At 36.8% G+C, this 72,089-nt stretch overlaps 1 long non-coding RNA gene across 1 annotated transcript; it reads right to left on the bottom strand.

The window, feature by feature from the left end:
- Positions 1–27,009: 27,009 nt before the first annotated feature.
- On the bottom strand, positions 27,010–58,045 carry LOC119521125. The gene is made up of 3 exons (XR_005214312.1): positions 57,949–58,045; positions 29,667–29,705; positions 27,010–27,034 (listed from the first exon to the last, which is right to left on the bottom strand). It is a non-coding gene; the product is annotated as an uncharacterized LOC119521125 (long non-coding RNA).
- Positions 58,046–72,089: the final 14,044 nt, after the last annotated feature.

Raw genomic sequence — 72,089 nt, 5'->3', positions numbered from 1 at the left:
TTTACCCTCAGTGCTGCTCTTAGATTAGGCCATTGGGCACCTGGCCCTTGCCTTGAACACAAGAGGCTGCTCTTTGGGCCCCCTTTTGATGTGTCTCTCTCAATAGGACCTCAGAACCAGAGTCTCAGGACCAAAGGACACACTCACCTGGAGGTTTTCCTTACCCCGCGACCATGCTCTAGGTACCTAGGTGTGATGGTTTGAAACTGTTATACATCCCAGAAGCTCATGTTCTTACAGGTAATCCATTCCTATGGGTGTAATCCCATTGTGGGTGGGACCTTTTCATTAGGTTATTTCAGGTGAGGCATACCCTAGGTGGGTCATAATCCTCTTACTGGTGTCCTTCATAAGAGGATGAAATTCAGAGAAAGAGACAGAGAAAACAGCCACAGAAGCTGACAGAAAAAGATACAGAAGCTGAGAAAGCCACAGAAAAAGATAGGAAGCCACTGAAGCCAGAAGCTGGAAGCAACAAAACCCAGAAGAGAAGGGAAAGGCCAGCAGATGCCTCCATGTGCTTTGCCATGTGACACAGGAGTCCCAGATCGCCAGCAGTCTGTCTTCAGGAAGAAGGTGTCATCTTGATGATGCCCAGATTTGGACATTTTCATGGCCTCAGAACTGTAAATTTGTAAGTTAATAAATTTCCATTGTAAATGTCAACGCAGTACTGGTATATTGCATTTCACCAACTTTAGCAAACTGAAACACTAGGCCACCATATTTGTTTGCCCAAAGCTCTGAGCCTGCTTCTAGGGCCAACCTGGACCTTTTACCTGATTCTTTTATTCCTAGGGAGGACACACCCCTTGGCCCAAGGTATAGCAAAAGGGTGACTTTTATAGGGGAGAGAGTTCTGGTGGAACTTGGATTTACAGACTGGGATGTCCACTATCCATGCACATGCACAATCAGTGAAATGGAGCCAGGAGTGGGAAGAGATGGGGACAGGATCTTTTACATACTGATTTTTCCCTTTTGACCAAGGCCTAAAAATGTTAACAGATGGGGTCTGCCCTTGCCATTCCTTCACTGTCTCCTTCTACAGCCTCTTTTACTCCAACAAATACATATATCTTCTTGTTCCTCTGGAATGTGTATATGGCTCTTTTTCATTACTTCCTTCTCTCTGGATTTTCTTATCTACTCCCTCTACACCTATATATCGATAAGTCCCCAGAACTATGTATGTACCAGATTGTAACAACCAAGTGATTTGAAGAGATTTGTTTTCTATGTCTTCAGAGATTTAGATTTCCTTCGGTCCCTCAAGTACCTCAAAATTAACTTGCTCACAATAACACTTGTTACTACCACCTCCAAATCTGCTTTTGTATTTTCTCTACCTTGGTGTTCTGGTTTGCTAGAGCTGTCATTATGCAAAGTACCAGAAATGGATCGGTTATTATAAGGGGGATTTATTAGGTTACAAATTTACAGTTCTAAGGCCATAAAGGTGTCCATACTAAGGTATCAACAAGAGGATGCCTTCACTGAAGAATGGCCGATGGCATCTGGAACACCTTTGTCAGCTGGGAAGGCATGAGGCTGGCATCTGCTGTTCCTTTGCTCCCAGGTTGTGTTTCAAAATGGCTTTCTCCAAAATGTTTCTGGGTCTCTCTTAGCTTCTCTGGGGCAAACTCTAGGCTTCATCTCTTAGCTTAGCATCTCCAAACGTCCTTCTGTCCACATCTCCAATCATCTCCAAGTGTCAGCAAGCATCTGGGTCTCTCTAAGCCCTCTTAAATACTCCAGTAAACTAATCAAGTCCTCCCCTGAATGTGCAGGGTCAAATCTCCAAGGAAACCTTCAATCAAGAGGTCATAACCTAATCAAAAAGATTAATAAATCTGTCCCCACAAGATTGCATTAAAGAATATGGCTTTTAGGGGAAATAATATATCCAAACTGGCAAACTTAGCTAACTAGAAACCTGACAATTTTAATAAATGTCTACCTGCTGGTTTGAATCTATTATGTCCCCCACAAAAGTCATGTTCATTTAATCCAGTCTTGTGGGTGCAGACTTATTATGGGTGGGATCTTTTGATTAGGTTGTTTCCATGGAGGTGAGACCCCACCCATTCAAGGTGGGTCTTGATTAGTTTACTGAAGTCCTGAAGAGAGCTCAGGGGCCAACTCAGACCCAGACATTTAAGACGCAGGCAGAAAGATGTTTGTAGATGAACTGAGAGCTGAAACTCAGAGCCTGCCCTGGAGAAGCTAAGAGAGGAACCCCAGATGCTTAAAGAGAAACACCCTGGAAGAACAAACAAAGATGCACAGGAGCTGAGAGAAAGAAGCTAAGAGAAACAGAAGCCCAGGGACATTTTGGAGAAAGCCATTTTGAAATCAGAACCCAGGAACAAAGGATCAGCAGATGCCAGCCACGTTCTTTCCCTGCTAACAAATGTGTTCTGGACATCATCAGCCTTTCCTCAATGAAGATATCCTCTTGTTGACCTTAGTTTGGACACTTTTATGATCTTAGAACTGTAAATTGTAACCTAATAAATTCTCTTTATAAAAGCCAATCCATTTCTGATATTTTGCATAATGGCAGCTTTAACAAACCAGAACAGTCTCTTTCCCATCTTCTGCTCTTCTTGTATCCATATCTATTCTGCATCAAAATCCTGGGAACTGCAACTTTTTAATCTGTCGAACATATCCATTCTTCTAACCTTATGATCTTATACCTTTATTACCACTTATTGAATTCAGGATCAAATCATTTAATTAACTGAATTACTTCTATAGACTCTTAATTGACAATGTCTTCAGCTTCATTTCCCTGAAAACTACTCTTCACGCCATCAGAACTGTTAAAAATCCATCAATCCTCTACATTCCCTTCAAAATAATGTCCAAACTCATCACCATTGTATAAAATATTCTTCATGATTTGACCCTGGCCTCATTCTCCAAGTTATTTTCACAACTTTTACTCTTTGTTCTTCTTAGAACTGTTTGCAAGCTCTATTCTCTGTTTGGCTTCTGTGGGCATTTTTCTCTTGGCTGACATCTTTTATACCTTTGAAGAGTTAGCTGATGTGAATGCTTTATTCCTGAAGCTGCCTCTTTTACTTCTCCTAGCTGAGTTAGGTTCTCCTCCCAAGGGCTTATTTAGCATCCTGTTTTTCCTTCTTTCATAGGACTCACCAAACTGTGGTGAAATTATTTTGCCAAATTGCTCCATTTCTAGGCTGTTATCTCCTGAAGGGCTGGGATTCTGTGCTGTTTATCTTCATAATTCCAGAACCTAGTACAGTTCTTGCAATTGAACAGTACTCTATAATTGAGTAAGCAAAAGAACGAGTGACCAAATCACAGGTTGATTGAACACTGAGACTTAGGCAGACTTTTATTAGAACAAAAACTTCCAGCATTTTTAGCTGTGTTACTAAGGGAAAATTCCTTAACCAATTAGAATCTCAATTTTCTCATTGATGAATAACAGTTGATATGAAGATTAAATGAGTTAGTAAGGCTTAACTGATGGGTGTGCCTTTTTTTATTAAAATGGATAAAAGAGAAAATTAGAATGATTTCAATGCTTTTTGGTCTATGAAAATGGAATAGTTGTTAATTCTAAGAGAGTTGTGAACTCTGTACCTTGATTTTATTAATTTTCTAAATGATTCCAAAAACTTTAACAAGAGCTTTGTTTGGTGATATCTGCAAAGCTGGTATATTTCAAGCAATTCTCTTTAGTTAGGCTTAAACCTCTGGCTTATTTAAGCTTAAAATTATTGATGACAAAACAAGATGGCTGAATAATAATAATAGTGCAATTAATAATAAGATTAATGTAACATACCTAATAACAATATGTTTTAAAATCAGTTGGGGAAACAGTGGAAAACTATTTTCAATCATGTAGTAGCTTTCAGCTGTTGCATACTATAGTTTCAGACAGATTTACTTGGTGGTTAGTAATTGGAGAGAAAGGTGGTTCATACTGTTAGCATAAGTTACCTTCTGTGATAAACTCTGCAAATAAGGTTATCTTTTCTGTGTTTGAAAGAATTATTGAACACATTTAGATGTTTCCAGTTTCCCATCTACAGATATAGCAATCACTGGCAATAGCACTTTCTTCAAATACAAAGGGCAATGATGTCTGTAAACATGTTTCTAGAAATTTCATATCATGCTTGGGTTTATTTGGCTGCACACACTCAAAGGAACACTCATTTGGTATTTTTGTTCACCTCCGAGGAACATCTACTAAGATAAATCTTTTTCTAACTCTAAATCTTTTTCTAACTCTTCAATTTTTATGGCTCTTCTTAACCTTTGGTATGCAATCACAAAATCAAAGAACTTTGGAAATGGGGAGGGACTGAATTGGTAATTTAGGCTTACATGGATGAGGAAATTGAAGTACAAGAGTTTTATGAAACTTGCCTTAGATTACACAGTTGGTAGCAGGGTCAGGATCAAAACCCAGTTCCACAGACTTTCAACTAGATGTAGCTGGGCTGACTCTGAAGAGTCTCCAAAATGTTTTGGGAGTTCCAAGTAAATGGATGGAGAAAGTTGACAGTGGTCTCAGTTGGAACATAAAAAATACTCTGAACAGATGAAAAGGCTTATCTGGAGACCAGGATAACAGGCCCAAGGACAGTAGAAAAGTTTTATAAATTCCAGGCTGGAGATATTCTCCAAAGGAGGCCAATCTAAAGAGAGAGGGCAAGGCACAGCAGGCTTCTGGTGGATAGAAGATTGGGGTCTGAATAGCTGCAAAGACAATAGGGAAGTAAATGTTAGACTCGAGGAAAGGAGTCCAGGTCAGGTTCCTATGCTAGTATGGTTTGGTGTGATTGCCAGAAGCTAGAGGACTAGCAGAAGGTATTACATGGACTAGGGAAATGTGGTGGAATTAGTTTGGGGACCACCAGCTCAATAGTCTAAGCAAGCCAGGCTCTGGGCAACCCTACATACAAAAGGCATAGGGGCAAAAGGCAATTTCCCAATCATAACAATCACCTCTGGAAGGTTTTCCCAATGTACTATTGGGCAGGGTCCCCAGAGTGTACGAGCTAAGCAGGGCTGAAGTCTCAGCTCCAGTAGCCAGATTCTACCTCTGGCCAAGCTGTATAGGGAAGGAACAGGCAGTCAGTGACAAGTGCCCAAACTCCCTCCATTCTTCCAGACCTCCTCCACCCATGCAAACTGTACATACTACCATAGGTTCTTGTCTCCTTCAGTGTGTAAACACATGATGCTCTTTTAGAAATGCAAAGTGACTTTTTTAGAGAAAGTGACAGGGTTGGAGGTTGGGAGGTACACTATTCCCCCTGAACTTAGACCACATACAAAGTAGCTTGGGCTATGGATTTTATATTAAATAATTCATTTTAGCAACTAAAGATGTACACTATTCGCAATTGTAATTTTTAGAAAGAAATTGACCATTCTTGACTGTGACTTGATTCTCCACAGCATGGCACAATATGAACCTTGCCGCCCGTAATGCATGCCTTCACAAATTAAAAGGGGCCCAGAGTTGAGACAAACTCTGGGGAAAAACGTCCACAGTGTGTACTTGCTTGTGAACTCTAGGCCCAAGTATAACACAACTGTCACTATCTCATTACTTGGCCTAGTGGCTTTGAGTGAAAGTTTATTACACAAGCACTGACATATTTATGATCAGTTTTAGCCAGTGCAACCTATAAAAGTAACTTTCCCTTGACCCAGTCAGTTAATTTTAAAATGCCTTGGGCCAAAACTCTCTGTGGGAGACAAGCTTCTGAAAGCACCAGGTAAAGCCTTAGTTTACCTCTTTTTTGTATTGTGCTATTCCCCTCCATAAACAATAAATGTGGTTGACTTTTTCATAGCTCTTTCTATGTTCTGATTTTTAAAGAATTTGAAACTTTAGATAAAAAGGAATCAAAATGTGTTGTTTAATCTTTTGTTTAGAATCAGTATGAACTTATCTTTTGATGAGAATCCCCTAAAAAAAGTCATCTTTCTCAGAGGTCATTTCACTATGACCATTTTTCTAAGCCATAGATACAAAGAACAAGAGCTTTAGAAGTACTTACCATCTGGTGACTAGTTCCTCTTGAAATGCCTTCCACCCATCCATATTTTAACGTCTTTCTCTTTTAATCATGTGTAATACCTCAGCCAAATATATTGGTTTATCAGTTATTTTCTCAGCTTCCTTAGGCAGCATTTGTTGTATGAATATTCATTCTTCTTTCCTTCTAGGCCTCTCTCTTCTGCTGATGACAGCTCAACAGTTGCTTAAATACTAGGTCTACATTTTATAGGCAGCACAAAAGTTTCCTGGACATAATGTGAGACCCTCCCAAGGTGAAAATCTGAAAGCTCATTCTATTGCTATTGCTATACACTGGCAAAACACTAAACACAAATACCAACCTGAGTTTGGAAACCTAATTGACAGCTATAACCTAAAGAGAAATAATGAGCAAAACAATAATGAATTAAAAAATACATAAACTAGAATGACAAAGTTTGTATACACTCATGTTTATAAACACATATACTGTACCCACTGCAAACATCAATTTAAACCTCTAGAAATACTTTTCACAACTCATGTACACAGTCACTGCATCGTTTATTTGTAGGCACGTGGTCAAGGCACAATTGTAAAGATAATTTCAGCACTTGGTTTCAGCTAACAGCCACCTGCTAGTATTTCAGAGCTGAGCAATGAGCCTGTGTTGCAGCCAATTGTGGCTCTGGGTTACATGGCAAGCTGTGGTGCTTTGGGAAAGTAATGAGACATGAGTGGAAGTTTCAGCTTTCTAGTTTACCCCAGAACTGCCAGCCACTCATCAATCCCTAGGGTCTCACTTTAAGGACAAGTAGATGAATAAAAGGAAACATCAAAAAGGTGCGTGTGTTTTTTTTCCTCTCAAAAAACACAGTTGCTAGCACAGATAAGTGAATTTGGCAGCACGATGGACCTGGCATTCAGCTCAACATTTCATTGTAAGGTTTACACCTGACAAAGCTTTCATTTAAATTTTTTTGGGGTTTCATTTCTTTAAAAGGAAAACTCAGTCTATATTTTTCTACTTTAAAAAACCACAATATATTGATTTCCTTTTTCCTTTCTTTTATCTAAAAATGTTTACTGAATACCTACTGAATAGTTACCATTTCATCAGAAATAAATGGAAATGCATTTATTTATCAAATGTGAAGAGGCCTCTCTGTGATTCAGCTACAGTTTTACTGTCTAAGAACAAAATGAGGAAACCCCACCTATTTTACCTCAGTGTTGTTTTTAGTTGTTATGAGTTTTTCTTTCTTCTTTTAAATCATTAGCTTTCTTAAAAATTAAAACTATAATATTTAGATTGGCAATGTTTCTAGTAAAGTGTTTCTAAATTCAGCTCTACAAATATGAGTCACCGTAAAGTGGAAAATGCCAATTACCAAACAGAAGTTGTTGTTGATGTACAAACCATACTCCTGAATGTTTGTGTTTATTTAAAAGAAATCCAAACATCTAATTTTAGTTTCCAGAGAAAAATAAAATGAGAACGTAAAAGTGGGTCAAAGTTTCTGAATTATATTTTAAGAAAAATAGCTCCATAAGAAATGCTGTTAAAGCTCAAGAGGATTTAAAATAGAAGAATCAGAAGAAACACCTAGATTGATAAATTACCAAATATGAATAAAAAATGAGAATATACTTGAAGTTAAAAGCTTCCTTTTGTCTGTTTTCTCTTCACATATATTCATCAACATTGCCCTATTATTTTAAGGTAAATTCAATGCTAGTGAAAGACATGGACTAGAAACCCTGGATTTAAGGAAAGAAGTAGAATTGCATCAATCACATTATCACTTGGGAAAGTAAAAGAGACACTGGAAGGGTCCTCTGGTGGTTGAGGTCCAATCTTCATGGAGACACCGTGTTGAGGTTGCAACTTGCTGTAGCCCACAACACCCCTCTAAGAGAGGCAAAACTAAATCAGCTTTTCCTCCTCAGTTCCAAAGCTTCCACCCTTGAAACAGCTTTGCCTGTTTTTTTTAACCCCTGTCACACTGCCATCTCCTTCCCCATTCCTCTGGATCAAAATACAATAAAAGGTTTATATCCTTTAACATAAATATGACTCAGAAATTCCTTGGCCACTTTCAGACTGTGACTACTGTTCCAGCGAACTTATTGTAAGGAAAAAAAAATCTGTGAGCATCACAGAATACTACACAATTTTACATATGTGTCTACTGTGATAGAAATTGGCCTTTGCCCAAGTACTTTTTATATAAATGCCCTCCAATTTCTAAGATGGTACAGTATGTTCCACCCACTTTTGTGACAGATGGAAGAGACATGTGGAGTTGTAAAATGTCTGTATGAAGAGCAGAGCCTTCTAATGTTGTAGTTTTACCTCAAAATAATATAGTTTTCTCTACCCCAGTAAGGTGTTGAAAAATAAATCAATTTTTATTGAGCTCCCAAATGCTTACAGCACTTGTCCATTTTTACTTAGAAGCCCCCATGCTCTTTCAGTGTACTTTTCTCCCAAGGCACTTTGGCAATCCACTGATAATGTCTTTCTATATTCTGCTTTAGCGGTCTTTAGATCTCACTTCATCTCAAATCCATCTCCAATTCTGATATTCTTTTAATGTGGCCCCAAATTTCTTATTGTCCGTGGATGCCTGCATGTGAGTGTCACAGATTTACCTCAATCAAAACATGACAAAAACACATTTGCCATCTTCCTGACATTCATACCCACATAGACCCTTGCCCTGACCTGTTACGATACTAATCTACACACACACACACACACACACACACACACACACACACACGCATTTGAATTAGAGTTCCAAAACATATAACTACGTTTTGACTTTGACTTCCACTATCCAACCGATTACCATGTCCTACAGATGTAATCTTTGTATTCTATCTACTCTTTTTCTTATGTTTACAACTACCACCCTAGTTAATGCACTTAACTGTTTCAGCCACGGACAGCTGTGAAACCATAAAGTACTCTCCTTGATTCTTAACACCCAGCATGCTACTTTCAGATTGTTCTTTAAAATATAAATTTTTTCATATTTGTATGGTGCTATAAAATATTCAATGGCTCTCTATTACTTAAAGAAAAAATCCAAACTACTCCTTATCTGCTTATGTGATCTGGCTCCTACCTTTGCTATCTTTTCTCCCACCATCTTTCATATTCAGCTAAAAGGAAAGTCATGTAGGAGAGTGGAGGAAGCATTAGAGTGGATGCCAAGACATCCAGGTTATATTACTTACTCAGTGTCTAATTGGTTATGCAATCATTTTCAAATAACATATCCTCTCTGATTCTCAAACTTACTCATAATATGAGGGGATGTGAACAAGTATAATGATTACAGCACATGAAATTTCTCTTCAGTCTTAAATTCTATGATTGTAAGATCTAGAGTTCTACTCATTATCTTAAGAATAGCTTATTTTTTTCTACCATTGCACAGTAGAGACTGCACTCTAAACTATAATATATGCTATTTCTTTCACCCAGAAGTTCTTTCCTTCATCTTATTTCCTACTTGAATGATGCTGCAAATCATTTAGGATCTCTCTCAAGTTCCAGGACACCCATATGAAAGTTGTCCAGATTACCACAGTTAACTTTCCATTTCTGGAATGTCACCGTATTCTATTGCACTTATTTTTCTTATTGATTTTCAACCTCTGTCTACTTTAACACACAAGGCACATAATACTCAGCATAAATATTTCCCACAGTAAAGCAATTTATAGTTGCTAATATCTTAGCCACTCCTTAGTGCATCCTATTACATTTCAGTATTTCATTACTCCCATTATCTATCTAGAGCCCAACTCATTATCTTAAAAATCTCTCAGTCACCAGGTTTACTCGTTTCAATTCCCAAACAATTTGACCATATTTTCTTTAGCTCAAGTCATAGCTCCCTGTCCATTTGCATTAATTTGTTCTCTTTTTCTTTTAGGTGGGCTTGAACTCTTGATAGTCAGCATGCATCACCTCAGTAGTGACTGCTGGAGTTTTTTGTTAGTAAGGATTCTGAAGCCACCTCTTCACTCAGCAGGAAAAGATTGCCACAATGGATCAGTAGTTTCTCCTCTGTATGGATATGGGAAGTGACACCATAATCATCATCCCTATACTAAATTATGGCCTTCAGTGTTCTATTGCCTAATATATGGCATCTGCTAGAAGGCATCGGGACAAAGTAGAAAGGGCTTTGGAATTGTAATCAAAGAGTGGCTTGGTTAAGTACCAGTAATGTCACCCCCATTGCATAATTTTACCAGCTAACAATCTCGGTTTACTTTTGTTTCCTCATTGTAAAATGGAGATTTAATATACAGCCCTAGTTATCCTACAGGATTACTGAGTATCATATAAAATAATATCTGTGTAAGCTATTCTGTTACCTAAAAGATAACATAAACATATTTAGGATTTCTGTTTTTCCTTTAAAGAGGATTTAGAAAACAGAGGAAAAAGCAATCATAATCATGCAATGTCAGTAAAGCAATCCTAGCATATGAAAGCATATCCTTTCCCTTGTTTTCATATATATCTGTTTATCAACTGGTTATAATCATAGTAAATATATTTTACTTTGGTTTTAAATTTACCATTATAAGTATTTTTTCCTATTTCCATATGACTTCCAATACCATTTAGTGGATAAGCCATAATTCTCTGAATCATGTTACTATTACATTGCAAACATATGCATTTTCTGTTTTCTTCTTGCTTGGGAAATAAGGTTGGTTATTTGGTAAAAAATGATTCAATCCAGGAAAAATCAAATTTATTTATGCATTCTGCATCCTTTAATTGACTTACTTCCTTATACTAAGTTAGACTCTGAGTATTTAGTGGTGAACAGAGAAATCATTACCCTTCTCCTTATAAAAATTTATAGTTTAGTGGGGAAAGGCAAAGAAAGGGTATTAAACAAAGGATGCAAATAGTTATATAATTATGAATCACAATAAGTATTATGAATGAAAAGGACACAGCACAATGAGAGGAAATACTTGTATTGGTAGGAGATCCAGAAAGAAAAAGGCCAGATTCATGCAAAGTGCAAAATGACTGGAATAAAAATCAAAGGAAAGATGGAGGGAAAGGAAGAGAGTAGGAAAGAAAGGAGGAAGGGAGGGAAGAAGGGAAGAAAAATCAGTTTAAAAAGAGGGCCAAACTTAATGAATAAACGACTTTGTAAAATAGACCAAGGAGAGTTTTTTTAAATTGTTTCATGTTTTATTTTTGTTTATTTATTTTTAGGGGGGTAGGGTATCTTAGAGTTTCCAAAGTGAAAACAGCCTTCAATTAACTAATACTGCAATTTGAGCCCTGTTGACTCCACAGGCAGAAATTATTGCATCTAGTAGAGAAACAGATGATTAAAGAAAAACACAGCATTTCACTAAAATACCCTTTCAGTGAACTGGTGTCAAATTTCAAAGCCTTTAAAAGGGAGCACTAATTTAAAACAAACAAAAAAAAGCAACAGCGTTTTAGTCAAATGATCTTCCTGTCACCAACCTATGACACCTTTAGACAACACATAGGAAAAATCAATGCAGCACAGGTTAGAAGCAAAAAAAAGCTACACTCAATTTTGAAGTTTCCATTGATACTGAAGCAAATGCATGCATGTGCCAGGTTCGTGCTTAGATAGATTGTAAAGCGTTCATATTTTACAATCATAGGACAGAGAACATGCCCAGCCAAACTAACTGCAATATTTGAGTGATCACATTAAAAGTCTTTCCATTCATGGTCATAAAAACCAGAGTTTGTTCATTCATTTTAAGACAGTTGCAGAGTCTAATGTTTTAGCATCTTAGTAATGCATCAGTACCATGACATTTTAGCATTTGTATTGCATACAGAGTTATTAGATTAAATAGGGCAGAATCAGAAAATTGCATATACTACTTAGTCTAGTTCATTCCTACAAATATTTTTTGAGGATCTATGTATGAAAGGTACTATGCTGGAGACTAGGGGTTCAAAGGTGAATGTTTAAATTAAAAAATAATTAAAGTAAAGGTAATAAATACTCAAAACTCATGAGTTCCAAATTATTCCATTACATTTTACTATTATCTATGTCTCAAAAATAATTGTGTCTATTGTCATATGTGATGAAAATACTGTATAATGGTATGCTATTGTGCACCTCTTCCTAACTCCACATTAATCCTGTTGGCATCCTGGTCATACTGGGTATATAAACACTATGGTTATTGGAAAATACTACAAATCAGGGCTTATCCCCAACTCCCCAAAAAAGCTGGCTGATGAACATTTACCAACATACCCTTGAAAGTGTCAGAAATAAAAACATCCAGGCAAAATTTCCAGGCCAGTGTTCTTCCTATACCCTGCTGAGGTGAACATGGGAATGCACTGAGATAGAGCTTCAGTTAAGTCTGGGTCACTGAGTATCTATGATGAGTAGAGCCTATACTCCCAACCCATATCCCCTGACCCATACTGAACTTTGGGAATGAAAAAAAAAAAAAAATATATATATATATATGATACCAAAAGAGCAAATATATATATATATATATATATATATATATATACAGGTATCATAGCCTATCTTGACTGATCAAAACCAATAGTAAAGTATTTTCAGAATTTTGCAGAAAAATTGTACCCTTATAATAGCATAACACTTATTGCTCTGATCGCAAATGTCTCTTGTTCCCATACTTCTCATCTTCATTTTTATTGATGATTGCCATCTATGAGGATAAAAATTTTGGTGAAGTAGTACTTAAAAAATTTTCACGTTTCTCTAAGTTCAGCTCACTAGGTTGTTCTATCAAGTTGTCTCCCTTTATCTATTGGTCTGACTGTAAGCAAGTTATTTCTTAAATCTAAACAGACATGGGTGTACCTATTTTCTTACTTGTTCATTACACTTTGTTTTGGTTTGCTAAAGTCGATGAAATGCAATATACAAGACATGGGCTGGCTTTTAACAATGGGATTTATGAGATTACAAATTTACAGTTCTAAAGCCGTGAAAATGTCCCAATTAGGCATCAACAGGACAATACCCTCTTTGAAGACTGGCTACCCATGAGCTTTGGCTCCCCTGTCACATAGCAAGGCTCATGGAGACATCTGCATGTCCTTCTCTCCTGGGTTTTGTTGCTTTCATCTTCTGGCTTCTCAGTCTGTGGCTTCCTTCCTCAGCTACTGAGTCTTGTTTTGTGAGCATCTCTCAATTTCATCTCTTAGCTACTGTACGTGTTTTATCATCTTATAAAGCATTCCAGCAAGAGGATCAAGACCACACTGATTGGGGTGGATCATATCTCAGAAATAACCTAATCAAAAGGTTCCATCCACAATAAGTCTACACCAACAGGAATGGATCAAAAGGACATGGCCTTTTCTGGTGTACATAATAGCTCCAAACTACCACACACTTACATAGCAATCTATCTGTTAAGATGATCACAGTCACTTCCATCACAGAAATATTCAAAATTCCACATGATAATAGCCATCATACCTCATGTTGAAATTTTAAGTCACAGAATTATGAATTTGAGAAAGAGGGAGGGGTGGGGAGGAGTATGGAGAATGTGCTGTTAAAGAACTTAGAGTAATTATAACTCTGGGTTGCATCAACAAAAATGAATAAAAAGATTGTCCATATTAGAGAGATTTTCTCTTTTTGAAAAAATAATTGTCCTTTTTTGGATTGAATACAAAAGGAGACATTTTAGCCAATGTTCCTGAACTAAAAGACTTTCACGTTTTGAAAGCTATCAAGATAGGTTTAATCTCATTACAAAGAGAGTGAAAGTACAATGACCCTAAAAGCATGAATTCAGGGGAGCCAGAACTAGAGCTGGAAGTCTGGATGAATGCCCTTTATTATACTGCTGTAGGTAAAGGCTGGGCCTGACTGCAAGTGTCAGGAGTAGATGGAGACGCTGCCTGTGTTTTTCCTTAGTGCCAGGATAAGTCAGCCATCATCTCTCATAACAAAATGGAGCACTAAGACAATTATCCAACTTATTCAGGAAAAATTTTTCTGAAGTTATCTAAATAAATAAAATTACAAATTGTATATGGAAATAAAAAAATCAAAAATTGAATTATCTTAATCATTTAGTAAAATATCCCAATCTATTATTTGGGAAAACGGATTGGGACCTGACTTGCACTAATTGAGTCCAATCCTCTAAATATGACCATAATGAGCCATCTACATCTTTTCAAATATGTTAGTTTGTTATTCAGTTCTGTTCTCTTTCCATAACCTCTATGTTCACTGGCTCCTTCCTTTCTTCATTCTTCTTCAAATACTGAAGTCTCCACCAACCCAAGTAAGTCTTCTAGTGATACTGGGTTCCACAAAGAGGTAATGTCTTCTGCAGCTGAGTCATCATGTCTAATAAGAGGAATCTGACTGTTTTGGTGTTTTCTAATCCTAACTGAATTCAAGCAGTTAGTAATTACATTCCCTAATGGACTGACAGAGCAGTCTGGCATTGTGGTGCCAAAGTGTAGGGCTCTGAGCACAGGGAATGAATGTATTATTGCACAGGGTCTGGTCATCCAAATAGATATCAACCAGTGTCTACATATTGAAACTATGATATTTCATACATTTATAAAATTTTTCACATGTACACAGATGCTATTTGATTAATAAATTAGAAAGCTATTTTAAAATATTCCCAAATTCAAACTAGCATTTGAGCATTTAGTTACTCAAAAATAAAAGTGTGAATTTCATGATGCAGGGCTACTCAATTTTAAATTGGTACATTTTTCCCTGTTAATATAGTTTTATTTTTTTATCAAAATAGTGTTATTGATTATTAACCTAGTAATGATGAAAGGCTTATGATTATATATACATATACACACACATACATACATATATATACATATATATATTGTATTTATTTAAACTATTCTTATTAATATGGCTAACAATCAAAAAATTTTAGAAACTCCCTGCACCAGGCTATAATTTTTTTTGTCCATGGTTCAACAGTTATTCCTCAAACTATTATCTGTTTTCCAGAATTTGGTGAAATTCCCTCATCTATTGATAACTCCTCGCTCTCCTTAAGGTATTATGGATTTATATCTGTGCATTCTTTACAATAATTTTAGATGGATTTTTGTTAAGGAAAATATATAAACAAATGTCCTCAAGCTGCCATTTTTAACCAGAGGTCTCTTCTCAAAAGTTTTACCATCAAAGGGGTCTTCATACTTAGGAACATTGGGAGCTAGAGGAAAGCAAGAGCTCTGAGAAAGAATTAGAAGACCTAGATTCTATCCTGGTGTCTGCTACTGACCAGCAGAATGACCGCTGACCGTGAACATCTGGACCTCGGTTTACTCCCCTGTAAAATAAACATTCATGCTGCAACTAGTCAATCTACGTCTCCTAATCTGTGGTACCATACTTGACAAACAGAATCAAGATCAGCAGGCTTCCTAGTTACATAAATTATCACTGAATTAGGGAATAGGAAGAGAGAAAAGACTGCAGACTAAGGGATTAATGATTTAGTTGAGTGGAGTGGAGAGAAACAAGGTGCTAATAAGGAAAGGAAATTTGAGGGTGACAGAGTCAGAATTTGGAGCATAAATACTAGAGAAGCCTTTGTCAAGATCCAACAAACACATTGACGTAGTCCCTAGTGTGAAAGGAAAATTGACTTGGCAGTAGTAATCTAAACAGAACAAGGTGGAGAAGAGAAGGCAGAATAAGCAAGTTGGTGGTTGTGGTAATTAAAACAGGAAATAACTGAAGCCTGGATATGCATCCTGGCAGGGGAAAGAGAAAAGAGGGATTATGTTTTTCGCTTAGAGTGATAGGGATGAATACAACCACATCCCTTAATTATTTTTCTCTAAAATATACATTAGTATGTTTCTAATAAGGAGAAAGCCAATTTTAAAAAAGTTCAGTCAGAAATGGGGTTAGGAGGTTGGAAAATTCAGGTTCTGAATGAATGCAGATGAATCTGGGAGACAAAAAAAGAGACCACAACTAAACTCTAAAATGGCCAAGCAATATAAACAATTTCAACTGGCTGAATTTTTTCCTTGGGTTTGTGAGTCTAGATAAGGAGCTTTGTGGTGGTGGGAAGGCAATGAAGCCTTAATTGCCTATTAACTGGCTCCTTCTGTTTATATCCTTTCTCTGTCACCTACCTTCTGAGTTGGCCACTGTCATCTGTGCTAAATGGGCTCTGATCAGCTAAAAATCACACAGTAATTTAAGCTGGAAATTTTAGTTAAATCCAGACAATTCCCCAATAACTTTTCAAAAGGATGAAGGTTTTAATCAGTACAATACAAGCCATGGGGAATATGGGAGCAATCGGGTCAGAATGTGGGTCAGAAAAACTACAGAGGAAGTGCTGATGGGATAAGAACACCAGAGTTTTTTATCTTATTAGCTCTTCCTATGTCAAATTAGCAAAATGGTTCAGGCACTCAAAGTGCCTGCGATAAAATGTTCCTATGCTATGTGTTCCCCAAAAGGATTATCTACGAGCCTCTTCTAAGGAGATTCAACTTTTCTTCTCCTCTTTTTTACCTTCAGTGGTAAGCATGATTATGTAAGCCAGTCACATCTAGTTTGTATCCCAGTGACCTCTGTGGAAATATAATCGGCAGGACATTGCATTGCAAAATTCCAGGCAGCTCCATTCACAAAGAATACAATGCGAATGGTGCCACTAGAGCTGCACAGAGCAGGAGCTGTTGACACAGTGGCCTTTTATTAGGACAAATTTCCTTGTGACTATCAAGCAAAAAAAAAAAAAAAAAAAAAAATATATATATATATAGATAGATATATATATATATCTGCAGCCCATTAGAAAGAGACTTATGACTTAGAGCAGTGGTATTTATTTAAACAGCATGGGTACATATCAGCATCATTTAGGTATACTTTTTCAATATTCACATGCCAGGGCCCTATTAATAAATTATATGAAGTGATATAAAAAAATATCCTGGGCTGAGTGAAGCAGAATCTCATGTGTGAGACCAACATATATATGTTGAGAAAGGACTCTAGATGATCTGATGTTCAGTAGTTGAAACCCACTATTGTTATAGCATATCAAGTTGTATACTATTATTATCACACCCATCATTTTGCTTCACATGGATAAGTAATTCGTATCCTATGAACAGGCTGTAGACAGTTATTTAAAACTCCATTTATTCAATAAATAGATAATGAGAACTTTCCATGTGCCAGCCACATTGGCCTTCTGTCAGTTAAATAATGTAATACAAGAGCACTGTGAATATTATCACTATTATTATTTCTTAAACATACCAAACTTCTTCTTGTCTCTTTTTTTTTTACCCACTGTTTCCCTGTGTTTTAGAATGTTTCATATCATCTCCACATCCTTACCCCCAAGGCTAATTTCTTCTCATCCTTCAGGGCTCAGCTTAAAAATCCATCCCTATCTAAATATCTATCTAGAAATATCTATTTAGAAATTCTATCTAAAGTAATTTCTTTCCTTTCTCTCTATTTTTGCCCCTCAGCCCCACGATGGTTTCACACATAGCACTTACCAACATTTGTCAGTATTTTATATTTGTTTACTTACCTATTTATCATCTGGCTCACCTAATAGTGGGTAATCTTCCAGTTAGGGAAGGTGTATGCACATAGTTTAATCTAACTTTGTTAAAAGAATGTATGAATAACTGATCACAAAACCTTAATCTTCCCAAGAAAAACTCATTATTCAGTTTAGCTGGATGTCTACTCATTTTATATGTGTACTTTACAGTCAAATTGTAAATATGGGTGGGATATAATTGTAAATATGTTTACTGATTTCTTTTCGTATTTGGAAGAGGTTTGAATTCAAGAGGAACATGCTGGCAACAAGCTTCATAGAAACAAGCTCCTCAGGGCATCACAGTAAATACCCTGAAGCAAACATATTCTTGATTACACAAGTGAAATTTGTGTAAACTGTACAATATAAATGTGTATGTGTTTTAATCTTACTTTTTTAGGAAGACATTTTCTGGGGCATTTCGGCTGCCAAATTCATTGAACTGGACACTATCAAACACAGTAAATAAATACTATTATGTCCTTTGTAAGATATAAAATACATAGCATTGTTTTGCTGCACAGAGATCACTACCACCTACACTGATTTGAAATTTCACCACTGTTTGACATTTAGACTAACTAGACCACCAAGAAATTCAGCTAATTACAACTTAACAAGGCACTGATAAAGTCTGGGACATGCTTTGGTTGTTTATTGTTTTTGTTTGTTTTTTATTTCATGTTAGTTACAAGAACTCTGCAACTACACTTTGGCAATAGTTGACATAGCTTTCCACAAGTAACATATTTCAATTGAAAAGGTGAATTAATACAATTTAATCATGGGTCTTCACTTGCAGAGAAGATAAATTTCCTCAAGGTAGCTCAAATAAACATTTTGTTGGAAAGAAATGGTGTATTTCAGAGAAATAAGGTCTAATCGGGCCTCGGAGGATTTCGAGCCATCAGGGGCTGAGACGTCTTCTTTCTCCATTTCCTCTCATCTCTTTAGTGGTCTACATGGTCTATCTTCTCTGAGTTCCTCTGCTCCATTGCTCCTCCTTTTCTCTAGAGAGTGGCATTGATGCACCATAGCTGATAATGGCTGTTCCAAACCTTACTTGACATGACCTTGCAATGTATTGAAAGAAAACAGTTGCTGGCATGCGAATGGATTGGTTCCCTTGGCTCAGATAGTCAATTCTGACTTAATCTGCAGTGGGCATGATGACAGGTCACATGATAGACACATTGTTGTCCAATCTCAGCCCATTAGCAGGGAAACTGAGAGGAGGGACTGATTCCAAGAGAAAGCTGTGTGAGTTATCATACACCTCAAAATTAATCTTCCACATACACAAGTACAAAATATGTCTATGGAGTAAGAAGGGCAAAAATATTAAAGTAGCCTTTATGAAAATGCAAAACAGTGATTTCAGAAGAATGCAACGTGCATCATTTATACATTATCTAAATTATCACTATATCTAAGACTACTTTCATTATGGAGCATGACAGTCCTTGAATTTATGAAGAGCAACACTTTTATTCTAAATAATCCTCCTCACTTTAGTTTTTCCTTTTGTGTACACATGGGTGTATTTTTCTGGGGTAATATGAGGAAGATCATTTGGATTCTGCGCTCACTTTTCCAGCTTTCACAAGGTCCCCTCAGGCATGATTTCACTGAGTTAGACTTCATTGCATAGCTAAGGTCCATTCTCTCCTTGATTATCCTTGGTCCACAGTAAATATCTTTCTTTCTTTCTCTTTTCCACCTTTTCCTTTTATCTTCCCAAACCCATTATTATTGTTTCTGAACAATTCTCAGTTTCTTTTGTAGTTACACAACTGTTGTGAACATTAATGGTATCCTTCAAGAGTTATTATTGATAGCAGGAAATACAAGTCTTTGATCAGTGCTTTTTCCTTAAACAAAAATCTCATGCATTGTGGATAGATTGTGTTCTCTTATCTTATGTTGGGCATTTCATTGCTCATTTCCATCTTTCTTTATATTACAGTTGTTCTTTTTAAAAAGCCCTTTTCCCCCTTTATTATGTGATCTCTCTAATGCTGCCTCTATGTATGGTGATGTCTGTCCTGGTTGGAAATCCTTTCGCTACACTTCCTAAAGGCAGCAAGTGATTCAGGGGGGAGTGTGTAATTTGTTTTGTACCATGGAATTCCTGCCATGCCTATATGTATTTAGACCGCAGGCAAACCAATAAAGTTGTCATAGAAACAAAGCATTTCATGAATAAATCAATCCATAACAAACTTGTAAACTTCAAACAACCCACTGTGCTTTAACAACCCACCCGGTACATACACAAAATAATCATGTTTGTAATGAGCAATGCACAATACTATTCTTTCCCATACATTTGGTCCTGTTTGCCATCTTATAAATATTCCTTAATGTATTTTTATGCAGCTTGTGGATTCCTACTGAGCTGGAATGAAATAAGTAACTCTAGCTGGCATGATAATACTAGAAAAGCAGACTTTTAAAAATATATCTCATGGTGAACCCCAGTTCAAACAGTAAGTTTGGAATACCTATTTGAATGACCAGAGGGGATTGAAACTGTGGCTAAATAAAGTTTCCTCATTTTGATAGACTCCAGTATTCCTCTTTCACTTGTCAGTTTTCTCGTTGGCCGTTAGTACCCTGCTCTGCATATAGTAGCTATCTTCAGGGAATGTAGTTGACTGGCAGCCATGGGGGGGAAAGGGGGGCACTATTTGAAAAGTGACACTGGATATGTTAAAAATGAACAGGTCTCTGCCAGAAACTATCATGATGGGTTTAGAGAAAGAAAAAGCTTTTAGAAGATAAAGAGAATATGATTTTGTAAAACTCAGATTCCTTTGTAGATGGTGAAAAGACAAGGAAAAGGCAGAAGTAGAGAAGAAGGTCAGTGTAATACAAATCCTCTGGGGTTTGCTTGGGCTTCCAGAACACAAGAACGTTTCTTATTTTCATTTGGAGTGAAATTCTCTCTGTGGCTTCATTTAGGCATGGCCTTGCCTAACAGACACAGAATGGCTGCATCATCTTGTTGAGTATCTTCCTCTATTCCTGTGACTTCTGTTAAATCCTTTGCCTTGTCACAACTTTGTTGTGACATATCAGCCTAATAAGACCTCTCACAAGGGCCTGTTATCATACTATCAAATATTTTGGAATATAGATGTTATTTTTACCCTAATAATGGACTTCCACTTTACAATGCTGAATCTCACTTTTGTCCCTTAATAACCACTGGGCAGATTCCACAAGTTTTCAACCACTGTCAGTTATTAAAATTTTGTCTAGTTTAGTTTATAATCTCAATCTTACATTTAATTAAAAACCCATCCCTTCGTCATTTAAGTGGCTGTAGCAGTCAGCTACCCAGGTGTATACAGACCCTGGGGACACCCGTTTACCTAAGTTCTATGAGGTCTGGACAGGGAAAGCCAATATTTTCTTAGGTTATTGAGAAGACTTCTGCTCATTCCAGTTTTCTGTGCTTCTGGTGGCCTCCACCAAATAGTGGTCTCATACAGAAGGTATGCACTATGTCCTTGGGTCAATGTCCAACTTTCCCAAGTCCCATCAACCACTGCTGACCCCCACTTAAGTGGGATGATGCAACTCCTTTACTCTCTTTAGGGGTCCATCTACAACTCCCATTTGAGATGAAAACAGTTAGATAAATAACTCTCAACATCCTTACAAACCTCCCCCTCAGCATGTTACAAATGGAAGTGATCATCTTTCCCTAAATCTGCTCTTCCATCTCTTGCTCTAGCTCAGGGTCTGGTGCCACCATCCTCTGTGACCTCAGCCTGACCCATGGAAGTCATCTTCAGCTGTTCCCTTGCCTTTATGTGTATATCCCTCCCAACATCATTAATTCTTCATTTCCTTCAGGATGAAAGCCAGGCTTATTATGCCTTCCTCATTTGTCCTCCGGCTACCTCTCTAGCCTCATCTCTAACCACATCTGTACATAATGCTTTCATTCCTATGTCAAATTGCTTGCAGCTCTTCGCACACCTCCAGCTAAGGAATTGTGTTTCTTCTCTACTCTTTCTTTGGGCACGCATTTCACCACACATAAGGTAGTCACTGACATTTTCCGCTCTTTCTCACTGAACACTGAGATCATTAGGGCAGGCACTTTGCCTTATTTTCCTCTGCTTCCTCTGATGCCGAGCAGAAAGCCTGCTCTTTTTGAAGAAATGAAAGGAGAGATACATATTATGAGTGGAAGTAGAGCAAAGGAGATAAGGCTCAAGAAAAAAGAGGAAAAAACACAGGAAGATAGAGTAGCCTGATCATAAAGGGTTATTTCAATTCTCCTGGAATTTCATTTTTCCACAGAGAGTAAAGGAACTCAGAGGAAGTTTGTAATAAAAGACGTGATAAATGACAGAACAAATGATAGCATACACGGATGACTTACTGTTTGCCATACTGCTGCTAAGCACTTAACCTGCAACTCTCATTTAATCTATACAACAGCCTTATGAGAAATAGGTTGCCTTTCTATTAATGAAGTGAATGAGGCTCTGAGACATTAAGTAAATTGTCCAAGGTCGTGCACTTAGTAAGTGGTAGGAATGGAATTCAAACCCAGGTGTATCTGAATCTGAAGACCCTGGTTTTATCAATCAAGATTTGTCTTGTTGTGCATCATGGGTTCTGTTCTTATGGAGAATTCTCCTACAGCTTAGAAAGTACAGCTGCTGAATGTATTTTTTTCCTTATGGCACAATATCAATCTAAAGTCAGTAAGGAATATCTTCATTAAGGAATATTCTGCCCAAGTTTCAAACCTCAGCAATTTATTTAATCCTCACATCACGGAGGAGTTTTGTAAACAGTTTTGGGATATTAGGGAGAATTTTTTCCTTAAATATTTATGATGTGTATTTCCTAAAGCATGAAATAGAGTCATTTTTGAGGGCTGCTATAAGGATTAAATGAGACCACAGAAAATGTTAATATTTTTGTCTTTTCTCCTTCTTTCTCTTGAAGTAAAAGTTTCTTGGAATTATAGCTATGTCTTTTATATAGTGCTTTATAATTCATAAAATGCCTTTGTATATACTTAATCTCATTTATATGAAAAGTTAATTATAAAATATATGTAACATATATTATTAATAGTAATTAATCTGACCAGCATATGTGGGATTCTGAAGAGACACAGCTTCTAAGAAGTTCTTGCTAATGGGCTGGGCCGGATATCCCAGGGCAGTTGGTGCCTATTCACTGATTCTGAGCAGACGCTGTGCTCGCATATCCAACATCCCAGCAATCACTAGGCAGCTGGTTGTGGACCATTGGGCATATCAGGGCCAACCCTCATCCACAGGGAAACCTCATGACTTGCTCTGGGTTATGGCTGTCTTGGATTTAGGTGTCAAAAAGCAAACTTAGACTATAAACTCTTAACAGTCACTGGGTCAAAAGCCAAAGCCATGAAAGGTTCTTAACAAAGTATTTATGTGCATTTTTTTCTCAGTAGGATATCTATAGCATTCAATAAATTTTCAAAATGGTTTATGAACCAATAATGACTAGGAATTTTTACTTTAGGACCATTCTTAGGATTCCTATCAATTCCAGGGTACCAAGGAGTCGAGCCAAATAAAATTTCCTTTTCTCCAGAAGTCTTATGATGCTGAATAAACCCTGAAAGCCTTTGAAAGCATTTTTAAGCTTTGCATAGTTGTGCTTATTCTTTTTTACTACTCTAGATACATATTTAGGATGATAATTGTGGCTTTTGACTCCTGAATGAGATTGGTAGGGTTCGAGCAATGCAAAGCAGCTACTTAAGGATGTAGAAATTCAGGCTTCTTCAAGGCAGCTGTTCCTCGAGGTTCTTCCTTCTTGAAATTGCTATACAGTCATCTTTTTCATTTTAATTTCTACAAACACTAAGTTTGAAAAAATTTTCACTTTTTGAAGAAAGGGAATAATTCTTTATTCACTATTAGTCACCGTTTTAGGGGAAGAAAAAGGTCCGTTTCATATATTTAAGACATAATCTCATACATTTAAATCTCATATATTTAAATATATGAGATAATATTTAAATATATGATATATATTTAAATATATTTTTATATATATATCATATATTTAATATATAATCTCAGTAATATTTGTAGCCAGAGAGACCCAAGTTCACATTTTGTGTTCTCCACATACTGGGTGTTTGAACTTGGGTGGGAATGATAGTAGCAAAAAATAGTATCTAATTCTCAGAATTGTAGTGAAGAATAAATGACTATTTGGTAATACTTAGCAAGTGATTTTTTGTTGTTTCAAACACTGTATTAGAGTTGTGCATAAAATATTCAAGTTGATCTTTATAATACCCATTTTAAAGATGAGGAAACTGTGACTCAGATTGGTGAAATAGCAGCCCAAGGCTGCGAACATGGTGACAGAGCTGAAATATGAATTGCATAGTACCCTGCCTTACACACAGCTTGTACTTAACAAGTATCAGTCCTTCATCCCCTCATCAGTTTCCTGAGTTGTCCAGCTGGACTTTCTAGCAATTTCTGTTGGCTCCACCCAACCAGCAGCCATGCTGCTCCTGAGGGCCCCACCCACTGTTTCCCTTCTTTCCACCTCTCTAACAGAAAGGCATATAACTTACGGAAAGGCAAATGCAGACATTATCTGGTAATTAGGCTCATTAATTTTATAGGAAATTCTTTAATTTTCTATGGGGCCATGTTCTTGAAATGCATTATCTCCCTTTCATGACTTCACTTGCCTCTGTGTCAGTAGAGATTAAAGGTAACATGCCCTGCTGGGAACAAACACAATTTTCCAGCAGCTGCATTTTGTTTTCCTTAATAATTAACAATTGCTGCTGACTAACCCTTGCAACATAAAATGCCCACCTTATCACAAAGGAGTGGGCATTGGTTTGAGGAACTCACAAGGGATATCAGAGAAAGAAGTGTGATTAAAGCATTAAAGATTTAAAGGTTGACATTAGGATGAAAGGTGGAATTACAGTAAATATAACACTGTTTAACATTAAATGGAATGTGTTGTACTTGAAACAGTTGTTCATTTCAACATTAATTATTAAGGGAATCTGACAACTCATTTTTAATTCGCAACTACTGACACAATTTTGCAAGATATAAATACAACAAAGGAGCTCAGAGGGTTGGTCCTTCTTTATCTTTAATGATTCCACTTTTTTTCTTGATATAACCTATAAACCTATTAGAATTCGATGCGCCTAAATCGTATAAATGAGGAATAAGTTGTGGTGAGCTGATTGTGGTCAGACAGATTAAAGAAAAATGTTAGATTATACTGGAAATTGTTTTACATATTTCTCCTTACTTTGGTTTGAATATTTTCTTGGAGACAATTTGACAATTTCGAGGGCATTTATGGCAAACTCTGTACTTTATATATTAAAGGAATTTTCTACTCAAGGGAGGACAAACATGTTCATCTTTTTGAGAGAGAAACAACATATGATAGCGTGATCAACTATGCATTGACCAGGTTTCTATGTAAAACAGATAAATATTCAAGTTAGGTTTTACATAATAATCTGCATTAGAGTCTTCATGCTTTTTTTAGTGTGTGAAACTTTGAAGGAAACTCTTAATGGCAAATGACATTGTACAAATGTACTTACAAAGAGAGAAAAAAGATGACCCAGTGAAGGAATTTATGGTGGGGCAATTTCACTTATTCTTTTAAATAAAATACAATAAAAGTAAATAGGACTACTGTGTGATTATGATTTATTTTTCACTTAAAGAATGTCTGTGGACTATGGATTGGAATTAGAGGTCTCAGTTAAGCAAGGTCTGAGTATATTTATGCATCATGTCTGGAAGTTGTAAACTATTTAGGTGCTTCATTAAAAATCTTTGAGTTTTATATTTTCAAAAATCAACTGAAGAATGAATAAGACCAACAAAAAATTACAAATAAAAACATAGCATTTTTAGTACATGTTTCTTTACTTTTCTCTCAGGTGGACTTTTTTATACCTCAGTTTTGCTATCTGTGCTGAGAAGGAAATAAAATCATGGATTTATGGTAGCTCAGTGTGTTTAATATGTATTCACACACTGCATCGATCAGCTCAGGGCAAGTTGTGCTGAGGTAATACCAGACCCCAAAATGTTAGCAGCTTACATCAATAAAGGTGTATTTATCACTCAAGTTACATGTCCAGTGAATGTTCGCTTTGGTGCTACTCTTTGGGACCTAAGTTGAGGGAAGAGACCATGTCTGGAATATTGCTAGTACCACAGCAGAGGGAAAATGGAAGATGGCAGAATCACTTGACAGCTCTTAAAGCTTCTGCTTAAAAGTGGCTTATGCCATTTTTGCCCACATGTCAAAGCAAGTTACAAGGTCAAACCTAATGTTAGTCAGGTAGGAAGGAATAATCTATCATAGAAAGGGGCAACCGATTTTGGAAACTTTAATAAAATTTACTTCCCCTCACACATATCCTGAATTTTTCCTATAAATATATAATTTTAGATATATGAATGTAAGCTAATAGGGTTAGGAAGGCAACTTGGCTCCATTCCCTCTCTGAGAATCTTATATGGGGAAATATCCTGCTGGTTTTATGGTAGAAATGCATTCAAAAAATAATTTTTTGTAATTTTTTATTAAAAAAAATCAAGCCTCAGAGTGATAGGATTCCTGAAAAATTGAATTCTGTCAACTGACCCTATCCATAGGTATATGGATTAGAAAAATTGGATAAGTTCTGCCAGTTGTAGAATGTGTTTATAATGCTATCCTGAAATGTGCATCTAGAATTAAACATGCCCTGTGGCTATTAGGTTGGCTGTATTTCCCAGTTTGAGAATAAGATAAAATAGTTATTGCAAAATCTAAGGTTATTATGCTATATGGATAAAAGGGTAACTACCCCTGAAATGAGTTATAAAATCTTCATTTCATAGGAAAATAAAGCATATTTCTTATTATGACAGTGGATAATTTTTTGAATATTTCTTGAATAGTGTTGCTGTGTTTGCAAAGTGCCTTTATAGAAATCTTCATTTGAAGTGTGCAGGGTATATATTTTTAGTCTCATTTTCCATGTAAGAAAACCCAGGTTCAATGAGGTTAAGTAACTTGCCTAAGGAAATGACAGTCCTGGGATTCAAACTCAGACTTTCTACTCAAAGTTCAACATTGTCACCACCAACATAAGCTGCCTTCCAACTCACAGTACCATAACCTACTCCCTTTCTTTCTTCTAAAAATACAAATGAGGATAAAACTGACAAATTGGTTATAATGAAAAAGGACAATGGATTTGAGTTTAGTCCTAGTTTAACTACTTACCTGATGTGCATTTTTAGGAAAGTCACTTCTGTGCCATGGTTTCTTCACCTGCAAAATCAAGGAGTTGGATTATATTTTTTGTTCTAGATCCTATCTAATGGTAATATTTCATCAATTTTATAGTCTCTTGCCACTCTCACTGACCCTCAATACTCAGACATCTACCAAATTCGGTAAGAGAATGTATTTTTCCTGGCACGCTAGCTAAAACTACCCTGGCATTGAAGTGACCAACTTCTCTTTCTTGTTAGTTCTAGAAATGCAACTTAAACTAGCTAATTAGAAAAAGAAAGGATATGTTGGCTCATGTAACTGGGAAGTCAAAGGTGACACATGCTTCAGACATGACCAAAAGCAGAAATTCAGCAAATACTGCCTTGTCTGGCTCTCACTCTCTTGATTACTGTGAACCGACTGCAGAGATATTGTTTATGTGCAAGGGAATGTGTTAGGTGTTTGGAATCTGGAGGTGAATGAGACAAGAACCTCTGTTCTCATGGAGTAATCAAGTCAACTGTATGAACATTGACACATCTTTTCATCTCTCTGAGCCTCTGTCTCCTCACATGTAAAATCATGATCATGCTACACATTTTTCAGAGCTGTTTTGAAAAATTACATGATAAAATGTCTGTGAAAAGAGAATGTAATAATTATTAAATATGTTTAAAGGATTCCTTTTTCAGTATTCACTTTTTTTTCAGACTGAATTTTTAAATCATGAAAATTTATTGAGCATTTTCAGAATGAAAGACTTTCTTCTAGGAGCTATGGGGAGGGAGAGGAGGTTAGTTAGAAGAAAAAGAATAAATTATGGCCTGGTCCTGGGTAAAAAAGTGCTTACATAAAGCTGAGGAAAAGAAATAAACATTTATGTAAAGAAAAAGAATAGAAAGCAGCAAATGAAAAGGACCAAATGAGGATCCCAGATATTAAATACAACAGGCAAAGTAGGAGGAATCACTGCTGGAGTGGTAAGCTCAAACAGGGCTTTGTGGAGTCTCTGCAATTCTGAATGATGCAAACAGGAGAAGGAAGAATAGATCAGGGAAGGAAAATGGCATAAGCAAAGGCACGGAGGAGAGAAAACTTGGTAATTTCCAGGGAACAGTCAGTAGAATAATTTGATTGTAGTGGATAGATGTGAGCAACCCAATGCAGGATATGGGCATGTAGATTGGGGCCAAAGTGTACGGTGCTTTAAATGTCAGACTGAAGTACATGCAGTTTATCTTGCTAAGTAAACAGAAAGTAGGCATTTTTAAAGCAGGAAGAAAGTGGAATAAGAAAATTAATATTTTGGTTCAAAATTATAGCAGTTGTATGCAAGGTCTGAGTTTGCATTGGAAAGGAGATTTTAAAATTTAAAATATTTTGGTTAATATACTTTCAAAAACAATCTGGGACAGGTATATCTACCAGGAAGACCTCATTGTCCTAGTTATTCAGCATTGTCCTCGTGCACTAACAAATAGGTGCTTGTGTGTAATGTTTTCCATAGTAGCTCCCCTCATCTGACAGGGAAACTTGCAGGGCTCCTTTCTGCCTCCTGTACTAAAGCTCAGGATCTTTGCATGAGAGCTCTGTCATTCTCTTCCCCTGATAGCATCTGGTCCACAGTCTCCATTAAAAGATATGTATTATTTACCAACGTCAGAGAAAATTCTTAAGCTTACTTAATGAAACAACGTACCCTGAGATTGCTCATTTTGAAGCACAAATCGCCAAATGTTGCTCCTAGGATTTAATTCTTAAAGTTGGAGAGGCAGAGGGTCATATCCTCCCTTCACCTCACATTTTACCCCTCCTGGTAGAAGGGATTGCAATCTTATTGCACCACTGAGATTTGAAAGTAGTGTAACAACTCCCTGGTAGCCAGATATCATCAGAGGTTGTAAGACTTTCACTAAGCTTATGAGGCTGCAGTGAGGAAAATAATTAGATTTAAAACAATAAAGACATCTACTAGCCTTATTTTCCAAGTTCCAAAGATGGCTAAGAGCCTTGAAAAAACACCCTATTGTATTCTAGGGCAGTCCCAGGAATATCTTGATGATGGCTATTTTTGAACTAGTGGTGCATGTGAGGAAAAATCTTCTTTTTGAATATGGACATGTAAACAACTCAGTGCATAAAAATCTGAATTTCAAAAGAGACAATTTCGACATATTTCACCCTTCTTTCCATATTTCTACTCCCTCTACATGGTTAAGAAATCATTCTGAAACTGAATGTAGATAAGCTAAATAGTTACAAACAAACAAAAAAGAATATGGTAACTAAAAAGTCTTTCTCCGAATTAGGAAATACCATAGATTTGCTTCATTGTTTTTGTTTTCTGTTTTTCTCACCTACCGCAAGGTGCCTGGTTGGAAGACACCTTCTAAACAGCAGCACCAAGTAACCCCTCCCCCAACTCCATTCTCATTTTGACAATTTGAAGCAACGGGCCCATTAGAGAAAGGAAAGCAAATGAACATGTCTTCCCACTAATCTCTGTGACAAGACAGGCAATGGGAGGCCTTGTGTGGTCTCTGAGAGATCTGATTTGTTCCAAGGGAGATCACATCTCACATCTGACAGTGTAGAGGAAAGCCACAGGCTTTGTAGCGAGATAAATCTGAGTTTAAATTCTGGCTCTGACTCTAATTAGATGTGTAAGCTTCGGAAAATTACTTACCTTTTCTGAACCTCAGCTTCACTGTGTGCAAAAGTTGACCTAAATGTGGTTGTAAGGATTAAAGATGATATATATAAACTACACATAGCTCAGATCTACAACCATTAAATACCCAATAAATGATAAATATTTATTTGTGTGTTATTTTTGTTTTTGTCAATTATGAATGTGTTTTGCATTTATCTACCTTCCATCTATCTATCTATCTATCTATCTATCTATCTATCTATCTATCTTTCTATCCATTCATCCATCCAACCAACCAGGAAATCAGAAGCATGTAATATTATGCTGAATCTTTGGGCTGTTACATTTCTCCTAATCACTATGTTTTCTTTATATGGATCATCAAAATTAAACACATTTTTTTTCTGGAAGAAAAATACAGCATAAGCTTTTTGAGACTTGGAACCTGCACTTAAATTGATTGAGGTTTGGGGGCATGGTGATAAATAATAGGAAAAAACCCACACATACATTCCAGGTAAAATGTACTTAAAGTTGTATTTGTCAAATTTGCAATTCCTATTAAGTTTCTTTCTTGTACTGCTGCACTAAAATTATTTTATGTAAGATCATTCATCTATACAATATGTCCTTATTAAATTTAATTGACAACTGAGAGAAAAAATGTGGTTTACCTATTTGAATGAATTAGCAAACAAGAATCAAAGAAAACAGCCAAAAAAAAAAAAAAAAAAAAAAAATCCCCCAAACAACCACAGTCAAAACAACATTATAAAGTACAAAATGTACTGTGGTTATTTATTTTGACCAGTGTAGTTTGGGTTTAATTATTTATGATAATACTATACTTAAAGATGTATTGTAGGCTATTTTGTAGAGTAATGAAGTTTTAGTGATATGAGTGGCCAATGCATTACTTTGCTTGCAAATCCTTTCTGAGAGGCTAGATGTAATATCTAATTTTAAAAATTGATAATTGCATTTGAGACTTAGTAAGGTTTGAGTGTACACTAGTTTGTCATTTTCATATCTCAATATGCTATTTTTATTTTATGCTGCCATATCTGTTCATGTGACTTATGTATAAGTAAACAATAAAATCTATCTCAATATGTAAACATACTCTTGTGATACAAGGCCTTACTAGTTCACAGATTCTTGTTGGCCCTCATGTTTCATGTTACCGAGCAGCATAGTTTATTATTTCTTTGTCTCACTCCGTATCCTGGGGAGGAAGCTGGGGAGTGGACAGCCTATGATTACTCTTTGCTTCCAGGCCTATTAGTAACCTGTCATGGTTGGATCAAGTACTGGGTGTTGGCAGGTATACCTTAAATAATATTCATAATTCCTTTAGGGAAACAGAGCTTCATCTTGGTAATGTAATAGTTTATAATCATTAAATTATCATTAGAGAATTTTTACTGATGTCACTCTTACCGATGTTCCACAGACTCCTCATGAATAAATGGCATATGAAGACTTCATGGTTTTTGCTCCTTCTTTCTAATGGAGTTCTCATCTTACACTCATTCTGCATCCCCATCCCCACTAGCCTCAAACCGTCAGTGCAGATTCCAGTTCTGAGATCTTTGGGTTTCTGTCAAGTATAATATTTGCTATTCATCATATGAGAGAGGAGGGACTTGAAGCATTCTCTGGAAATGTGTATGCAGAAGGGATAAAGGTGAGGGGCAGACATATTGCTGACCTTTATCCACCACGGGGAGATAATACCATGAAGAAAAATAAATAAATAAGCTGGGAGTTTTAGCGTGTAGCTTTATTGAGGAATTCCATGATTTACTGTTCAATATAGCAAGGCTTATCGTGTAACTTAGCTGTGGAACTCCCTGATTTACTGTGAAGCACAGTGGGGCTTATCATGTAACTATTATATGAGAGTCTTGCAAAGACATGGCTAGAGTTTTGCAGAGACCATTAAGAATGACTGACAAGCCTTTCTCAAATGGACCAAAGCAGAAGCTGACTAGCAAACACAATTGTTATTCTCAGCAGCTGAAATTCTAGTATTTTAAATTTATTCAGCACAGATGTTAAGGGTAACATATATCTACTTTATCTTTCTCTTTCCATTTTACATCTAATCTTCTGCTTTATAGTAAATTGCTATGTGAGGTCTACTGTTTTATGATTCTGATATCCATTTTGCAGGATTTAAACTCTTTTTAAAAAGATGTTATAGCTGAAGAGGCAGCACATTAAAACCCATAAAGCATGGGACATTTCCATCTATGTCAGTCCCAGATTTAAGGCCTTTATAAGTGTCCGCATGCCATTAGGATAAGATCAAAGTCCCATAGCTAAGGACACAGGGCTCTGTAAACAAAGTCCCTATCTCATTCTCGCTATGGGAAGATCACTAAGTGGGATTCGGAATATCCTCTACAGAAGAGCTACAATCCTCAGGTATTACAGTGTAGTGACCTTTGCTACTCATCAGAAGCCGGAATTAACAAACAGGAACTGTCGTAAAGGTCTTAAGCAACTTATGCTGAAAGACCTTTACCCCTGTCTCTACTGTAAATTTCTTGAGGATGGGGACTGTGTCTTATTCTTCAGTGCATGGCACCTAGTAAGTGCTCAATAACCTTGAAAAAATGAATAAAAGTGGAACTACTTAGGATTTTTCTAACTGACTGTACTTGTTTATGCCTTAATATCTTTGCTCATCTCCTTGTATCTGCCTGTATTTCATGTTTCCTCCTCCATCAACTGACTGATTTCTATCTCTATTCTAAGACAGGGATTGGAATAATTACCTCTTGTACCTCTTCTCTTTGCTCCCATAGGATGTGGCACAGATCTTTATCACTTAAACTAAATTCTAACCAAGTTCACATTCCTAACACCCCTTTTCACTCTTTTTTTGCCAACAAAACCCAGTATCTAATTTAATTTCTGACATATATTGGATAATCAGTGACTTCTTAATTGAATGAGTGAATGAAGTAACTAAGTTGCGGTCACTGGACCTATTTGATGTGACAACAAGTGACAAAAATGCCAGAACTCTTTAAAGGAAAACTTTGGTTTAATGAACAAATAGAAATAAATAGATCAAAGAATAGCATAAAAATTGGACAGTAAATGAAATAATGAAAAACCCAAGGGTGATGATACACCAGAGGCAATATAGCATGGTGGATAAAAGCAGGGATTTGAGAACAAGATTGCCTGCATCCAAATTCTGATTTCTTACTTACAGGTTACTAAATCTCCTGGGCCTGAGTTCTTTTCATTTGTAAAATGCACATTATAATCATATTTTCCTAGTGGGTTTATTACTAAGATTATATTAAATAGATATAAAGTGCTAAGAACAGTGTCAAACACATGGAAAGCATTATATAAGTACTAGCTAATATTATATTATTATGCACTCTTCACAGCCTCTCTTTTAAAATATTCTGTTTAGTGATCATGGTTATCCTTACTTGTGATTTAATTTCTACAGGATTTTCCACATGGGTTACTGCCTTAAAATTCCATTAATTAGAAGTATAAAAGAAACTAGAGATATATGTAATATTTAGGAGGGGAGGGTAGAATTTGGTAGGTTGAGTAGTTAATAGAACTCTTTAAGCTTGATGTTTTTAGACTTGGGTCTACTAAATTTTATAGATAGTGGTTTTATGCATGTATATCTGCCTTGAAAACATGTTTTCTTTCTATTGTATTCTGGATTGATTTTGGCATCATAGAAAATGACTGTGCTATAGCCTCCACGTTGTAGAAATATGCCCATCAATTTTATGATGGATGCTGGTGTTGGGAGAGTCTGTTTCTTAACGTAAGAACGTCCATGACTCGTATCACCTTTAGTTATACTATGTAATTTAGCATAGATTATGCTTAGTTTCGAGTTTGCTCTTATTAAAATATAAGCTTCACAGGGATGTGATTTTTGCTCATTTTATTCACTGCTATATTCACTACAAAAATTAGAACAGATTTGGTCACATTGTAAGAATAAATAAATCTTTGTTTTAATCAACTGAGAGATATCAACCAAAGAGTAGCATAATATCATAGATTTTATTTCAAAATTATTACATTCTATTGGTGTTTATAGTTAAATAATGTTGTAGAGAGCCAACTCTCCACCATAGCTTGTTTCCCTGTGGGTGCTATAGACTCTATGCTATCGATTCATTGCTGAAATGAAGCTGCCTAACTAGGCATTATAATTCCTAGCCCCTTGTGGTGGTTTGGTACTATGTACCCCAGAAAGACATGTTCTTAAACTGAATCCATTCCTGTGGGTGTGAACCCTTGTAAATAGGACCTTTTGATTAGGTTACTTGAGGTAAGGAGTGGCCAAGGATAGGTCTTAATCCTATTACTGAAGACCTTACAGGGAAGGTCAAAGATAGAGAGAGAAGCCACACAGGGAGTAGCAAGAAGCTGAAAGTCAGTGGAACCCAGAAAAGAAAGGAGAGGCCAGGGAAGGCTGTCATGTGCATTGTCATGTGACAGAGGATCCCAGGACCAAGGATCACCAGCAGCCTGCCCCAGAACGCCAGTCTTTGGGAAGAAAGCATTGCCTTAATGGTAGCTTGATTTGGACTTCTTCTACTCTCAAAACTGTGAGCCAATGAATTCCGTGTTAAAGTCAACACATTGCATGGTATTTACTTTAGCAATGAGGAAACTGAAACACCCATCTTGCATCTAGATTTGGCCAAGTGATGAGTTCTTTTCAGTAGTATTCATATGTGTATCACTTCCAGGACAGGGATTTTAAGATGCAGGTATGCCTTCTCATTCTGTTTTCCCATTGTTCCTTCTTTCCAACATGCGACTACTGCATTTTACAAATATATTTTTAGTGTATTGTTAGATGTTTTCAGTTCATTATTATTTACATAGTTAGTGATGGATATGTATAATGTGAGTTGGTTTTAGTTTGGTGCTTAGAGGCATTTATCTTCTTCTTGAGGCTGTAATGGAAAAGAAATAAGCAAAAAAGAGAAATGTTAAGACCAGTGATAGGGTAGTGGGAGGTATGGAACTTAACTGCCAAAAGCAGCACTTCTTTCCTGGTTATGAATTTCTCCTCACTTCATGTCTGTCTTGAAGAACTACAAAGAAAGAAGTGAGATAACAAGTGTGTGATCTGAAAAGAGGTGTCCATGTGTTAGGTAACCATTGCTGAAAGATAAAACCAAGAAAACCAATTAGATCTCTAAGCTTTAGAGAAAAAGGTCTTGTCCAAAGATTTAATATTTCTAACTTTAGCCTCTAGTGCCTTCCTTTTCTTATTGATCTCTGATAATCTTGGGCTCACTTTCTTTAACAGTCACCCTAGCAACCCTATACCCAGCAGATCTAAGAATTCTCTTTATGTTTTACATGTAACTTGGTTGGGGGAAAACAAGGCAGCTGGGATTCCTAACATGAAGAGATTTTCTTTTATAAAGGCTAGTTCCACTCCTTGGAACAAAGATATTAGACTCAGGTTGGAGGGCAATAAAAATTGTAGCCTACTTGTAAAATCCTGTTCTTTTTCTGGAGTTTCCAAACAACTTTCTCCACTCCCAGGCATTATGAAGTGCACTGACAACAGTATTGCTGCCATTTTCATCTGATTTTGTCCATCAAATATCCAGCAGAATCCAAGTGGAAATTGATTAGGCAGTTGAAATATTCTTGGTAATATTATATTTTACAACAACAAACAAGAGAATGAAATGAGATACTATTTCATAGAGTTTTATTTATGGCATAAATATCTGCATAAAAAGTTGAGATGAAAGTCAAATGCTTGAAAATTGAGAAAGCTCAGAAAAGTCTAGAAAAAAAGAGTAAGTTCTATGTAATTTCTCTACCATATGAAATCCATGATGATCTAAGTTCTTTTACTTCCCAGAATTGATAACTTTTGTAGAGATTTTGCAGCTCCAGCCATTTCATCTTAATTGATAGGTTGCCCTTTTTGCATTTCAATTAGTTGTTTAATAATTGTGAAGACACTGTTTGGTATCAAAATTAAATATGGAGGTCTTCCTGTCCTCTATTCATTCTTTATTTCATTTCCCTACTAAATCCCAGCAACCTTTACAACAGGATTTGAGTTAGGAAAAATGAGGACCTGAACATTCTACTTCCTAGCTAATCTGATTATCAACCTCATGTGTAATTTGTACCATATAACCTGAGTCTTTGGAGTATGGAATTTGTAGATAAGAATTTTTTTTTTTTTTAAGAAATGGGAAAGAAAGAAAAATAGAAAAACAGGAAAGTTGAAAGGTTTTATTGAAAGTCTCTGGTTACAGATAAATCTGGATTCAAATCCAGATTATGAGCTGATTGCTTTTGATAAATTACTTGCCATCTGTAAACCATAATTTGTCATAATAAACTGGATTATAATATACTGTGAATGTAAAATTCTGTAATGTATGTTAACTACTTGCCCTAGAATTTTGTAATTAATTTAAATTATTGCTATTTCCATTATATTTTGCACCCATTCAGGTATGGGTGAATGTCATCAAATTTGAAAAGACAAGAAGAATAATGCTCTTTCCCTCTCAAGCTTCTCTCTCCTATGTTCCTTAGGTTCTGCAGTCTCCCTCCCTTTCCTCCAAACTTCCAAACATCCTAATAACACAACTCTATGGGTCATCCACAGTTCGTCACTGCTTTTTGAATTATGTACACATCCACTGAGTTGCCAAAAACATGTTGCATCTTTCTAATGTGCAACATCTTCTCTGTTCTTAAGCGCTTAATGAATTCCTATATATTGCATCTCCTTGTTACTATCTTGATTTTACTCAGTTTCAAATACCATGGCTGGACTTACTTTAGATTCCCTACAGATATATCAACCCATTATTTAAAATTATCCAGTGATTCATCATGTGAAGTTCAAACTTCTCGTAAGGATAGAAAGGCTTCCTAGATGTTATATTTAGTTTTCATTTTTTCTTTTTCTTCTTTCAAGTTCATTTTAGTTAGTTAGTTTATTTAGCTTTCTTCCACAGATGTGGGATCTTAGATTATTATTCTTGTTTCTTCCCTTAACTACTTTATTTTCCTCTCCTTCTTTATATCAATCTTTTCTAATAACCATGCCCTGTTTTGGTTTGCTAAAGCTGCTAGAATGCTATATACCAGAAATGGGTTGGCTGTTGCAATGGGGATTTATTAGCTCACAAATTTACAGTTCTAAGGCTGTGGAAAATGTCCAGATAAAGTCATCAACAGGAGGATACCTTCCCTGAAGGAAGGCTGCTGGCGTCCGGGATTCCTCTGTCACATGCAAGGCACATGGCTGGTGTCTGCTGGTCCTTCTTTCCCAGGTTTCATTGCTTTCAGCTTCTGGCTACAGTGACTTCCTCTCTGAGCTTCTGTGGGTCCTCTCTTAGCTTCTCAGGGGCTTTTCTCTCTGAGTTTCTCTTAATTTCAACTCTCTGCTTCTGTATGTTTTATCCTCTCATAAAGGACTCCAGTAAAAGGATTAAGACACACTTTCAATGGGGTGGGGTCACATCTCAATTGAAATAACCTAACCAAAAGGTCCCACCCACAGCAGGTCTGCACCCACAGGAATGGATTAAAAGAACATGGCATTTCTGGGGTACAAATAGCTCCAAACCACCACATGCCCTCTCTTTAGCCTAGACACAATTTTTTTTATTGCTAAACTTCATAACACCACTCTCATGAAATCATTTCAGATTCTTTTAAAAAATTCAAATAAAGTTTGCCAATCTTATTTTGTACAGAGCTGATTAATCTAGTATAAAAAATACAGTAGTGTTTACCAAATGTTCCATGTGTTCTCCTACTTTTCCCAGCAACCCTGTAGTTAGGTTGGAGTCAGATGATAAATTCTAGCTGGGAATGGGAATGGCATGCATCTGAGGTACTTAAAGCAGGCTCTGAAACCCACTTGTTGAAATGGCAGAGTCACAAGGTAGTTTTACCGATGTTAGCCTGGGGCCCTTAGGAACCCCCTGCCCACCATCCCCCAATCAGAGTGGTACATGTAGCATGATGAGAAATGTTGTTGTGTAAAGTCGCTGAGATCTGAATAATTGTGTTTCTCAGCATAACTCATCCTACCTTGACTAATGTCCTTGGTCAATTAGACTGAATAGTAATTAATCCAGTAGGACTAAGTCAGCAGTACAGGCAGCAGCACAGATTAACTGGCTATAGGCCCCTGTTTCTCAAACATAAAAATTGTTTCTAGAAATGGTGCCTTTCTTTATCAACAGGGTCAGTAATGGTAATTGGGTACAACTTTTAAGAATTATATTGCCATGCATAGCACATTGTTGCCAATAATAAAGTGGTGCTGCTGATGGCTTATTAAACATTTGCGATTTTAAAGTAAGCAAAACATGCATTGGTTAACATATTTCTCATCCACTTGTTAATATGTTAATAAGTTTTCTATTACTTTTATTTTCTCATGCCATGCTTCGGAGTTTTTCACATTTGACTTAAGTTCTAAATAAAAATTTGTGATTTGCAGGTGCCACGGTGCCATTTTCATTTTTTTAGTGTACTGCCTACTTTTCACTTTGGAAAAAAAAATGAAATCAACTCTTTTCTTTGATTCTTCAAGCTTAATTGGGATGGAGTGCTCATGCTCAAATTAAGGGGCTTTCACTTAACTATTCTGCCTCATTTAAGAAAAAAAAAAGCCTTGTTAGCTAAGCTAAGGCATGGTATTTGTGAATCCTTAACTACGAAAGCATCCATCACACAGCTGCAGAGCACAATAGGTATTTTGGTAAAGTTATATCTGTCTTAGGAATGTGCAGTGTGAGAAAAGAAGATGCAAAAATAGGACCCACTAAATAAAAACACCCTTTGGCTATCTACACCTTTCTTTTGTTTCTTATCTTTCAGAGGAACTAATAAGCTCCCAGAACTTTGACTAATGTGCAAAAGCTCACCAAATGTTCTAAGCTTCAATCACAGTAAACAGTTTTGTTCATCAAGTCCACAGGATATATCCAGTTATCATACAGATATTTAATTATCATAGGAAGGGATAGAACTGAAACAGGTCAACTGTGTGATTGTAACAAGGTGTCTGTGTCCCAGACGATTTTGTATTGATTTCTATCTCAGGAATACATATGTTGGAAAATTATAAGAGGAAAATTCTCCAGTTGTGATTCGAAAATGTAGACATTTATTGTAAATAGGAAGGAGAGAAAGTATCTGTTGTAAACTTGGTGAAGACGAGTTCCACAGACACTCTCTATGTGGAAACTTTTCCAGAGTAGACATGCTTGTGGTTATCTTATAATGGAAAAATGGACTTGTAAATACTCACACCAACTTGACCTGACTCTTGGGCAGTCACCCTACCCTACACCAAAGTACCATCCTTGACACGTTGGTCTCCTTCATGCCTCATATCCTATCCATTCTATCTGCTAGGTATATTTCAAATTTATACACCTTTCTACTATAGTCACTAGCTACTGTCACCTGGATGCTACCAACAGTTCCTTAATTGACTTCATATTGACCCCCTCTCCAAATTGCAGGTGTAACAAGTATCATTGCATTTCTCCATACTTGAAGCCCCTCAGTGGCTTTCTATTCCTTTGGAATAAAGTAAAAATGTCAATATGAGCCTAAAAATTCCTACATGCTCTGGCCTCTGCACATATCCGTTCTTGCCTCTACTCAGTCTCCCTCCCACTCCCTTCATTCCATCTTTATTGGCCATTTTTAAATGTCTTTTGTCCTTTCCATACTTCTTCATACCACAGGGCCTTTGTGCATATTGTTACTTTGGTCTGGGACACTCTCTCCTGCCCGCCCATCCCTCCCAGCCATCCCCAATATGCACACCTCTCCTCTAATTAACTCTCACTCCTGTTTCAGAAGCCAGTTGAGCCACTGCTTTTTTATTGCTTTCATTACACCCTGGACCCCTCTCTTGAATTACAGTTACAATATCACATTACTTCATATGAATAATTGATTAATGTGTGTCTCTCAACTAAACTTTTTATTACATGAAAGGAGATCAGGCCTACTTTTCCTCTGAAAATACCAATTATTGAATAGTAGGTGTTCAATAAATATATGTTGAATAAATGAATTTTTTTAAAAAAAGCTCAGCTTACTTACCCGCACGATCTCAATTGAGTAACTGAGACATTGTTTGCGAAGCACTTAACACAGTGCCCAAAGAACCATATGATATCCATAAATTATAGCTACAGTAATAAAAATAAGATGATCACATATAATTTCCTTCCATTTTAAATGGCATCAAATAACCAGTATATACAGAAAATGATTGTTTTTCTTTCTTTTGGTTGAAATTTTATTGAGCTTATAGATCAACTCCCTTTTATCCAGTAGAGTTCTGAGGCCAACAGAGAAGAAGGCAGGGGAAAACGAAATGTCGTCTTTATTACAGATGAAGTAGCTACTGGGAAAAGTCCTAATAAACAACCTCAGAATGAGGTTGACGTCCCCATAGTCACAGTCAACACTAGACAACTGCAGGCCTCCCAGCGTCTGCAGGAGCAGGGTCTCCACAAGCAAGCCTCTGGCATGGCACCAAGCAGACCAGAGACATGCTTTCTGCCAGAAGGTAGATTGCAAAAAACCCAGAGGAAGGGCTAAGCCACATAGATAGATCTCTTAGCATGGAGATGAGTAAGTGAGGAAACAGGGAGAAAGGCAAGGGCTGTTATTGGAATGGATGCCCTTCCAAATGAAAAGAGACATCTTGCATGAGACTGAGTGTTAGATTCCTTGCCTTAATTTTTTATGTTAGAAACAAATGCTGTATACCTTCCTAGAGTCCTTCAACTGCCTCTTCCTTTCCCTTCTTTTTATTGCTTCACCTGCACCAAATTGGCTCTTAACTTTCAGACTTGAATGAAATCGTATCACAGTAAAAGGCTTCCTTCCTGACTACCACCAAAGGGACTTAGCTCCCAGTGGGTTAAACCTTAACTACTGGAAAATGAGAGAGGGACAGAAAGGGGCAGATAATGCTTCTTTTATTTTTCCTATTTGACAACCCCTCTGAGATGCAGTTTCTCCTGGTCAACTTTTTGGAGAAATCCAGTATGATGAAGTGTGGAACCATTGCTGTGTCTTTTCACAGCTACTTGGATAGTTAATCGTTATAGTGATGGCCATATTGATTTCATGCTTTCCTTGCCTCGCTTGCCTTCAGCTTGTCCCTTCCACACAAAATAGCAGCACTTTAATCCTTGACCCAGGCTTTATTTCTGGAAGACTTATTCTAGAACATGTATGATATTTTAGAATCGAGTTCCTTTAAAAACCTTTGTATATACGTCAGAGACTACTAGCTGTTCCCCTGTAATCTGTTCTCCCTATCTTCTATCTTACAGGACTTGAGTTGAGCACATTTCCCAAACTCCTTTTAAGTTAACTATGGCAAATGAGATATGAACAGAAAATTATATTTGCAGTGTTTGATTCTTGTACTTAAAAAGAAAAGAGTCTGTCTTCCCCTTTCATTCTCCTTTCCCCATTAACTAGAGTTTGAATATTATGACTGAGCTGAATCAGTGCACTTAGATCAGAAGACGGAAGCCCTCTGTTGAGGATGATAGGGCAAGACAGAAGGAACCTGGGTCCCCAGTTTCATGGAATGAGCCATCAGTCAGTCCTGGATGTTAAAGCACAGACTGTAAAGCGAAAGAGAAATAAACTTTAATTTTGCTTAGATCACTGTTATTTTGGTCTTATTAGAGCATCCTAACCCTTAGCTAATCCTAGATGCATATATATTTGTTTTCAGTGGCTTGTTAAAAGTTGAATTAGAGGCACAATCTGTGCTGCTTCTTTTTGTTTGTTTGTTTTTTTTTTTTTTCTTTTTTAAGAATTCTAAGATACAGATCTGAAAAGGAAGCATTTGGGGGATGATCAAACAAAGTTCTTACTCAAGAAACATTCCTAGCAAGTTTTACTGGCTATGCATTAAAACAAGCTAATTCCCAATGGCACATGGGCCAGATCTTACGAGATCCTGGGACTATGTAAATGAGTGACTATAATTTTGTGTGGCTCAATAATTAACACCAGAAGTTAGTCTCTCAGCTGTGAAAATGAAGTTCTGTTTTCATCGTGGGGAAAAACATCATCCTCGTTTCTATGGTGTAGGTATTAATGAGAACATATGAACAGCAAATCAAGGAAGAGAATAAGCTCAATCATTAGGATAAGCAGTGTGCTCGTGTACGAAATATTGAACAAGTAGGCTTCATAGGGAGTAACCAAAAAAAAATCTTTGACTCTCTCCATCAGTGACTCTTTGAATGTCATCAGTTTGGGTAATCCTCATCTTGCAAAAGATAGAAACTTGAGCAGTCTTGTAAGTTTTCCAGTAATTTCTAGGTAACAGAAAGCCCTATTGTCTCTTTGAGCACAATTTCAATTTAGTAATGAATATGTCTAGTCTAGTATAATAATCAACACTTCAACCTAAGTCCCCCTCCTACCATCTGGGAAGAAGGTATGCATGGCCTCCTTACTTGTTCTCACTCACCTCAGTCCCTTCTCATTGGGTGCTCTTTCCAACAGCCTCTCCTCCAAGATGAGTTTGGAGTGAGGAGCAGGGAAATATTTTGAGAGGTACCATCCTATGATGACTTCATATTCTCTGGACTAGGATGATGTTTAACATTAACTCTGTCTCTTATGGGAGTCTTTGTAATTTTGTTGTATGCTGCCTTCCCACCCTCCCCAACTGTGACTCTGTTGAGATAGCCAGTGCCTTTTCCATGGCTGGCTATCTCCAGTCCACCTTTAGGGACTGTCTCTGACAATATGTACCACTGCTTCTTACTCCTGGGATCATCTTGTTCTGGAAAATCACTTTCCAAGTCAGGAGCCCTTTTAATATATAACCATTAAGGGTAATTCTTCTATATTTACACTAATAGAGATAAAGAATATTCCTCATTTTCTTACTATAGGATACATATCTTCAATAAAATTGCAATGAGCTTAATAGCTTTTTGTTGAATAAATGAATTAATGAATGAAATATTTGTTTTTCAAAAGTGCAACCTTCCTGAACTTTAACCTTCTGCAACATATTCTTAATCCATAAATTTATTGGTCTTTCTCTTGGTTCATTAATAGAACCAATCAACCAACAAACATATGTTGAGCGGGTGCCTTTTAGCATCAATTCTCTGCATGTTTTACAAAATATAGAAGATGCCTGTGTAATGGTTTGCTAGCATTATTAATCTACAATATAACCTGACAACAAGCATAATGAAAAAAGTTCATTTGAGAATTTTATAAAATCTTTATAAAAGATGTGGTGCTTCTTGTGTGTACAATAATCCCCATAAAGTTGGAGGAGGCTGCTGTTTTTCTCCAAGAACTCTAATTTTATGTTTTTATCAGTTTGACCTGATCCCTTATCATACTTTCAACTTCATGCTTGTATGCTTGTATACTGCAGTTGAGTAGGGAGGGAAAATCAAAAAGTAAGAGAAAGAAGAAAGTAAAAGAGAAAAAGAAGAAAGAGCAGCAGAAGAAGGAATGGGGGGAGGAGGAAGGAGAAATGCATGACAGGATTCTTGATTCCTTATCAGACCGTAAGTTTAGTGCAGTGTGTGTGTGTGTAAATTAAAATTTCCAAAAAAAGAATAAAGGGTTATGTTTTTGTTGCTTCCACCATCTGTAAACATGGAGTGAGATTTATTTTTGAGAACTTTCAAATGAAAATGATTGAGAGAGTAATGTCCCAATGCATTCCCTGAACACAATTATGAGAAGAACACCTTAGTAAATATTTTGCCTGTAATTTCCCTTCCTCTCCCTTTGAAATAGCAATCATTGTTGCAAACTGAGGCTCCTTTAAGCACAACCTGCTTTTGTCTTAAGAGGATACTTAGTGTTACATAACCCAGAAGCTTGCTTTCTACCACTAGTTAGTTAGGTCTAGAACAAATGTGAGTGGTCACCTCTTTGCCCACATTTAGTGATCTTTTTGTTCCTGAATTCCTTGTGCCTGCTGTCACATTCCATGTAAGTTAAAGTTACAGTTCCCCTGGAGTTTAGGTATTCATAACACCTGCATACACACAAAGAGAAAAATTTGGTAGGGGACATGGTGGAGAAACTTCTGAAAATTCATTTTTAGTAAAAATCTAATTTATGCATACCAATTTGTTCTTGTACATTTAAGGTCATTATTACTGAATTATTATATTCAGTGTATGCACATAATATAACTGCATGCTCCATGTTAGAGTATTGGGAATGGCACTAAAATAACTCACAATTCCGAACATAAGAATGCAATTTGGGATTAGTAGCTCCATGAGTGACCTATTACTCTTTCCTCCTTGAAATAACTACAGAAAGCTTTTAAATGTGGCTCAGTGCAACAAACCAATACTGTGTTAGGAATTTGCCATGGAATAATATTTTTCCTCAAGCTATATTCAGGTGATTTCATAATTTATTATTTTAAAACTAACTGAGCAGGAATTTGTTTGATTTTCACATAAATATTTTTATGGTTGGCTCCTCCCCACCTCTCATTTCCCACTCAAAATCAAAGACAGGCAAGAATTTTCCAAGTAATCTTTGAAATTGCAATCCAATGCCATGTCAGGCAACTTTCACTTACATTTTATATTTTCACTCTCATTTTTTAGAAGTATTGAGTTATTCAGAGTTACATAATAATTAGTGGTAAAGTTAAATGGCAATTGGTGGAAAAATTAAAAAGGAATTTAAAGTTCCTAAATATTTTCCTTCCTGAAGCAATTTCTTTTCCCAGAAAAAAAAAATCTCATTTAAAGATGAAGACTTCCTTAATCAAGCTGTTAAGGAGGAAGAGCTGGAGAAAGCAATTGAAAGATGTTTATATTTAGAATTTCTTTTTTTCTTTTTAGTTTCAAGTTTGGGGCTTGAACATCTCTATGCCAGGAGAGGCAGATTAACCCGTTGAGTCATTTTTCCCTCAAAGGTGGAGATTTAATGAAAACACAGCCTCCTGTGGAGCCCCAATTCTCCAACATGAGGAGATGTTTGGGAAACAGGCATAAGGAAGGAAGGTATTGAAATTCGGTGAAGGTGGACAGAACAGTAACCATTAAAGAGAGTTCAGGCCACAAGCTACTGCTTTGTTTTAAGTAACTATGACTGCCTGCCATGTTAGAAACCAAGAATATTTTGCTAACAGCTTCTGGTAGTGTTTCAGAGAGAGAGGAAAAGACTTTATATGATGGAGGCACATCTCCCATGTTATTTTTTTTCTTATAATTTGCTGGGGAAGCATAGAAATGTGGAGAGGTTGGTAAGCCCCTGAGTAGAGAAGAGCATGAAAAAAATGGTCACCTGTGCATGGTGGTTTCTCCAACTGACAGATAAAAATGTCACCATACCTATTTTTGTTTTCATCATATTACACATACACATAGAAATGCATGTATACACAGTTTCCCTGAGAGTACAGTAAACACATCTCTGGCAGTTTCTTACTACCAACTTACACCTACCTGCCAGTTAGGTTTCCTTGGTTGCAGCAGGAGAAACCGATTCTGGCTAGCTTAAAGTAAAGGGAATTTACTTGATGGATAGTGGAAGCTCTCAGATGGCTAGAAGTGAATCAGCACGGAGGTATTTTCAGGGACTGTGAAGCTGAAATTGTGGGGATAGCCTTGTAGCAAAACAGAATGGCCAAAGCCTGCTGTTGGGTTGAATAGACTCCAACCATCATTTTGATTCATGCGTCCTACTCACATTTCAAGTTCTAAGCCAGAACCATTTGATTGGCTTAGCTTGAGTCCAAGTGAATGCCTTTTTGTTAAGATGTGTCTGGAGAGGACACCTGATTTTAGCCCCACTGGATAATGTCCAATGGAACGAGGTTATTCCCCACCAAAGAAAGGAAGGGGAAAAGGAATCCAGGAAACCAAATATCAGTGAGGTGCCAACACATAGTTGAGGAGAAAGTGAGGGAGAAAGGAACAGGGTCTTAATCAGTATCAGGGAAAACATGTCTCCCATGCTGCCAATACTGTTGTGAGGGAGGGTTCTTTTCCCAAGGGAGTGGTTGTGCCTTGCAGGGACACTTTTGGTTTGGGATCCTTGGGAATTCTTAAGCATCTTGCCCTGTCACTCTGAGCTTTTTGCCCAACAGCCTGTTGTATTCTGTCCTCTGCTTCTGGTAGGTCTTGGTATTGAAGAGTCTTAGTATGTGGGTGAAGGGTTGGGAACTGATCGTACAATGTCATCACTCTTTCTACGCTTTGTCTTGAGCAGATGAAGACAATTGGGCTCCTTACTTCTTAAATATTCTGAGAACCTAGTATTAAAAATTGCAGGTAATGGCAAAATGCTATGAAGATTTCATTAAGTTGTGTTTATGGGAAAGAGTAATGTGCTATTCATGTGAAAATGTAGCCATTTGAAGAAGGAATAGAAATATAACTGGCAAAGCTTTAAAACCAAATGGAGGCTCATTCAGCTGTATTTGTTGTATAATTCATGTTGCAGACATTTGAGCTGCCTAATTGACCCATTTCAAAATGCTGTGTAACCAATGATATCTGAGTAGTGTGGAGATACAGAACACATGCACACATTTGGCAAAACTTGTCATAGTCTTAACCTATATTTCTGAAGGAAAATAGGTTTTCTGTGTTGGAAATTTGAACTTTACTCCACATCCCACTTTGTGAAATTTACTTTCTGATAAGCAGGGTTATAGATTAATGTTGTCAATCCTTGTCTCACTTGAGACTTCGGAACTATACATCTCTCTCTCTCTTTGTGGTGATTGTTGTGGCAATCCTCCCTTCAGACTCATCTTCTCGTTAAGTCACATCATACTTCTTCCAAGCCTGCCAAAAATTGCCTTTGTGTTTGAGTCTCTATTTTCCTGCTCTTTCTGTTTCCCCATCCAAAGAATCTATCTGAAGTTGACTTCATAAGTGGAATTCTTCACTGCTGATTTAGAAGCAGCTTATCCTAGAATTGTGCAGGTGATATGCACTTTCGTAAGTCCTATACTTAAAGAATCAAGAGCCAGAAATGCCATAAAATTCTTATAGTCTGACAGAGAGAAAGGAGTTAATCATTGACTGGGGTTAGACCCAGCTACATCTAATTAAAATGCCTCATAATGCTTTCTGCTCATCAAGGAGGAAATGAAAAGAAAACATCAGAAGGCGAAAGATGAAAGGTGAACAATACCGTGATAGAAGAGGGTTTCTCGTTTCTCAACTGTTGTGATTTTTTTCTTTAAAGAACCCACCTCTCTTTTGGCTTTAAACCTGCCCTGTTGCAAAGCTATTAGTGTGCTGAGCCACAATTCACTCAATGACAACAGCAATCAAAGTGGCATAGAGAACCATGGACATCAAATTGGATTTCAGGCACATTGGTATCTTAATTTCCAAGTCACTATAATGGCAGAATTGAATAGTTGCAACAGAGACCATATGGCATACAAAGTTAAAAATCTTTGACTATCTTGCCCATTACAGAATAGTTTGCCAATCTATGTTATCAGAATAATAAAATTAGCCAACAATTAGTAAACACTTACCATGTGCCATACACTGTTCTAATACATTACATAGTATAAGTGTTTTAATAGCTCATTGAGGAAGGTACGGTTATTATACCCATTTAACAGAGGGTTAAGGAACTTGCAAAGGTTAGACTGATAGTTAGCGGCAGAATTGGGATTTGAAACCAATAGGATTGCCAAAATTTGCAAATAAAAATATAGGACACCCACACCCAGTTAAATTTAGATTTCAGATAAACAATGAATAATTTCTATTTTAAGTATATCCCATGCAATATTTGGGGCATACTTATATGGGGCATACTTGTACCAAAATATTGTCCATTGTTTATTTAAAATTCAATTTTAACTGAGTATCCTGTATTTTATATGGCAACACTAACCCAACCCAACTGACTCCAAAGTCCACACTTAACAAATACTATGCTACCCCTTTCTTCAGGAGACAGTGGGCTTATTTTAACAGGAATGGGGAATTTCACAGAGTAATGAGATGGACACAGAAGTATTTTCTAGGCAGTGAGTGTCAAAGTTAGTCTGTAATTTGAAAGGCACAGTTGGCTTTCTTCCCAAGAGCATCTTAAAGACATGGCTTAGCTTTTGGCAGAGAAGATTTCATCGGTTCTGGATTGGTTTCTTTATGGTACTGTCCAAATTTAGGGTGTGGTGCTGAGAGTTATTAGGACAAGACACAGATTAAAAGTCATCCAAATGCAAGTGGTAGTGGCAATTAGAAATAAAATGCCATTTCTAAGGAGTTCAGAAATGGCTGTTGGCTTAAATCAGACCCAAATGATCCTCCCAGATACTTGCTTCCAGTGCTAAGCTGCTAGTACTTAGCAGAGCTTTCAAAATCCATTCCATTTCCATTTCCACCACAATTTCTTGTCATTACTTAAAGAAAAGATAATAGCAGAAAGGAGGAGCTGAACTCTTTCTTCTAGACTCAAGGATCTTGAGATTTGTAGGCCAGCCTATGCTGAAAAAGAACATTTCTGACTAGGAAAGTAAACCCGGAATATTCTTTCTGTTCTTAGAAATGGGCCACAGATGTGGGAAGCAGGATATTGAAAAGTGCAGTCTATCAGGAGCAATAAAATTCAGCATGGGTAACAAATCACAGTTGACTTAGTGGTGTGGTATGCTGCTGTTGTATCTATAAGCCTGCTCTAATGGATTATTTTGCAAAAAGCAGCTTGAACAAGGCAAATGCTAGGTATCATTATTGCAGTTGCTACAGGCAATAGTCCATGAGTCCAATTACAAGCAGGCAGTGCCCCAGACACTGATTTTGCTAATTGCCATCCCTCAGACTTGGAATCCACTTTTATCCCAGTTGCATATTTTTTCATTGAAAGGATGTGATTTCTATCCTAATGGAAGAGACCAAAATGCTGGCTGCTTCGTGGCATAATTGGTTACATTATGAGCAAGTTGTTGACTTTGCAAATATATCAAATAAAAAAGAAAAAGTGGAAACCTATTTGAAATTATAGACTCTAAGTGCTCTGTATCCCAGGTAATAATCACTGATTTCTGGTAATTCAACAAACATTGTTTGGTTACCTACTGTGTGCCAGGTATGTGCTAGGTGATGGGGTGATGGAGACAGGTAGATGAATAAGATTCATTTCCTGACCACCAGGCACTCACAGACTAATACTAGAGACAGATATTTACACAGATGGATGTCATCAGGTATAATTCACTCTATAATGGAACCACGGTGGGAATCCAAAGGAGAGAAAAGCCAATGCTTTTTAAGTAGGTCAAGGTGTAGTTCACAAAGAACGTGTTGATTGAGCTGAGTCTAAGCATTTAAGATGGAATTTATCTGATGGAAAAGGCAGTATGAGGACAGGAACTCATTGCAGAATGAGGTAAACACATTGCCAAAGAAAGGAAAATAAGGCTCAAAGAGTAGAAATCAAACAGACTAGATCAGGGATCAACAAATTGCAAGCCAAATCCAGCCCATTACTGGTTTTTGTAAATAAATTTACATGAGCATACACATTCATTTAGGTATTGTCTGTGGCTGCTTTCACAAAACAGTGGCAGAATTGAATAGTTGTAACTACTCAATGCCTAAAATATTTACAATTTGGTCTTTTACAGGAAAAGGTTGCTGATCCCTAAAAGATAGCATCAGATCATATACAAGAAAATGTCATTTGATTTTGATGCTAAAGCTAAAATTATTGTTTTCATTCAATTATATTCACTGTGTGCTCCTACATGCTTGTCAAAATGGCACTTCAAAGATGAATGAATGACCTAATCCCAAACCTCAAGCAATACCAGGGTAGAAGCAGAGAAAGACATGTAAATAAGGAGCTGCACAATGGCAATCATCAGTGAAAATATAAATTACAGGGACATCACAAAAAGAGGAAGTGATCATTTATTCATGGGATCTGTGCCTTGGAAAAGGGCTAGAGACAAGTGAGTTCTTGAAGAACGAATAGGAGTTCTTAAAATAGGGAAATACTATTGCTCCATTTACAAAACAACTCCCAATGAAACATTATGATTTCTTTTTACGTTAGCACTTATCTCACTCTTTTAAAGTATCTTTGCATTATTTGGAATGCTCTGAAACATGTGGAGTAGGCTAGTGCTACTCTTGTGGCTATGGCCTTTCTCCAACATACATTATTTCAGCTCAAGATTATATACTACAATCACAGAAAAGTCAACGGTATTACTTTAGAGATTCAAGTGTTGAAAATTGCTCATAAAGGAAGATTCTTTTCCCCATTGCCCCCAGCTATAAACAGACTGATAATAATCTGACACATCTGGAACAGCAGGTAGGGTATACTTAATCTTTAAATATTAGAAACCACTTTATGTTACTGCAAGAATTAGTTTCAACCAGAATCTTGTCACAGAACTTCCCTGACTTGACTCCTGGAATTAACTTAGCAAGAAGAGTCTCCAAATGTTAGGCAAACTGCAGAGGTGGTTGCCCAAGGCTACAGGAAATTCCAACGATAGAGACTCCAACTGTATATAAGTTTCATGTTTGTGAATCAGTTTCCTTAGGCACTAGACCATAGTTGGAATTGCTGAAATAAATGCAGAACAAGTATGCTTCTTTACCACGTATTAAATTTAAACTTTGGCTTCAATTGCTGTAACAAACTATTGCAGCTTCAACAGAGATGTCCAACATATACCAGATCAGACCTCCCAGGGGCTAAAGAGTTGCTAGTAAACACACACACACACACACACACACACACACACAGAAACTGAAAATAACAAAGTTTGTCAATAAAACACACTTTAATAACCCATATCTTTATTTGTTTTAGTTATTACATTAGAATATGTACCTTTGAAAAAGTGAGTATTCCAAATGTTCATCCCGAGGCATATATATATGAATGATATTATAAAATTAAATTCGTATATACACTGTTTTATCAGTGAAATGAATATCCAGATCACCTGGACTGAGAACTGACTATGCAATTTTCAAATATTGGCCTGGGTTAGTGGCTTACTCCTGATTCTTTTCATAAATATCTTTCCCTGGTATTTTTGCTTTCCCAGGAATAGTTTAAAAGTCACTTGCTTGGTTAAAAAATAAAGCATGATTTTGCTATTTAGATTTTTGTTTTTATCCACATTATGATCAGTGAAATCATACAATACGGTCCTTATGTTGTCATGCCTTAGAAATTAATGGGACATATCCAAATAATAACAGCAGGATGAAACATTAGGAAGAGGCTAAGAACTGGGACTTGATCCACACTCTTGGGGAAAATGGGATTTTACACTGACTCTGATCTCTAGCTTCCCTCTTGGGATAGGCTTCATTAGATGGCTTTCAGCTTTGCTGAGCAAAATCCCCACCAGGTTTTTTTTTGGTGCAGATCATTTTGGCTGGCATTCGCTCAGTTTGCCTTGGGAAGACCTGTGGTCCATTCATCTTAAGAGTATTTTAAATAATTAATTCTTCAAAAAATATGTATTGACTACCTAGTCTGTGCAGGCCATGGGGAGACAGAAAAAGTTGGAAACAAGACAAATTCACTATCCTCATGAAGTATAGATTCTAGTCACTGTAATTCAAAGTCACTCTCTTCATTTCTCTGTTTAATCATAATGGAATCATAATGGAATGCATAATACAAAATGAAGAAATTAGAAAGGATGGTAACCAACTGAGAGAGTTTATTTGGAAAGTGTGAAATGAAAAAGCATGGTTTCTAACATTCACTCAGAATAGCAAAGAAACCAGAAAAAGTGAACTACGAAAAGAAAGCTTAGTAAACTGAGTTTGGCTTAAATGTCATGCAATATCAACAAATAAATAAAACCCAAGCCTTTTTCATAAAAATAAGCATTAAGGGTAAGATAAGGGAACTGTTTATAAAAGAGTCCACAAAGAAATTTAGATATTTACATAAGAAACTGCATTTTGTAAGAAAAAATATGAAAATGAGAAATAAATTTAGTATTATGTAGGGAATGTTGTGTAGTTTACATAATGGTATGACTTAGTTTGTTATGAATAAATTTTATAGCATATATGTTTTTACCTCACAGATTCAGTGTCAAAAGAACTCAAACATGGCAAAGCAGACATAAATAGAATGCAATTGAAAGAATACAGCAGCCTAAAATGGAACGGCTTTTTATGAGTATTATTTTATTCCAGTACGTAGACTACTGAATCTCCTTACCATTGTTGTTGTCAAATTTGTTCTGCCATTGATATTCAAATCAGATTTCCCCAGAGCAGCGCTCAAACAAGAGTTTCCCAGCAGAGTTCTTCTTAGCCTAACTTTCAAGGCATATTAGAAAATGGATATTTCTAATCAAATGACCAAACCTCTTCCCACGTTCTGGGTAGCATTTCTCTGCCTAGGATAAAGCTCCAAGTGCACTTGCTTTTTTTCCCAAACTCTTGTCCTTGCCCCCATATCACTGACCCCCTTGGTTTAGCCAAATGTCTAACACCGCAACGAGGAGCAACAAACATCTGTGGTGGGTACTTTGATAGTTCTATATTCTGATAGCCATCTTTTCTTCCTATGAGTTTTGCCCTTTGTTGAATTGAGTTTGGAAAAACTGCATCTCTGCACTTTTAATTTACAGTTCTATTTCATTGGCTTTCACCAAGACAAGACACTTCCAAAATGATCTTAAATTTTTATGGAGAGCCTAGTTTTGTTTTGTTTTGTTTTTACCACAGGGCTAACTAGAGATAAATTTTGTGGTTATGAAGCGCACGTAATTATAAAATGTTAAAGAAAATGCTCTGTCTCACTAGCAATACTCAAGTTTCACCCAGTTATCTCTGGCATATTTTGGTCTGGAGATAGCAATAGAGAGGGTTAAGCCTGGTGACAATTTGCTTCCTCAGTCAGTCCTGAGCCAGAATGTGGGCATTTATGGAGTAGATAGCAGCTTTTGTCACACAGTTTGCCTCATCAGAATCACCTTAGGCAAACTTCTTTCCAGAACTCCAATATTATCCTTGGTATAGTTCTCAGAGATTCTGATATATTGATATTAGGAGCTTTAGGTGGATTTGTGGAAATATTTTTGTAGTGACCGAGTATCATGATTTGAAAACAAATCATGTGAATGCAATCATCTTAAGACCACTGTTTGCAAAGCAGCACCCCTATTTCAATGGAATAATTTTTCTCTGTTTATTCCCTTAAAGGCTCACAGAAATAGAAAAGCCATGTGAGATTTCTTGAAGCAATTTCTTCAAATATTGAAGTCTCGAATTTAGGAGACAATATAAAAGGAAGAAAAAGAGGAATATATTGTGCTGATTAGGTAACAAATTGAAAAACCATGGGGCATTTCTGCTGTGGAGAATGACGCTATAGCAGTGGGAAATAAAACCCTATGTAAATCACTGATGAAATTAATATGTTTTAAAGGTTATCAGAGAAAAACTGCTGAATCCTATAGTTTGTCATCAGTAAATTAAATGCAAAATCACTAATTTAATTTGAATGAATTACCAGTTGACTTCTAATGTACAAAATAATAAGAACTAATGCTATTTTATGAGCTGGAAATGAGATTTTTTATTTTCAAAAGAGCAAAAAGACAAGAAATAAAGTTGATTCAGAGCCCAAACAACCTTTTCGTTATAGTAATTTGTTGACTTCTAAAAAAGATCGCTTTCTGGGTTGTATATGCAATTTTTTCATTCAAATCTAACTCAGATGTAATGTAGGAAGGCAATTGACTTTCTCTTAAAACTGGTCTGGTTCTGACCTAAGAGAAGAGGGTTCCAAGCCATGGCAAGGTGGACACATTGCAGTTTACCTAAGGGAGCCATCTGCAATCTGGTTTCTCATCCTTAAACTTGATAAAAGGAGGAAAAGGCTTTTTTTTTTTTTTTAATATCATTGAAGATGAAATTCTGAGATGCATGAAATCAACTTAACAAAAGAGACTTTTGTGCCAATACCTGTCATTGCAGAATAAATTCAAATTCTGGAGTCTTAGCAAAAATCAGAATTATAGAATATTAGAACTTACGAGGAACTTAAGGGATCTTTTTGTCCACTACTCATTTTGGAGATAGTGAAACAGAGGGCCAGAAGAGATGTATTATAGGCTGAGTAGCCTGGACTGAAAGCCAGAGCTTTAAGCCAGTCTCTCCTAACCTTTAATTAATTGCAAAATTAAGATATGTCCACTGGAAAGGGATCTTTGTATGCATTCACTTAATTCTCCCTTACACACACACACACACACCTCTACATCAGGTAGTTGTTTGGGTAGTATTTAAAACCATACTCTCATACTTAGGATGATTCCAAAGAAGCATACTGTGTGCAAAGGCTGCTTTTCCCGGGCATCTTATTTCTCCTGCATGTATTTCTAGAGATAGAGTGTGTTTAGTAACTTCATTAGCTGTGTGTGTGTGTGTGTGTGGGGGGGGGGTCATCTTCAGACAAATGCACTACAAAGTGGCTTTCTCTGACTTGCTTCAACATCTGAAGGATGTGCTAGAGCTATTCTGAAAACTAAGGTTATTTATTTAACTAGCAAAAGAAGTAAAAGATAAAAATCCAAGAGGTTGGAACAAAGGGTGAATGGTAATCTTATAAACTGTTTCCATAATGAACTAGGTTGAAAAGTGACAGACAATTCATTTAAAAGTAAAGTGCCACAAAGGAGGAACTGGATTCCTAGTAAGTGATGAACTGTTCTGTACTTCCCTGGTCACTTCTCTTGTGGGTGGCACCTGTTGCAAATGGGTTTTTGACTATCAAGTAAAAGACAACAATTTGCTTCTCCATTCAGCTTGTAAGGGTCATTTTGACACTTGTGAGAGTCAGAAGGGTCCGGAGTGAATACCAAAATTAAATGCCCTCATTTTTATTGATGGGGAAACTGAATTCCAGTGACCAAGGCAAGGTTCTCTAGATTGGCAAAAATGAGCAGAGATTAGAACCTGGGTGTCTTGATGCATATATTTTTGTGCTTTTTTCTACAATATCATCTGTTTGCAGGAATGGTGTGTAAACTCTGGAGTCTGAGGGCCTGTGATGAAATCCCACCTCTTGCACTCACTATACATATTATTCTGGTGAAGTTACTTAATCACCCTGTCGTTTAGTTTCCTCACCTGTATTATAGAAATGAAATACACCCTATCTTATCAGTTTGTTGCGAAGATTAACAAGCTTAGGTCAGTGCCTGACACAACATAGAGTACAACTGTGCTAGCTCTTAGGAGGGAGACCCTAAAGTAGCAGCAGGGAATGCTAGAAAGGAAAATCTGATCCTGATTCTAGGCACGCCTTTGCCTGTGCTATATGCCAGGTTGGGAAAAAGTAATACCAATATCCTACCAAAAAAACTATTTTTTGATAATCAAATTATATTATGCAAAATATTTAGCATTATGCCTGACACAAATTCACCCCTGGATAAACATTCACTTTCTTTTCTGTTGTTATCAGCATTGTCTAGTTTACCCAGGGGCAGCCCTGATAGGCATCCAGGATTTGGCCAGTTTGGCTAGGCAATACCTGCAGATAGAAAATTTTCAAGACTTATGTGTCTTAAAATCATATTTTTATTAATGCTTTCCTAATAAAATCCAGGAAGACTCTTGTTTATGTACTTTACCACAGAAAATTAATATCTGTTAATCTGAATGGGGCATCACATGCCATACTTCCCTAGTTCCCTTCTCCTTTCATTTTGGTGCCCATCAGTTTTACACAGTAAGCATTTTTGCATTGATGTCACAATTATATCTTACAGAATAGAGAGCTTGGAGAATAGAGATAATGGACTCCGCATATTCATCTCCTGGATAATTTGGTTTTGAGCTTCCTTATTTGTTGTGGTCCATATGCTATTAACCCACTCAGAGCCACTGTTTCATTGGCCATAGGCCACCACTCTTCTTTCATTCTTTCTAGTCAACATAGATGAAGCCTTTCTTGAAATCTTCAAAGAGCTCCCATATTTCAAATTTTTAGTAGGTAGCTTCCTTGCAACCCCCTAAAAATGAACAAATGCTTCTCAAATAAATCATACCTAAGAAACAGAAGCACTTCTTAGTCTAAAAGATTTGCACATCCTTAGCCACACACATGTGACAGCTCTAGTCACAAGTCATCTATGTCTATTAAAAAATGCTTCCCAGACATCTAATATAATAACAATAACAACAATTTTTTAAGTTACTCAATCTAACTCCGAAATTCATTATATTAAGCACTACAGTATCCTTTTTAAGGTTCCAAATCACTTATTCTTTCAGCAAATAAGCATTAACTGTCTTCTATATGCCAGTCATTACACTGGGTACTAGCAAATCAAAGTTACATAATCTATAGTCTCTGTTCTCAAAAATCTTCACAATTTAGCAGGAAAATGAGTCCCACAGGGGAAAAATCATAATAGAGTGAGACAACTGCAATATTAGGACATAGAGGAGCAAGTAGTAAGGATGTTGAGCCCTTATTGCAAGAAGGGAACAGGGTGAGGCTATGTTTCTTGGAAAACCTGATCCAAGACTTGAAGGATGAGTAGGCATAATCCAGGAGAAGAAAAAGTGGAGCAGAGGAAGGGGGTAATTCCAAATCACGAGAAGAGCATGTATGGAGGAAGAGGGGCACACACAGTACTACACACTGGGGGAAGTAGAGTAGTTCAGCATGGCTGGAGTTCAAGAGGAGGCATGGACAAGTTACAACTAAGGTGGAGGGTACCTCCAGGTCTTGAATGGCCTTGAATGTTATGCTAGGAAATTTAAATCTGATCCTGAAGTCATTGAAGGATTTGTATGCAAAGGGATTTCTTGATCAGATAATTAAGAAAAGTAATTCTGGATGCTAAGTGAAGCATGGATTGGAGAGTGATGACTGGAAGAATGGAGAACAGTTAAGAGAAAATTTAAACCAAATGAAGGCAGGAATGGTGAAAATGGTAGAGGGGTTAGAGCTAGATTACCTTGAGATGTCAGGGAGGGGTTGGTGGTGAGGCCAAGGGAGGAGTTGAGGATGACCATTAGTTTTCTGATTTGGGGTTGTTAGGTTGATGAAGGCACCATTTGCAGAAAAAATGAAATACTGTAGGAGGAGCATATATTGGGGGTACAAGTGTAGAAAAGCTGTTGAAGTTAATGTTGCATATGTTGAGTTTGAAGAGCATATGATACAACCACAATGATATGTCCTGTAGGCAGTTTGGAACCCATAAGTGAAGACTGAACTATATGTATATATTTGGAATTGTCAGGATTTGCATAGAGTGTCAGTCACAGTCTATACTCTCTCATGGATTGATAAACCTGTGGTTCTCTGCTCAGGGCTTCTGAAAATCCTCCAGAAAGATCACATGGCATACACTGCATCCTTGTAGGCTGCAGGGAGAGGTTTCTGTTAACTTCATAGATATCACTGAGTCTCACATTGTGGTGGAGACCATGTCATCATAGCAATTTTGCTGCTTAGTCATCTGGGTCCACTAGGGAGGCTGCTCTTCATCTCTCTTGTCAGTCTTGGGCAGGACCAGTAGTTCCTAACACCCAATGCAGTGCATCTCTGTCCTCCTGCCCAGGGTTCTCTCATTGCTCTGAAGAACAAGACACTGTGGAACTGGCCATGGGTCCACACACAGGCACAGGCTCACCTGGTCTGACCTACCAGGTTGTGGGCTGCACGGCAACAGAGTGAAAGTATCCCTAGTTCAGACCCATGCCCTCTAGTTCCTACTATAGAGGCTGCTGCTGCCTCTTGGAATTGGGCTTTCTGTGTGTGGTAGGCAGAGTGGTGGCTCCCTAAGATGTCCATGTCCTAATCCCTGGCACCCATGAATATATTACATTATCTGGCAAAGAGGAATTGAGTTTTCTAATCACAGATAAGGAGATTATCCTGGATCATCTAGGTTGGCTCAAGGTAATCACAAGGGTTCTTAAAACTAGAAGAGGGAGACAGAAGAGGAGGAGGTTATAGGGATGTGAGGTGAGGACTCGACCTGCTGTTGCTGGTTTTGAAAATGGAGGAAGGAGCCATAAACCAAGGAAAATAAGCAGCTTCTAGAGAAGCTGGAAAAGGCAAGAAAATGTGTTCTCCTCAAGAGACCCCAGAAAGGAACATAGCTCTGCTGACACATTGATTTTAGCCTAGTGAGACCTGTGTTGAAGTTCTAACTCACAGAACTGTAAGGTAGTAAATTTGTATTGCTTAAACCACTGTGTCTGTAATCATTTTTTATAGCAGTCATAGAAATCTAACACACCTGGAAACTACCCAAAGGGGATGGATGACACAGTCTAGACCTGTGGCGGTGTTGACATCTCATGGGGTGAATGTTGACCAATGTGGGAGAGGAGCCAGTGGATCAATTCCTCTCCCCGACTCTTCCACAAATTGTTCTGTCGAAGAGGATTTCATACGGCCTTTTTGAAACAACCTGTGAGACAGGGAAACCAACCGTGTGTCATAAAGCTGCAACCACCTATGCCTTTGTATTTGTTATTACTTCTTCTCTTACTCATTTCCCATTTTTGCTCATTCCTGATTTTTTAGGATCGCACACCATAGCACAGAAAGTTTTTACCTCACCCTGCCTGCTTCCTAGAGAACCTGGGACAAGCAGTAACTGTTACCATGCAAGTGGCTGAGCCCATCTGGAAAGTGTGTGTACAGTCAACTGAAGAGGGGTCAAGGGATGGATTCTGGGGGAAATAAATATTCAAGAACAAGATTGCAAAAGAGGAGTCTGAAGGAAGCTGAGGACTGGGCAGAGAGGGAGAAGAAAAACTGGGAACTATCAGTGTTTTAAAGCCAAGGGAGGAGAAAATCTGAGAAAAATAGGGGTGTTCAATGGAATTATTGGTGCAGTGATCAGTGAGATCAAATAAGGGAAGAATTGACATTTTAAAAATAACACTTAGGAGATCTTAGCTGGCCTTAGTCAAAGGGTTACAGGGGATTTTAGGAATGAATGAGAAGAGATAATACATAGTCAGGAAGTGTAGGCAGCTCTTTAAGTGGGTTGATTATGAAAGCAAGAAGAGAGAGCACTGTAGGTAGAAGATAATAAGGGATGAAAGGAAGGACTTGTATTTTCTATTTTGACTCTGTTGTTTGTTGTTTTAAGGCTGGAGGAACCTGAGCATTTTTACTTACTAAAGGAAACTAGCCAGCAGAGGGGACAAGTTTAAAGATTCACGTAAGAGACAGGGAAGCACAGAATACTTCCTTGAGTGCTCTCACGAATACAGAAATGTTTCCCTCCCCCAAATCTAGCATCAGAAATTTGGCTACAGCGGCTGTTTGAGGGGGCTGGCAGCTCTGTTTCTCAGTGAGGCAGACATGAGTTGAGCCTCCCCAGTCTATTTTGGAGAGCAGCATAGTTACTGGGCTTGCTCCTTTAGCCTTCTGGCTTGAAACAAAGTTAGGTCTCAGCACTCAGGGCAGTGAGTTAAAACCAGAAGAAATAAAGTTGCGTATACAATTCTAAAAGAGAAAGAGATTCTTGTCTGGGACCTCTTCAGAATTCTCCTGTGGATTCTCTCAAAGTAATGCAGTCACCAAGTGTGATGGATATTCTAAGCTAACTCAGCAACCTTCTTTCCATTAACATTCTCCATAACTTACAATGCATGCAGCACACATTCTCATATACAACCAAATCACAATCAAAAGAATAGAAAGTTTATCCAAATCTCGCTTTTTAGGAATCATAGATTTTTAGTGCTTAGAGGACAGTTTTAGAATGATTTAGTTCAATGTTCTTAATTTGCTGTTGAAGAAGTTGAAATGTAATGAAGTGTATAATAGTAACAACAGCACAAAGATAATACATTATAGTTATAATGGGCTTTTACATTAATTCTTTTGATCCTCAGAGAGACCTTGGAAGATGGGGAAAGCAACTGATATGTATTGAACATGTGCCTTAAATATATTCAATATTTAGCCTTCATGCATCTACAAGATAGGGATATCTACCTCTCTCTTCTGTGTGCTTCAGGATGAATAAATTTTTTCCGTTTTACAGGTAAGGAAACTAAAGTTAAGGGATGCCAGGCTAATATCCAAGGCCTAAAATCACATGGGAATTGACAATAAACTCAGGATTCTTTGACTTTAAAATATCTTTCATTTCTTTTTCATTTTATATTTTATAATATTTTATGCTTATCAAGGAGAGTTCACTTACAAAATTTTAGTTAATTGTTATGACAGCTATGATTCTAAACCACAGGGAAACCAAAAGACAAAGGATTTGTCCAAAGTTTTGTAAGTGGTAACTTTTATTAGCGCTAAAGCAAGAATAGTGCTCTAAAGTTTTCCCCAACATAACAATTTTCAGTACTATCTAAAACTGGAATTATCTGAGGAACTTTTAAAAATGTACAAGTGCTCAGACACCACCCCAGATGAACTGAATTGGAATTTTGGTGGATGGGTCGTGGGTGTCCATTTTCTTTTCTATATTGGAGAAGTTGTGGGTTTACAGAACAATCATGCATAAAATACAGGACTCCCATATACCACCTCCTCACCAACACCTTGCATTGGTGTGGAACATTTGTTACAATTGATGATAGCACATTTTTATAATGGTACTATTAATTCAAGTCCATGATTTAACATAGGATTAATTTTGTAGTTTAGTCCCATGGATTTTTAAACAATTTTTATTCTGTTACCATATATACAACCTGAAATTTCCCCTTTTAATCACATTCAGATACATATTTCAGTGCTGATAATTGCATTTGTAATGTTGTGCTACCATCACCACTATCCATTACCAAAACATTTCCATCTTTCCAAATAGGAACCCCGTATATTTTAAGCCTTAATTTCCCATTCCCTATCCCCTCCCTGTCCCCTAGTAGCTTATCTTCTAGATTCTGACTCTATGAGTTTGTGTATTCTAATTGTTTCAAATCAGTGAGATCATACAATATTTGTCCTTTTGTGTCTGGCTTTAAAAGAAAAAAATGTTTTCCAGGTGATTCTTACAGTCTGAGTTGAGAATCACTGCAATGTATCATACATTTTACATTTAAAGTTTTAAATTTTTGTTGCACGTATCAGCCACAGGGTCTGATACCTTCTTCTGTAAGAACAGCTAACATTTTGTAGCATTGTGGCAGGGATGTGGGGTTCATTCCGTTTGAACTCTCCACTGAGCAGAAATAGCGCCACTGTGTATACAAGTGTCTTGTAATACAGGTTACCAAAATCCTTTTGAATTCCCCACCCTAACAGAGAGAGAAATAGCAATGTCTTCAGCCTCTTGTGACTCAAAGGCAAAACAACACTTTATACATATGACATCAGATGGCTAAATCCCATCGCACGGTAAAGAATGGAGGAATACTGGAAACATAATACCTTTGTTTAATTGCTGATGACGGTAGCCATAGCCTGAGCAGAACCTCCCCGTTGCAGGATGAGACTCAGAAGGCAGATGAGCACAAAGCTTGCTGTCTCTTCTGCCAGAGCCCCCCGTGTATTATTGCTGGAATCCATGTGTAACAGATAGTATTGTGCACTGAGCTGGAAGATAATAAATAGATGTGAGATGATGATTTACAGAAGGGTGCTTAGAACTCCTTGAACCAGCAGGAGAAAAAAAAAAACAAAAACGGTGCTGTACAAGGTTGTACTGTCACACTCAAAATCTTTTCTTTCCTTTTTCCCCAGAGGGCAATTTTTTCAAGACATAACTTGATTTCTGCCTTTTCATCTGGAAATTCGGTGTTTAATTACTAAAATGCCTGATCCACAAATTTTAAGTGTCATATTTTGTTCTTCCCTTTGGTTGATTTTTTAAAAAGAATGTCTCATTTTTAACGAAATGACTCTCATTAAAGCTGAATATACTTTAGGAGTCTTTGTATGACTATTTCTACTCTTTTCTAAATGCTTCCTTATTTAAGCTACTGTGGCATAATGAAAATTGTGTGTCTAACTAAAATCTGTGTGATTTGAAAACTTAACAGAAAAAAAAATAAATTGAAAGGAAGAATGAAAATGCCAATGAATTATCTGCATAATTTCTTATGACACTATTGTTTTATTTTATATGTTTTCTGTTGGCAGAGAAAGAACAATTCTACAGAAAGAGATGATGATAGATATATTAAGGTGATTAATGATATTGTTTGGTTGATGGCTCATTTGTATCAAATGAAAAATTGATTATTTATACAATACTGTGTCATTTTTATCATTCTAATATTAAAAATAATCACAAGACAAAGCACTAACTAATATTGCCAAAAATAGAAAATGATTTATTTAAGAGCTGATTTTAGACCAGTTGTTCCATGAAAAATGAGTTGCTGTTAAAGGTGAGTTTTTCATGTAAAGTAAACTAGCCCTTGTTCTATCTCACAGACCTAATGGTTTAACACAGTGATTAAGTACAGACTCCATAGTCATACTTGCAAGCACAAATCCCAGCTCCATTCCTTGCTCACTGTGTGACCTTGGATAAGTTATTAAACCTGTCATGCCTTAGTTTCCCCTTTTGTAAAATAGAGGTAGCAATAGTAAATTTCTCATAGAATTGTTATGAAGCTTCAAGCATTAATGGGTAATAAGTGCTCCATACATGTAAAGTTTCATTACGATAATATCTCTGTGGGGTCCCATCTTTAACAATTTTGAAAGGCACGTGATCAGATATATCTTAATGGTACCACATGAGCATGATCTATGCAATTCATTCCTCCGATGACTCCATCAACCCTTCACCCAGGATAGTGTAGATCCAGGTAGAGAAAAAGTGAGTCAAGCTGCTGAAGCAAGAGTATGAGTCACTCCCTGCTAGGGTTTTGCTATGCAGAAAGCATTCTGTTTCAGGAAACAGCATGGCTGTCAGCCCAATATGCTCTTGAGGACAAGCTCTGCCTCTTGCAGTGAGAAATTGACAAATTGTTTCATCTCTGGAATCCTCAACTCACTCAGAAGTAAAATGTTGTGAAGATTTAAATGAGATCATGAACATAAAATGCTTATTTAGGTATGTGTTAATTCCTCAATTATTATTGCTGTTATTATTATTATTATTATTTTATCTTGGGAAGGAAGATAAAGTGGAGACATGTGGGCAGTCAAGGTAGGGAGAGAGCAGAAGCCATAGGATGAAGGGACAGAACAAATTTGGGATGGGTTCCATAAGGGAAGTAGCAAGGTCCTCAAAGACCTGCTGGACCCTCCCTGCTATCTGTCCCTCCCAGTGAACTGCCAACTGCCGTGTTCATTCAGTTGGTCAACAACTATTATGAGACCTGCTATGAAGCAGAGATTTTTCTAGATACTTTAAAGTAGTGGATATGACAGGCAACAGTCCTACTCTTAAGACATTTACATTCTGTGGGGGGCATACAGTGAACAGGTAAGCACCTAAGTGAAGCAGGTAATTTCAGATTGTGATAAGACAATACCTTTTGTGGATGCAGCCTCAGGAGAGGCTTAGCTAAAGGTTATCAAGAAAGACCAGCTGAAGAGGAGTCAGCCACCTCAAAAGAAAATGCATTCCAGTCCGAGAGTCCTGCACCTGGAAGCGGAAATGACCTCAGCCTATTCCCAGGCCCGTGTGGCTTTCGCACATATTGGACCATATTTGAAAAAGCAGCAGACCTCAGGTCACCCAGGGCCTTGTGGTCATGCAAGGAGCCTGGATACCAAGTGCCACATGGAGCCATGGGAAGGCTTGAAGCAGGAGAGGGCATGATTAATTAACAACACAGGCTGTAGCCATGAACTAAAATAACAGCATCAACCTGTAGACATTTAGTGTTTATAAAACTCACCCGCACTGTCCAGTGGCTCATGACAACATGCCTGTGAGGTCAATGAAGTAGGGATCTGACTCTCCCAATTTTATAAATAAGAAAACAAAGGTTCAAAGTGCCCAACTTCCTCCAAGTAGTGGCCTCATCAACGCAGAATGAAATCAGTTAGTGGCAGAGCCATGGGATCTGGTCTGGGTTTTGGAATTCCAATCTTGAGCTTGCTCTCTCACAAGGAATTCAGACCACACTTGGTTTAGCAATCTGATTTATTCTATTAAATCTTTTTTTTTTTTTAACTTTTGATTATTTTTATCTTGTTTGTTTTTCATAACCTTGTGATTTCGATTTGATTTCCCATTAGGTTCTGCCAACTAAGGGTAAACTTCTTGTATGTGTTAGGCTTCCGTGAGTGGTAATAACCGCAGTGCTACAAGAATCACTGAACATTTAAATCTGACATGACTCCTCGCCATCTCCTTCCTGGCATTGCAGACTGAGCATAACAAGAAGCCTGGTGAAGGGCTCAGACTTGTAATGTAGACAGAACCATTTCATCAACATCCACGAAGATTTCATAGGCATTCCAGACCCTTCTCACAAACTGCGCCTCTCATTAAAACAGTCGGTACAGTAATTTGTACTATATGCTAATTCCAGCAATTGGGATTCAGTATCTGAAGTATTTACAGTTTTCCACATTACTAGACCAAAAATGCTCAGGGTCCAGAATGACAGCCGTCAAAGACAGCTTTACATATGCACTCTGATCAGGAAAATAAAAGGAGTTTCTTTAGAATTTAATGACAGGCAGAAAGAAACACTGTTTCTTTTCAAAACTGAAAGATCAACAGTACTAGCGATGGTACCTGTAGTGGTTTAGCAACATAACATAGATATACTTGGGCATAATGGTAAAGACTTAGGAAAATTGAGCTGTATTAATCAAAAAGAGTAAAGAAAATTTTCATTAACTGCATAGTTTGTAAGCACCACTTTTTTTTTTTTTTTTTAGTGTTTGTTAGGAAGATGGAGGCATGCACTGGAAACACTAATTCTAATTATTACTGTAAGTGGGAGTTTTTGGCACAAGGTCAAGAAATAATGGGAGAATGTGTGAATCTCACTATTGAGCTGCAGTAAGCCTAATCATCTGAATAAAGCCAGTTGTTTTTTCTTGGACCATCTCTGGGCTGTTCAGTGTTCTGGATGAATCTAACACAATCAGTCTGTTCTCTGTTGTATAACCACTTCCTGCTGACTCAGGGCAACTTGCTTCCTCTGCCGTTTATTAAAATGAAACATTCATATTAAAACCCCATTTTTTAGTGATGACCAAATATACATTAGTGATGACATTGTTAAAACTATTTTGCTTAAAATGAACTTTCACACTAGCATGTTGCAAAGCAGCACAAACAAATCTATCTAATTTCAGTGGAGATGGTTTAAAAAAGCTCGCTGATCTTTCTGGCACTATTACAGAAAGGGATTTGATGTGTGTTTCAGGAGACGATCTAAGTTTTTATGGCCATAAAAAATGAATACTGTTTCCACTACTCGACATAGCAAATAATGTATAATTCATGATTTTTCATTAACATGCAAATGTGAAATTGTGTCGCCTATGTTTGCATCTACTAATAATCTATTAAATATTTAGAATCATAGTAAAGAATACTAAAAATATTTGGTCTGGGTACTGTTTAAATAGATTTTTCCCTTGTTTTTTATTTGTCCATATATTTACACATGTGAAAAATGTGGGAGAGTGGACAAGCAAATAATCAATTCACTAACTAGCATTTGAGAAATAAAACAATAACCTTAGTATTTATACAGTTCTTGGTACTTTTCATAGCATTTTCACATAGAGTGCCTAAACAACTATGGCAGCAACCCCATGAGACTAACAGTATCCCCATTTCATGGATCAAAAACCCAAGACAGAAATTTACTGGCTGCTTGTTTTATAAATATGTGGCCACCCATCTAGGACAACATCCCACGTTGTCTGGGATTTATAATTCATTGCCCTCAGGGACACAATAGAATCTCAGATATAGGATCATAGAGTTTTGAGTGTTTGATAAACATATTTGGCCAAGAATATTATGTATAGTTTTCACAGGCTGTAGGATGTGAAATTTTTGGTGCTTCCACTAGGATGCCCAGATTATTCACTGGTCCATTTTATACAAATATTCATTGAGCAAAGCACTGTGTGCCATGTGCTTGGCCTTTTTCCAAGGGCTTTGAGGGGACCTAGAGAAGAATCCAACACAGAACTGCCATCAAAGGCAGAGCAGGAGAGTCTAGGAGACAAGTTAAAAAAGGACAGTATTGTAATAAAAGGAATATTGCATCAAATGCTATTAGGAAGTATACAGAATACATTTAAAGGAGGAAATGAATGCTTTCAGATGGAGAGAACATCTGGGCAGACTTCATGGAAGAGTTAATGATTTAATCCTAGGCTTTAGGGGTGGAAAGAACCATTGAAGGATTAAAGCACAATCAAGTTGTGTTTTAAGAAGTTTAATTTCAGAGACCATGTGAAAAACTAGAAGGAAGAAAAATGATTACATGGACATTAAAGTACTTCAGAATAAGAGTAAATTCTCAGACAAAAGTGTAATGGAAAATAAATATAAGATAATAGAAAATTTCAAATTCAGTGTTATGGAAAGACTTAGAACCAAACACTGTTTATTCTCAGTAAGGCATTGATGGAGGTGTCAGTAAAGATTCAAGTTCAATCAGAAGGATGATAGACTGTTTTCTGAGGTGGGAACTGTTCCCCTCACAATACAAGAATCTAATTCATAGTTATGGAATGAAGTATAGGATGTGAGAATCAGCATTTTAATATGGTTCTGTTCCACAGCCAAACTTAGAAATCAGAGGCATCTAGATATATCACTGGTGTTGCAATCATTCATGATTAGTGGTGTGTCAATGGCAGGCTAAGGATTTGGGGTCTGGGGTATTCAGATTTTCCAGAATCTATAGAACAGATAAATCCCATAAGATACATTTTTGTATTACAACTAAGAGTTAGGCAAAATAGACTATTGCTGTTATAACCACTTCAACAAAGCACTATTTTACAGGCCTATTTATGTTCATGGAATTTTTTTTTTTTATATAGAAACCTTTACCATCATTGTGTCTTTTGTTGTGGAATCACTTGTCAGCCCTAGGACAGGTAGAGAATGTTCTCCCAGAGGAGCTTGTGATGTTTTTGGAGTACTGGGACAAGCATAAGAACCTGCTCAAATGGCAAGAATAGTCAGTAAAATCTTGGTTCATTTTAAGTAACATTTTTGAACTTGATCCTGATAACATTTTAGCGAATCTTAAGTGTGGAAGCATAGGAGATATGATAACCAAAACTTCCAATGAGAGCTAGGAGAAATGTATTGATATGTATAAAAGAGGGAGTTGATAGTTCAACAATGACTGGCCATTAGAGTAGGTTATATAGCAAAATAAAATAATACAGGAGAGATGGACATCTGTTAAATTTTTATAGACTCCTCAGAGGCCAAAACTGATTCCTGACATGGACAAAACTGTATATGGATGGTAAGCTGTTGGCATAGAGAAGAAGAGAAGAGTGCAAGATGCAGGAATTCAGATATTGATCTTCCTTCCATGAAGTCTACATTGTGTTGAGGATCCATGTTTAAAGTAACAGTGTGAGTGGGGACAGCTAAAGCTATGCCAAAATATCTTCAAAGCCCCAGAAGGCAGGGATGTATAGCCTAAGAAGACTTCTCTCAGAGCAGGACAAACAAGAGGGTGAATATCAGAAAGAAGTGTACTGAAGAGTTCTTGGAGATCTCTAAGCCGGATCATTTCCCTCATTTTTAGACACTGTAAGTGAAGTGAAGGATTTCTTGACTATTGGGAATCAGGTGTAACCTTCCTAGCAGCTATGACCTAAATTATTACGATACATTGTTTTCTTTATGTATGTATTTCTCATATAATGCTTTGCCAAATGTACTTCTAAAAAGGTAAACAACAACAACAAACAAAGGAACACTGCATGGTTTTGTGTGATAGCTCCTTCCAGTTATACATAAAGTGGGGTGATGTCCAAAAGAAGCACAGTCGTAGCACTTCATGGCAGTTAAATGATCACAGTGATTGTATGAGAATTACTAATGACCATTAAGACATGGAGATATCAAAAGCTACTTGGGTAAGAGACATTTTCAGATGAGGTGATTAGCCTAGTAGGTAAATTGAAAAAATATTTCCATTTTCTCTAGCCTTTCTCACCCTACGTCTCTATGATAACTTACACAATAGCCATAAATACTAATAATACAGCATTAATGCTTAGAGTCAAAATAGTTGTTTAAACTCTTAATTCCAAAAAACATAATTTCTGCCAGACCTAACCTTTTTTGTTGTTGTTTTTTGGGTCTCAGCCCATGAGCTTGTGCTGATTTGAATATTTCTACTAGCTGAAAATCACATCCGTTCCCTAGGTCTAATTTTCAAGTTCTAAGCATTAGCAGTGTTACCACAAAAATCTTTGATCTGATGCTTTATTTGATTTTTTGTATGTTTGTTTTAATGGAAGAGTAGAAAGGGAGGGAAGACAGGAGGGGTATATTTGATTTGCTGTCTGGCCCACACAGTTCTAAAAAGCATTAAGCTGAAACTGTTACAAGTGTTTATTTTCTAACTCTTTCTTATATAATGGGAACAGTCAAGAGTGGAACATGAGTCAATATAAGGTTTGTGGTTTGATGATAAGCATATCAGCCAGTGGATAGAATAAGCCCCGGTGACAGGAGTGATGGGTCTTGGAATCAGACAAGCTTCAATAACATGTTCCCCCATAGCTTATAGATGCTGTTGTAGAACAGGGTCAAGGCTTATGGCAGATGTTGACTGTCTCTAAGCTATGTGAAATTGTTCTCTGTGGATCCATGACTAACAACCATTACATCAAACCACAGGTACAAGGAAGCCCATTTCCCTCTTTGACATGAAATTGTTGTTACTCTAGAGGCAAAGCTTTTTGCTATTGCTAGTTGAAAACAATACCTCTCTAAAAGCTGAAAGTGTGCAGATGCAGAATTTGGGAAAAATTGGGCTTCTCCATTCATCAGATATAAAGCAATAATTTTATCCAGTACAAACCACATAGCTCATTAGAATGTGGTGTCTTGGAATGAGGGCTTCTGAAATAAGAATGACCATAGCTTAAAATAAATTTTGTGGAAATTCCTATAATGTTTGTATGCTACATAGATATGAGTCTACCTTACTAATCTTTATTATAACAGTAAATGCTCCTTCTTTTCATAGAAAAACTGACTGCGTCATTGACTGATTCATTGAAGCTTGTCTTAGAGCAATTAGGCCAGGTTTACAATCAGCATCTGATAAAAAAGCCAGTACGCCTACAAAAAGTGTGGGTCAGATGACCACTAAAGGTCAGTTAATTTCCATAATACCTGTTGAACTACGTATAATTCATCAAGAAATGCTGGTTGATTAGAAATTCTCTAGGTCCTCAGAAGAAAGTTAAAAGAGAAGGTATAATTTCAATACTAACAAGGCATTCTTGGAAAGACTAAATATATTTTAAGAATACTAACAGGAAAAATACAAGAAAATGCTAAGGAACAAAAATTACAGGGGTGTTTACTAAGAACTTTAATACATGAAGCTAGCACCTTAACAGTTTACTGAGGATGTTGACAGTCACCAGAATATAGTGGCTTCCCACAATCAACACCACTTTTCCTATCAGATCCCAGACTGCTATCATATCTCCCTACCTCCAAACTTTTCTACTGATGAGCTACAGAAGTTCTGTAGGAAAATGTACCTGAAATTGGGAAAAGGATGTAAACATCTTTGACCTTAAATATCATATACTGATCACTCTCCAGAAAGTGTTGATCTTCAGGTGAGATATACTCTACTAGGACTTGGTTGATTCTAATGATTCATTAAGGACTACTTCAAAGAAGAGCTTTCATGAAAATCTGGTCAGAGGCTTCCAATTCATAGGACAAAACCCTTTTGTAGGATGGCCTCCTTGTCCCCTGTATAGATGAAAATTATCATTATGTGTTTTCAAATTCCTGAAACCTTACTACTTTGCAAGATATATCACATCCATTACCAAGAGAAAAGAAGTGGACATCTTGGAAGCTGTTAGAGTATACATGCCTTGAAAATGCAAGAATGTACTTTGCATAATATATTTATGTTTCAATGTTTCTTGATGCTATAGTTTACATTTGGTTATGCAGATAAACAAAACTCATATATTCCTGTGTCTATTCTCACTACCAGAAATATTTTTTTAAAAATCCAGTTCTTTCTGAGAAGAAAGGAAATTTTAATTTTTTTAATCAATCTGTGATATGTGATTTCTCACAAAGAAATATCTACATAATAGTATACAATCTTGGTTTTCTTGGTATTTTCATTTATCTAAGCACTCGTCATTCTGGATAGGGGAATGAATCATTACAAAGCATCACATTTGAATAGTATATATACAGCTATTTCTAATAATAATAAAATATTGTAAGTTGAACTTTTACATAACCAGTTAAGCAAAAACTTTCAATTTAACTTACTTACATGAGGAGCTGTATTTATGTCTTCTACATTGCCATTAACAAAGTTTACTAAGTCCAGAAATTAATAGACTTACAAGATAGCCTAAAGGTTTACACCCTTTTTAAAAAGATATTATACATAAAGTTTTCTTCATTGTTCATCTGATTAGCTAAGGATTTTCGAATGCTATCTGTGACTTCATGACTTGTAACATGGTTGTTTAGATATAGAACTATGAAGTCAGTTTTAAACCCAATTCTTTTCTTTATACTTGCCTTCTTTTCTTTTTTATTTTTTCTCCAAAATCTAAAAGGACTTCTTTCCTCTAAGGCACATTTTATATCGTATTACTAGTGGCAACAATTCAAGAAAAAGACTTTCACCATTTAGACAATGAGTACACAAAAAGTGAAATGGAAGTTCGACATGCATCTCATTAATCTGATCTATGCAAACATTCTAAAAGGACAACTCAAAATAAAATTTCTGCATAAACACCACATATTTTATGTTTCTTAAAGAAATAAAAATATGAAGTACACTGCCAAACCTAGTCATTTACCTCTTCTACTGTAGAATTAAATTATTTGGATTGCTTATCCATGTTGATCCAATTAATGGTTATACTGCCAAATTCCCACTTCACTTTGTGATGTATAGATATAGTCTTTGTTTTATACCCCATGGGAATTATAGTTGAAAATGAAAGCAATTAAAGAGTTGCTGGAAATTATTTTTTTTATTAGGAATTGTATGCTCATTGACCAGAAGGAGAAATGATGGTAGCAGACCAGCAAACTTCTAAATATTGAAGGCAATAAGCATATAGATGGAAATGAAGATAAAATGGGGAAAAATGAATTGTGTGATAATCAATGAAACACATCCCTATTTACATTCATTCATTCAAGAAATATTTATTGTATGACTACTAGGGTCAAGCATCATGCTAGGCACAGGGAATAGAGAAATGAATATGATAAAAGTCTCTATGATTGAGGTGCTCGCACTCAAATGAAAGATTCCAGAAAATCTTTGATTACAATAGAATGCTATGAGAGATATAACAGAGGCATACAGAAAAGGGTAATAATGGAAAGCACATAAGGGAGTCCTTAATGGCCTGGAGAGGTTTAGGAAATGCTCCCAAAGTAAGTAGTGCTTGCTCTGATCATGAAGGACAGTGCTGCTAGCTGGTTACTTCTGCATAAAGAGAGCTCCAGGCAGAGGGAATAATATTTGCAACAGAAATGTATGTGCTAAAACCTGGCATATTTAGTGAAATGCTAATAGGGATATCTGTCAAGTAGTCTTAAGACAGGATACTGTTAAGTTAAGAAGTTCATCATGAAGGAAAATATATGCCAGGGCAAGAGGTTAGAACTTTATCCTAAATACAATGGGAGGCCATGACATGATTTTAAGTTGAGGAGTGACATGGTTAGATTTCTGAATAGTCTAATGTTTATACCTAATCCCCCTACTATTGGGTCTGCTCTACTGCTTCCTATAGGATTTTATTTTATTGGATGATGAGACTGATACCACACTATAGTGGGAGGGACACAGAGCTCTACCACCAGCCTTGCCTTAGATGAGCTATGGGACTTAAGACAATAAAAGCTCTCCAGACTAACTTTCTCCATTGCAAATGAAGAGGATAGACTAAATGAAGGAGATTAGCTTGGGCTTGACATTTCTGTGCTGTCTTTCTTCATTTTTAACTCTACCACTTTATAAATACAACTAAGGAGAGACAACACTTGTGTTACCTTAATACTGAAGAGAGAGATGAAGCACATGATTAAAATGATCCAATCACCAAGCTAGATGGTGATATTGTCCACTTAATGAGGCATGCTTGGGGGTGGAATTCTGGTTATAAAACCACAGTGTGCTGATTTGTGACAGAAGCCACAAGAGGATGGTACACATGGAAGAAAATAATTAATTTCCACACCTCCTACTTAAGCAGGAGTCCAGCTATGTAAAATAAGAATAAAAGTGAAATATT

The sequence above is a fragment of the Choloepus didactylus genome, chromosome 2 (genome assembly GCF_015220235.1).
Source record: "Choloepus didactylus isolate mChoDid1 chromosome 2, mChoDid1.pri, whole genome shotgun sequence".
In the NCBI taxonomy this organism is placed as follows: domain Eukaryota; kingdom Metazoa; phylum Chordata; class Mammalia; order Pilosa; family Megalonychidae; genus Choloepus; species Choloepus didactylus.
This window is presented reverse-complemented; position numbering and strand designations above follow the sequence as displayed.